Below are 70,368 nucleotides of genomic sequence, written 5' to 3'. Positions count from 1 at the left end.
GAAACCACTCCTCTGGGACTCAATAACCTCTTCTAAGTATCGCCCTCCACAAGGTGAGTTATTACATCTGCCACCTACCGCCTTCTCAGAAAGGAGAAGGAAGGTGGATGATATGAAAAATATTATTCCTGGTTCTTTCTCCGTTACCCAGAATGAAATACCGACTCCTCAGCCTGTCATTGCCACAGCTGGCATCTAACTGATCTTTCCAGACTTATTTATCTTACCACCTTTCAATACACTGATACCATTCTGCCCATTCCACCCTGCCTAACACACAACTGGATGTATCAAGGGTAGGGCAAGTGGGGATTTGCCCCAGGGTGCTAAAATTTAAGGGGTGTAAAAATGTAGCAATGTACTCCAGCAGCAGCAGAATAAATAAATGCATGAATGCGTAAATGAATGAATGAATGAATGAATGAAAAGTCCCACCTCAAACACTACCTGTGTGACCCAGGGCCATTAGTTAAATCTCCCAGGACTCCCAGCTGTAAAGAAGGGTGCTGACTTACATGGGGAGAGACAGTTCCATCACTTGGACCAGTTCAAACTGAGGTACAGGCCCTGTACCTATCCCTGTGAATGACAAATGATTGGGTGCTACTCACTTTCAGTGTGGTTCATACTGCTCATCCCAGGTGTCCACTGGCTAGTTATGGATTAGCCCCACCACACACACACACACACACCCCTCCCGCAGTCACCTCAGACCACCTGTGTTGGCAGTCAAAATGGGCTCTTAGCACTCAGTTCAACCAAGTGCCCTTGAAGAGTTTGGCCTTTGTTTCCTTGACTAGATTGGGAGTCCTTGGTGACCTCCTTGCCTCAGGGGAGGGCCTAGTTTACATGGGTTTGAGTGGCATGTTTGGGACATCAGAGGCTTTTAGACTACATGGGTTTAAGTCACCTCTTTGTGATGATTTTAAGTCACATGGGTGAGTCGCATGTGTGGCTCACCCTTGACCCTGAAAAAGATATAAAACCAGGGGTTGGCTTTCTCTTTTTCAGAGCTCTGACCCACAAGCAGTGGTGGCACGAGTGACTCTGGGCCAGCCCTTGTTATGAGCTCCCAGACTGAACTTAGATGTTGATAACTATGAATTGTATTTGGCCTGTCTGTCAATATTTGTAATTTGTTTGTATTTGCTCTGAAGTACAGGGTGCTGGCTTTTTCCCCTGAACTAAGTGAATGGTATTTTTATGCCAGATTAAAGTGAGCTTATTAACCCCTTAACTTCTCTATCCTTAGTAAAGCAGATCAAAAGAACCTGAGCTTGCAGCATTCTGTGAGCTGGTTGTTGTTGGTTTTACACCCTCCACAGCAGCTGCTAGCCGGATTGTTGAAACACCACCCTGTGTCTATCCTCATCGCTAATGCCCACTGACCTCCTGTTTCAATACTGCTTCTAGCCATCCCCCACATACAATCTCCATCTTCTTCCTCCTCCTCTTCCTCCTCTTCTTCCTCCTCTCTTCTCAATCAGCAATGTGTCTATTGAATGCCTGCTGTGTTCCGGGCACTGTGCCAGGTACCAAAGAAACAAAGACAATTTAGGCAGCCCCTGCCCTCAGGGAGCTTACGTTCAATCTGAGTAAATAATACATAGATGAGTAAATATATTTAAAATAAACACAAATGTACAAGAAAATGTGGGGGGCTGTAAAACCAACAACAACCAGCTCACAGAACACTGTAAGCTCAGGTTCTTTTGATCTGCTTTACTAAGGATAGCGAAGTTAAGGGGTTAATAAGCTTACTTTAATCCGGCATAAAAATACCATTCACTTAGTTCAGGGGAAAAGCCAGCACTCTGTACTTCAGAGCAAATACAAACAAATTACAGCTGGAGAGATCAGGATAGATAAGAAACAGCTAAGCTGGGCTTTGAAGGAAGCTAAGGATTCTAAGAGGGGGAGCTAAGGAGAGAGTGTGTTTCAGGCATGGGGTACAGCCTATGCAAAGGCTTAGAGGTGGGAGATAGTGTTCTCTATGAAGGGCAGCAAGGAGGCCAGTTTGGCTGGACTGTCTAGTACCATACCAGGATATGATTGTTCCCTGTTCAGTTGTGTCTGACTCTATGTGACCTCATGGATGTTGTCCATGAGGTTTTCTTGGCAATGGGTGGCCATTTCCTTCTCCAGTATGGCCCCATTTTATAGAAGAAATGAGGCAACCAGGGTTAAATGACTTGCCCAGGGTCACACAGCTACTAAGTGCCAGAGGCTGGTCTTCCTGACTCCAGGCCCAGAGCTCTACCCACCGTGCCACCTAGAGGCTCACTTGGCACTCATTTGTCCCAACATGCAAATCCTCATTTTGGGGTAACCCTACAATGCTATGATTTCTCTGTCCTCCCTTCTAGGGCTTTCTATTCATAGTACATCACTTCAACTGGGCTGTCACTGTTGCTGGAAAATCCTTGTGTTCTGTCCTTATTCCCCTCAACTATCATTCCAAGACCTTCCTTCTCCCTCAGGCCATCATCTCCCCTTCCTCCTCCAAGGAAGCTTGGACTCTGCCTCTGGAACTGCCCTGGGCTTTAACAGACCAGCTTCGGCCTCATCTCACCAAGATCCCACTTCCATTACCCTTTCCTGGCCATCTCTGCCATGCTGTCATGGCCATACCCTGCCCTGGCCCTCCTCTTCCTCCCCAGTTAGCTTCTCTCATTAGAATGGAAGATCCTTGAGGGCAGGGACACTCTTGCTGGTTTGTATTCCCAGGACATGGCACAGTGCCTGAAACATTGCAAGCAATCCCAAATCCAGAATCTTATAACAGGTGACCTCACTCTGTTCTTGAGAATTCAAACCTCAACTTTCCTCAGTTTCACCACCCTCCTCTCCATCCCCCTGGTCACTAAAGAGGAGATAGCCTTAGCTCCCTTCTCCTGCCCGGAATCCTAATCCCTCCTGCCTTGCTCCAACAAACGGTGCCCTCTCTGTTATAAAGCTTGGCCTAGTGTTGGAGAGTGTTGCCCTTCAAATCAGGAAAATGTGGATTCACATCCCAACTCTGATGTTTACTAACTCTATGGCTCTGGGCAAGCTACTAAACTACTTCCTCATCTGTAAATTGGGAATGCTAGCAGCATTGAGTCCAGGCCCCTCATCTTATAGACAGAGAAATTGGAGCCCAGAGGTGTGGTGACTAACCCAGAGTCACAGAGCTAGGCAGATGCTGAGGTGGGATCTGAACCCAGGTCTTCCTGGTACAAAAGCCTGACTTGCAAACCTTAAAGTGGCAAATAAATGGTTATCATTCTTAGCATCACTCTATCTCTATTTCCTCTGGCTTCTTAACTACCTGCCTACAAACACCCTCATTTCCCCGATTAAAAAAAAAAAGCCTTACCTCAAGTCTCTTTTTTTAGACCTCAATTCTTGAAGACAAATTAGCTCTTTTTCCATCTCTCCCTCCCCCTCAATGCTAAATGTCTTGAAAAAGTGATCAACACCCAGAAAACGCCTCCGCTTCCCCTCTCTCCTCCCTCTCTGTGCTTCTGGCCTTCTGACCTCACCACTGGGCTAAAACTGTGGCCAAGGTTCACCAGTGACTAAAGGCTCTTTTTTAAGCTTTCCTCCTCCTCATCTCCTCCCTCTCTCTCTCCCCATCCCCATCCCCCCTCCTCCCCCTCATTTTACAGAAGAAACGGAAGGCTGGATAAATTAACTGATGTAGCCAGGGTCACCAAGGTAGCAAGAAGCAGGCAGGTAGGTGAGTAGAGTACCGGACCTGGAGTCAGGAGGACCTGAGTTCAAATTTGACCTCAGACTCTTGATATACTTGTTAGCTCTGTGACCTTGGACAAGTCACTTGACCCCAATTGCCCTGCCTTCCCCCCTCCAAAAAAGAAAAAGAAGAAGAAGCAGGGTTCAGTTTCAAATCCAGGGCTTTTAACTCCAAATACAGTGCTCTACCAGATTCCACGAGGACCATTTTATAGGTGAGCACACTGAGGACTAATACCTTTCCACTCTACCCATGCCACTTCCTCTCACACTTTACAGAATCACAAAATTCCACTATTTCTGAGTTGGAAAGGGTCTCAGAAGACCTCTAGTCCAATTCACGCCTGAGAAATGGTCCTTCAGCTTTTGCTTGAAGACCCCCAATGAGGGAGAGCCCACCATCTCTCTAGCCCATCCACTTTAGGGTGACTAATTGTAAAAAAAAAAAAAGTTTTTCCTATATCAAGACTCAATTTGACTTGATGACCCCTTTCATTCATTGGGATTCTCAATTCATTCATTGTTTCTGCCTTCCAGGGCTATACAGAACAAACTGGATCACTTATCCACAAGACAGTCCTTCCAATACTTGGAAATCTCTATCATATACCCCTTCTAAAGGAGGGAAGGTTGCCAATGACTTTAGGTAGATCGCTTAGCCTCTTTGGGCCTCAGTTTCTTCATCTGTAAAATGGAGATAACAGTAGCATTTGCCTTATTATTGCGGAGATCAAATGAGATAATCTAGGTGAGGCACCGAATAAATACACAGCTCCATCCCTCTGGTTATTATCTTAAATTGTAAGCTCCTTGAGGGCAGGGACTGTCTTTTGCCTCTTTTTGTATCTCCAGACTTAGCACAGAGCTGGCGTATAGTAGGAGGTTAATAAATGTTTATTGATTGGGTGATTATATGGCTGTCTCAGAGGCTTAGCTCTTAGCTGACTGGAAAGGTCGTTATGGCACCTTTAGGTATTCCCTCCCCTTTCCAAGGCCATTGGTATTTCCATAAAAGAATCTTTGACACACCAAAGGCCTCAAGACAAGAATGACTCAGTAACAATAGAACTGGGGCTCCTTGAGGGCCTGGGAAGGCTATTTTTCCTTTAGATGGGAACAGCCCAGCAGCACATAGTCTCAGAGCAAGCAGCATTTCTGACATCCTGGGGAGGAGAGATGCCTCTGAATTGCTTGAGCATCCCAGAATCACGGATCATGGAAAGCTGGCCCCTCATCCCACTCAGCCTCCTTCTTCCTGTTCAGATCATAAATCTAAATCTACAAGGGACCTTACAAGCCATCTAGCCCACTTTACAGATGAAGAAACCAAGGGCCAGGGTGGTTAGTCACTCATAGTCACACAGGAAATCACCATCAGAGGTGGGATTTATACATAGCTCTCCCTGACTCCAAGTCCAGTGCCCAATCCACCCTACCATGCTGGCTCTCAAAGGCTGAAACCAAGAACAGAGAGAGGAGGGAGATCAGGACCCAACATTCTGCTTCCTTGGACCCCTTCCTTTTCATCCATGCACTGGAGAGAAACACACAGAGATACATTCATACCCAGACAGACAATATACCCAGACCTTTCCCAAACTCGAGAGGTCTGAAAACAACTGAACCTACCTACAGGCAGCAAGGTTACAGCTGATGTAACTATCTAGAAGAAACATTCATCACTCTCCCTCCTTGATCACCTACCTAAACGCCGCTCTGCACCCCCACCCCCTACCCCACCCCCGCCTCGGGATGGAGATAATGACTGTCTGAATGCAGTGTACCTGCTACCAGCTCGGAAGCTTTCCCCGGCTACTGTGCTAATGTTACAATAATGATTTTTCCCGAAATTTTCCTCTCCTCTCCTTTCCCCTCCCCTCCCCTCTCCTACTCTCCTCTCCTACCCTCCTTTCCTCTCTTCTGCTCCCCTCTCTTCCCCTCCCCTCCCCTCCCCTCCCCTCCTCTCCTCTCTCTTCCCCTCCTCTCCCCTTCCCTCCCCTTCCTGCCCCTTCCTTCTCCTCTCCTCCCCTCCTCTCCCCTCCCCTCCTATCTCCCCTCCTCTCTCCCCTCCTCTCTCCCCTCCTCTCCTGTACTCTCCTCCTTCTCCTCTCCCCTGCTCTCTTTCTAAGGGTGTGGGAATCCAAGGGAGAATAAGTAAAGGGTTTCTTCCCAAATGAAAAGAGAATAGAAGGAATCACAGACAAGCAGGATAGCTTAGCAAGTTTCATGTTGAATTTATTATATACTTTAAAAGGAAAAAACCAACATAATAGAGTTTCAGAGTTTCATATATGGTCTCCACTTTCTGTACTACAGAGTATATGGAAAGGCCCATTTATTTGGTATTTGTTAAGTTCAGAATTTTTTTAAATTTTCCAGGTCTTCTGGAATTCTCTGTATGGGTTGAACGAGACCTCTGAGTCCCTCTCAATTCTACATTCTGATTGTGTTAATCCCACTGACAGGTGGCCAGCTCTCCACTTCAGTTATGAATGTAGTTCTTGATCAGTAGGAAGCAATGCCTCTGGTGATGGAAATATTTCAGAATCTCAGAATGTAGGAATTAGAGAGAAAATTAGAGAAGCAGCCTGGTGCAGTTAAATGCCCGATTTAAAGTTAGGGACCTCAGGCCAAATCCAGGCTTTGCTATTTATGACTTTAAAAGGCTTTGGCAAGGCCTGTTTCTGTATCTGGAAAATGAGGGGGATGGGCTGGATGATAATTTTGGTAATTACTAGTCCAATCTCCTCATTTTTTGGTGCTCCTCCCTCCTGAAGGTTGTTGGTACTTCCATAAAGGAGTCTTGAAGACCCCAAATGCCTTAGACCCCGAAGGAATGACTGGATCATTAATGGTGGAATGTAGGACCTTTGGTAGGTTTGTGATAGAGATCTTTCTGGGCAAGTGGGACGAGAGAAAGGACTGGAACCGGTCAAACTGGAGAAGGGAAAATGACTAAATGAGGTCACACAGCACAAATTTAGGCTCATCGGTCTAGAGTTGGGAAGAGCCTTAAAGTCCATCTAGGCCAATGTCCTTCATTTTACAGATGAGGAAGCTGAGGCTCATGGAGGTCTCACATGATGAAATGCTAGCCCCTCCACTTGTTGAAGTGACCCCTCCGATTGCCCCCTCCATCATCCCCAGCCTTTCACTTACTCTCCATCTCTCCTGGTCTACTGGCTCCTTCCCTACTGCCTACAAACATGCCCATGTTTCCCCTATTCTGAGAAAACCCCTCACTTGATCCTTCTATTCTGGCTATCATCCTATTTTTCTTCCGCCCTTTGTAGCCAAACTCAAAAGGGCATCTCAATTGGTGCTTCCACTTTCTTTCCTCTCACTCACTTCTTAACCTCCTACAACGTGGCTTCTAACCTTATCATTCCCCCAAAACTGCCCTACTAATGATCACTTAGTTGTCACATGCAATGACCTTTTCTGGATCCTCTTCCTTGACTTCTCTGTGGCCTTTGACACTGTTGGTCGCTCTCTCCTCTCTGATATTCTCTTCTCTCTCAGTTTTCAGGGCACCCTTTCTCCTGGCTCTCCTCTTATCTATCTGACCACTTCTTCTCTGTCTCCTTTACTGGATCCTCCTTCAGATTGTGCCCTTTAACCATAGGTGTCCCTCAGGGTTCTACCCTGGGCCCTCTTTTCCCTCTATCCTACTTTACTTGGTGATCTCATCAGCTCTCAGGAATTTAATGATCATCTATGTGCTGATGATTCTCAGTTCTACCTTTCCTGCCCCAATCTTTCTCTTGAACTCCAATCTTGCATCTCTAACTGCTTTTAAGAAATCTCAAATTGGATGTCCAGTGAACTTCTTAAACTCCACATATCCAAAATGGAACTTGTTGTCTTTCCTCCTAAACCCTGCTCCCCTCCTACCTTCCCTATGACTGTTGAGGGTACTACATCCTCTCCAGTCCTTCAGTCTTGGAACCCAAGAGACTCAGTGGACTCCTCACTATCTCTTACCCTGCCCCACCCCCATATCCAAGCTGTTGTCAAGGCCTGTTGATTTGACCTTCCTGACATCTCTCAAATACACCCCCTTCTCTCCTCTGTCACTGCCTGTCATCTCCTCATGCCTAGATTATTGTAACAGCTACTGGTAGTCTTACCTGCCTCAAGTCTCCTCATTCCAGTTCATCCTTCATTCAGTTATCACAGAGATTTTCCTGAAGTGTAGGACTGACTATGTCACCACCATGCAACCCCCACTCAGTAAACTCCAGTAGCTCCCTGTCACTTCCAAGAACAAAACCAAAATGCTCCCTTTGGCATTCAAAGCCCTTCGTACCCTGGGCCCTTCCTACCTTTCCCATCTTCTTACACCTTACTCCCCTCCATGTGCTCTTTGACCCAGTGACACTGTCCTCCTGGCTGTTCCTCCAACAGGACATTCCATCTCTTGTCTCCAGGTCTTTTCTCAGACCATCCTCCATGCCTGAAACACTATCCCTCCTCTGCTCCAACTGCTGACCTCCTTGGCTTCCTTTAAGTTCCAACTAAAATCCCCCCTTCTACAGGAAGTCATCCCCAACCCCTCTTAGTTCCAATTCCTTCCCTCTCTAAATTATCTCCTATTTATCTTGTACATTGCTTACTGTGTATATATTTGTTTGCCTGCTGTCTCTTCCATTAGATTGTAAGCTTCTTGAGGACAGGGACTGTCTTTTGTCCCTTTTTGTATCCCCAGTGCTTAGCACAGTGCCTAAGACATTGTTGGTGCCTAATCAATGTTTGTTTATGGTTTAATTGAATAAGTAATTTTTTCAAAGATATACAAGTATTAAGCATCAATGATAGGGTTTTTAACCAGGGTCCTTTGCCTCCATAGTCAGAACCTAAGCCTCTAGATTCCCAGTTCAAGGCTCTTTCTACAATACCATGAAGCATTTATCAAACAGCAGTTAAGACAAGAGCCTTGAGGACAAAGCATAGAAGAACTGTGTTCTTCCTTCGGTATCCAGCATTGCCACATCTAGGCCAATGGGTACAAAGAAAGACCACGTAGAAGCATCCTAGGTGGCGTGTTCTTTGTCCTTCCCCCTATACTGAATGGATAGAATGCCACCATGCTGGCCTTCCCAAAGCACAGAATTCCATTCTTTGCCCAGTAATCCCTGGGCGTTTTTGAGAGAGCAGGAACTTTCCTCTCGGGTCTCGTGATACAGGATCATCAGGCACACAAATGGACCTGAGGGATGGGAGGAGACCCAAGTCATTCCTGTCCGCTGCCTCCTTTATCCTGAGGCTTGCCAGTAAATTCCAAAGAGCCAGGAAATGGTTCTGCCCGCCCTCTATCCTCAGAGGGGAAACAACTGAACATCATTTGCCAAATTCCCGTGGATTCTGGTCAAGACAGAAGGTGTGGAAATTGCCAGGACTTGTTTGTTTTCCATCCTAGAGGAGAATTTAGCCTGATTTTAGATCCATAATCTCCCTCAGTTGGAATGGATCCCATAAGCCATCTACCTGAACAGGAATGCTCTCTACAACTTTCCTGACAGATTGCCATCTAGCCTCTAGGATGAATCCATTCAGTGATTACCATTCCCTCGTTACCTGTTGGGGAAACTCGTCAAATCACTCAGTTAACAAGCATTTAGCAAACACCTACCGTGTGTCAGAAACAGTGCTAGTTCCTGGGAACACAAAGGAAAAAAAATGAAACCATTTTTGTCCTCAAAAAACTTACAATCTAACTCATTATACTTTTATGAAAGCTCTTATTATTCCAAAATGTGTCCTTATATTGAACTGAAATCTGCCTCCCTGTAACCTCTTTTCATCTGTCCTCTGGGACCGAGAAAAACAAGCCAAACCCCTTTACCAAACAGTCAATCAATAAACATTTATTAAGCACCTACTAGTAGGTAGAATGGAATTCTGTGCTTTGGAAAGGCCAGCATGGTGGCATTCTATCCATTCAGTATAGGGGGAAGGACAAAGAACACGCCACCTAGTGGCCGAGAGGGAAGGAGGGATGCTTCTATGTGGTCTTTCTTTGTACCCATAGGCCTAGATGTGACAATGCTGGATGCCACCGAAAGGAGACAGCTGTTCTATGTTTTGTCCTCAGGGCTCTCGTCTTAATTGCTGTTTGATAAAGTGTTTCACGGTATTGTAGAAAGAGCCTTGAACTGGGAAGCTAACTACTGGGGATACAAAAAGAAGGCGAAAGGTAGTCCCTACCACATGATGGCCCTTTAAATATTTAAAGGAAAGTTATCCTGACTCTGACTCCCCTAAAGCGTTTCTTCTCCAGGCTCAATGCACCAGGTTCTTCAACTGGTCCTCTTATGACATGGCTTCTAGGCCCAAAAAATCATGCCTTTGCATTGATCCCTGAAGTCGCTCTACCCCTACCCCATTATCACTCAAGCTCGGAACCTTTTCATTTTCGTTTCCCCAGGACTACACCTAGGAATTCTGTGGCCTTTCATTTCTATTCAGATGACTCCTGATCTATCTATCCAGCCTGCACCAGTCTCTGAAACTACAGTTCTGTTCAAACACCTGCCTTCTGGAAAGCTCTACCTGTCGGTCATTTCAAATTCATCATGTCCAAAATGGAACTCTGCCCAATTCCTCGCTCCATCAAATGCCTGCTCTTCTGTTGAGGGCGTAGCCATTTTTCAAATTACTAAAGGTTCTCCATCTTGGAGTTATCCTAAACTCTGTTCTCTCCTTCAACACCCATATCCAATTACTTGCCAAGCCTTGCTGAACCTACCTCCATAATGTCGTTCTCACATCTGTCCCTTTATTTTCACTCTTATGACCACGAACTCTAGTCATCTAGAACCTGGGCTATCACAATAGCCTCTGGTGTCTGCCTTGTTTAACCCATTCCCTCACCCAACTACCAAATTAATATCGCTAAAACTCAGATCTGAGTGTAAGGGGAAGGGGATTTGGTTCCCAGGTCAGTCACAGAGAACAAAGGACAGATAACAGAACAGAGGAAATGAGGTTTTACTGTGTTAACACCAGTAATCCCTTTATGCTAGAGAGCTAAGTGGTACAGCCTAGACTGGAGTCAGGAAGACTCATCTTTGTGAGTTCAAATGTGGCCTCAGACACTTAGGAGCTGTCTGACCCTGGGCAAGTCACTTAGCCCTATTTTGCCTTAGCTTCCTCATCTGTAAAATGACCTGGAAAAGGAAATGGCAAACTACTTCAGTATCTTTATCAAGAAAAGCCCAAATGGGGTCATGAAGAACAAGATACAACTGAAAAACAACTGAAATCCCTTTATGAAATACAGACATTTTTCTGATATAATTAAGGGGAACAGCTTAATGAAAAGAGCAAAAATTGGACATAACTTTTCAGAGCTTTAAATAGTTAAGTCCTAGATAAGTCCAATAGTTTGAGAGAGTGTGAGCCGGGTGCATCTTATGGAAGGGAAACTCTCTCCTCCTTCCTTCTCTCCATTATTGGACATATGGCTTTGAAGCAAAACTTTGGGAGTTCAAGACAAAGTTTCAGGAGCAAAGACATAGACCCTAGACAGACACAATTAGAGAGAGGCAGTCATTTGAGGGAGGAAGTCACTTTCAAGAGCCTGACCTCTTGCATCAGAGAAGGAAGCCAGCTGTGAATTCAAAAGAGAGTTAGCCTGGGCAATCAGAGAATTACACTGAGTAGAGGAGCAGACCATAGAAGAGCAGCAGATCTATGAAGCTGAGTGTAAAGCTTCATGAGGACCCCATGTGGAGAAAGAAAAAACATGAGGGCCTCTGGTCCCAGAGTTGTGAATTGCATTGGCCATGTGTTCCCTATAGAGATGCCTCATTACTAGTGTTCTTTAAGTTTGCGTTCATTCTTCCCATGGATTCTATTTGTATTTATGAGCAAATGTGCCCCAGATTTATGGGGGAGATGTTTTGTGGCTACTGTTTTTACTACACCATCTTTGTAAATGCCTTTGCTAAGAGTTCATTGTTTCTACTGGATGGGACGTGCACCACTGGGGACTTGTGAAATACAGTTTTAGGAGCTAATACCCATAGCCTATACCTTAGAGTCTGGAGGCCTAATCCACCAATACAGGTGCAAGCTGGGGGGGTGCGGTTATACTAGTGGGAATGCTACGCATCACTACCTGGATCACATATTTTCAATAGTTCGGTATTGTCTTTAGAATCAAATACAAAGTCCTCAGCTTGGTGTTTAAAATTCTCTACAGTCTGGCTCTCATTTGCTTTCCCAGTCTTATCTCCTATTATTCACTTCCTAACCATTCCATTTTGTCCCACTCTAATTACCTTGTTAGTTGTTCCTAATCTCTCACCTCCTACCTTTGCCCAAGCTGTCTCCCTGATCAGGAATTTACAGCACTCTCCTCTCCTCTGCCTCGCAGAATCCCAAGTTTGCTTTGAAGCACAGCTCAGGAGACTTCTCCCACCGGATGCCTAAATAGCTTCAGTTATACTTGGAGGAGGCACCTCCAGGACACGTCTAAGGTCCCTTCCAATTCTACGAGCCCAGGACAGGAGAGCTCCCCTGTCATGTATGGTGTTGTTCACCAGGTGGCACTCTCACACTGTTTTTAATGATTTCTGCCAACCCAGGAAAAGGGGCTTCTCTTCTGGATTTTCCAAAACAAGGGGAAATTTGCAAATGAGATTAGAGAAAGCCTCTGGATACTTAACCCACTTTTAAATTCTACCATTTTATAACTTGTGTGTTCCTATCTCTTCCCACCCCTACTCCAACTCAAAGAGAAGGCGCCATTGCTATTATGGAGAATCAGTGCTATCCTATGAGGACCTGAAGGGAGCCAGGGAGTCCAGACTTATGGCTGAAATTGACCTTAAGAAGCAGAGGCTGGCCACTGGATGGTCCTTCTGAAATCATAGGATCATAGGTAGAAAGAGAGACAGGGCATCAAAAGCCCAACCTCCAATTTTATAGAGAAAATGAAAACTCAGGCAAATTTAGTGATTTTCTCAGGGTCACACAGCCAGAAAGTATCTGAGACAGGATTTGAACTTAGGTCTTGCTTTAAACTCAGTGCCTTATCTGCTCCTTAATGATATTTCTCATTGTTGTTTGTTCTTCACTTTCAAAGAGGACCAATGAGATCATGAAATGATATCTTGACTCATTTGTAAATTGGATTTAAGTGAGGCAGAGGTGCACAAAGTCATCAGCCTCATTCTCTCTTCTAGAGTTGCGGAAGTCCAGCAGTAAGACAAAAGTCAGGATGACTGGCGATGGTCCAGGATACAGTGGATGACCTTGGAGTCTTCAATGCCTGACCAAGCTCTAAGCATGCCACAGCTTCAGTCACTTCATGTCTGTTGACAACAGATTGTTCTTATCCACCCATTCCTCCAGGGGAAGTCTTCACAGGCTTGGGGTAGACATCCCCCAACCCACTGGTTTAGCCTATCCTGTCAAGATGATTTATTGGGGTGTGGCCGCTGCTCATGCTACAGCTTCTTGGAGGCACAGGTGAAAGTTGGGTGAAAAGTAGACCCCAAAGGTAGATAAGCTGCCCTGAAAAGGGCTCAGTAGCCCTCATACCAGAGGTGCTAATCCTCCCTGAACACCCCATACCTCTCACATTAGAGCAGAAGAAGGGCCAAACTAAGACCTCCTTTCTTTTTTTTTTTTTTTTGCCAGACTCAGAAAGTTTCTTTCAAAAGTACCATGATATGGCCGAAAGTCTAGCAGTCAATGGACTTGGGTTGGAATCTCAGCTCCTATTCTTAATCGTTTGAGCTGTATGTAATTCTGGGCTTTGGTTTCCTCTTTTGGGAAAGAAAAAGGGATCAGACTTAATGGTCTCTAAGGTCTGTTCCAGCTCTAAAGACTGTGAGGAACCCCATGATTCTCTGCCCTGGGCGTATCCCATCTGGAACACCATGCATAGTTCTGGGGCCACACTTTAGGAAGGGCACTTGGTAAACTAGGCAATGAGGGGCCTGGGCTATATGAGGTTGGGTTGAAAGAACAGAGGAGAGGAGCCTAGAGGGGAGAAACCTTGTGGTCCTGGATTCAAGTGCTCAATGATCTATTAAGGAGAAGGGGAGCTGGTTGGCCCCAAAGGGTAGAATTGGGGTGGGGTAGAGAGTAGCAGAGGGGTAAGCTTCTGCTGGAGGCAAGGAAAATACTCCCTAACAATTTGAACTATCCCAAAGTGGAACCGACTGCCTCAGAAAATAGTGACTTCCCCATCCTTGGACTGTTTCAAAAGCAAAGGATGCTATGGAGAGGTGGACAAGACAGCCTCTGAGGCCTGTTCTAACTCAAGACATTGTGACTCATTGAGGAATGCAGCAGCAGCAGTGAGAGTAGGCAAGGAGGACCCTCATTGTCCTGTGTTAGGCACAGGGTCTGAAAGGTCACTGGGGCTGTAAGCTCAGCTGTGCTGAGTATGGTAGACTGGGGACAGAGACTGAGCAGAAACCTTGGCTCTATTGGCTAAAGTGAGAGCCTGGGCCCCACCCAATTTGTCCTACTCAGTGTGACCTTAGACCCAGAAGAGAAAGAACAGGGGACCAGATTCCCAGAAATAACCTGTAAGGCACCGGCTGACACATGGAAAAGTTAGAGGCTCATAGATCCTTAGACCTAGAAGGAAGCTTTAATGATCATCTAGACTAGAGGTGTCGAACACACCTCCCCGCCTCTTCCAGGCCGCTCCCAAGTGCAGCAGAACCAGATTAAAACGTAAAAGAAATTTTTTTTTATTTTTTTAAAATTTATTTATTTATTTTTAGTTTACCACACACGGTTCTACATAATTTTGAGTTCCAGATTTTCTCCCCTCCCTCCCCCCTCCCTCCCCAAGATGGCCTGGAATCTCATATAACTACCATGTATAACTTCGCATTGAATTAATTTATACACTAGTCAAGTTGTGGAGAAGAATTATGACCAATGGAATGAATAATGAGAAAGAAGAAACAGAACCAAAAAAAAAACCCCAAAAACAAAAACAAAAGAGAAGCAAAAAAGGCGAGCATGTAGTGCGCCTCAATCTGTATTCAAACTTCACAGTTCTTTCTCTGGATGAAGATAGCATTCTCCATCGTGAGTCCCCTGGAGTTGTCCTTGCACCTTAGGTTGCTGAGAAGAGCGCAGTATGTCAGGGTTGGTCCTCACGGAGTCCATATATCTGTGGTTGTGTACAATGTTCTCCTGGCTCTGCTCTGCTCACTCAGCATTATGTCGTGTACGTTTTTCCAGGTTGTTACGAAGTCCATATCATCCCCATTTCTTATGGCACAATAGTATACCATTACCTTCATATACCACAGCTTGTTCAGCCATTCCCCAATTGATGGGCATCCCTTTGATTTCCAATTCTTTGCTACCACAAAAAGAGCCGCTATAAATATCCTTGCACATATGGGTCCTTTTCCCGCTTGTGTGATTTCTTTGGGATACAACCCTAGAAGTGGTATTGCTGGGTCAAAGGGTATGAACATTTCTATAGCCCTTTGGGCATAGTTCCAAACCGCCCTCCAAAATGGCTGGATCAGCTCACAACTCCACCAGCAATGTAACAATGTTCCAATTTCCCCACATCCTTTCCAGCATTTATCATTTTCCTGTTTTGTTATTTTAGCCAATCTGACAGGAGAGATGTGGTATCTAAGAGTTGTTTTGATTTGCATTTCTCTAATCAGTAGTGATCCAGAGCATTTTTTCATATGCCTATAGATAGCTTTAATTTCTTCCTCTGAAAACTGCCTGTTCATATCCTTTGACCATTTCTCAATTGGGGAATGGCTTGTAAAAGAAAATTTTAAACAAAATAAATCAAAATAAGAAGAACATAAATGCTGTTAACATGTGGTTTTCTAAGTCAATATGCAGCTTACAAGAATCCTTGCAGCTTTAGTGTATAGAGTCAGGAGGACCTGTGTTCAAATGTTGCCTCAGATACTCACTAGCTGTATGACCCTGGGCAAGTCACTTAACCCCAATTGCCTCAAAAAAAAATGAGGAGGTTGAATTAGATTATCTTTTTCCAACTCCAAAATCCTACGATCTAATTAAAGTGACTTGACTTGAATCAGGTAACTCCGCATGGGCTGTCCAGTTTTCTCATTCAGCATCTGATACAGGCAGCCTGAGCCTGCCCTCTCTGAAATCTTCAGGTGAGCAATCATCTGTCCTGGCCATTGTATGACACTATTTTCCACCCAGGCAGAGGCTATTTTCCTATCAAATTGGAAAGCAAATAATGGAACTCCCCCCTGTTCTATGCACAAGGAAAACATTTCAAGGACACTGGAAACCCAGGCTGAAGACTTGGGCTCTATATAGGATTGGTGGGTAAAGAGGGGGTGTTAAAGGCTGTATGATATAGGAGAAAGGTCGCTAGTCTGGGAGTCGAGACCTCAGCTGGAGTCCTTGGGGGCCTGGGAGTTGGTCTAGGTCTCTACAGGCTCTACAGTCTCTGTTATATCTTAATTAAACCCATATATCTTCAAAACTGAGGGAACTGAGGAAAAGGGAAGGGACTTGCCCAGGGTCATACAGCAAGTTAGTAGCAGAGCCAGCATGGCTCTGGATCTCCCACTTCTAAGCCTAGTGTTCTTTTTACTGCCCCACATGCAGTGGGTGCAAGGTGAAATGACTGAGGAAAGAAAGACTCAAGCTTCTTGATTTATTAAGCAATGCACGCCAAAGCCAACCACCTAACAAATTGGAACCGGGCCCCTTTTTCATCTTTGGCCCTGGACCCCAAATACAGGGGGAGAGAGACTTTTGTAGTTGAAAACAATTAATCAAATAAGGGCAATTAATTAAAAAGAAACAACTAACAAGAATACAACAGTAGGTAATCTGCATTCTAATGGAGGAAAGATTAGGGACTTTCCAATTTGGGAGGGGGGAGAGTGATCAGGTGTAATTCCCTGAAATTGGAAGAAGAGGCACGCCACTCCCCCCAAGAGTCTGTGGACATCAAAGAAGATGGGAGCATAACTGATGGACCAGTATGGGGCCAGTCTTCAGATAAGACATGTGGGTTGCTTGAGATATATAATTGTGTGAAAACTTGCATCAGTCTTCAGATCTCACCAGCTTTCTGGTCAGCATAACCAAGGGTCCTTAATTAATGGTCTCTAAGTAGCAGGTATAGAGTTGGTCCAGCTTCCCAGCCACACAGGGCTAGGTTCCAACAATACACTAAAAGTTTTCTCCCAATTCCCACAGTTGGATAAAGTTTTCTCACAAGATAAATTGGATTAGACCCATAGTTGAATAGAAAGGACTAGGTCCATAATTGGGTCACAAGGTGGAGTCAGAGTAGTTCACTCAATTCCCATCACCTCTTGCTGCTCCAAGCCCCTTCAATCCATCACATGAGAGGAAAGAGAAAGAAAAAAGTCTTCCTGGTAAGGACCAAAGAGAAAAGAAAGTGGACCAGCTGTTGCATGTTCCAGAGAAAAGATGAATGGATTTGGAGTTAGAGGATAAGGGTTTAAATCCCACTCAACTACTTTCCTGTGTGACTTTGAACAAGACTTTCAGTTTCGTAGTCTGTAAAATGCAGAGTTGGCCTCAGGGCCTTTCCCTGATCAAATCTATGGCCCCACACTCCACAATCATGCCCAGTGTGTCCTCCATGCTGCTGTCAGACTAAATTCCCTCATCCCTAGATTTGGCTACTTCACTCCTTCACTCAAAACTGTTTGCTGGCTCCCAACTATCTACGGAACCAAATTCAAACTCTCTAGGTTGGCAGGGAAGGCCGACAGCAGCCAAATTCCACCCTACCTTTCCAGTCTCACTGCTTTTCTCCTCTCTCCTTACTCTGCCCTGGCCAAACCTGACTCTTCATGGGATGCTGAGTTTAGAGCTGATCCCTCATTTATAGATAAGAAAATAGGGGCTCAGACATATTAATGGATTTGCCCAAGGTCACATAGCTGGTAAGTATCAGAAGTAAGATCTGAACCCAGGTCTTCTCAACTCCAAGCTTTATACACTATGCCTCCTGCTCCTATTCCTGCCCAAGGCTTTCCAGCTTCCTTACCCTGGCTCATGCCTTTCTTTATTTCTGAAATGTCCTTCTTCCTTTCCTATTTTGCCTCCTGATGTCTCAACTAGTCTTTAAAGACCTTTCTACGCCTCAGAGCTATTCAAAAATGAATAGAAATGGACTTAGGGGAAGGGATGGGATGGGAAGGAGAAATCCCTGGAAAGGAAGAAGTAAGTTTCTCATTATTGGAGGTATTCAAGAGGAGAATGGAAGACCCCTAGCTGTGTTATTGAGGGATTTTGTGCAGCTGTCCAGCTTGCTTGGAATGCTCTCTCTTCCTAACCTCTCTGCCTCCCAGGGGCTTGGGCTGACATCTGGGCTCAGCTCGGGGAGCTCCGCCTCTTCCTTACATCCCTTGACCTCTCTAGTGTTTCCTCCCTCCTCAGATTATAGGAGTTTTTCTTATATGTTTATGTAGAATGTAAACTCTTTGAAGGCAGGGACTGTCTCGTTTTTGTCTTTGCATCTCCAGCACTGTGCCTGGATCACAGTGACTGACACCAAACAATCTTGGGATAATGCTTTTTTCATTCATTCGGTATTGAATGGGTGTGGGGAAGGGTTGCTAAAAATCAAAACATGTCTATAGGCTTTACAATGAACATAGTCTTCTTTCCAACAACCCTAGGAGGTATCTAGTACAAGTATTAATATGGCCATTGTACAGAGGAGGAAACCAAGACTCAGCATCATGATGCCTTGTGTAGTAGAGCTGGCTCTTAACAAATGAATGTTCATTGATGGATGGAGCAGAGACTAGAATCGGAATCAAGCATCACCAACTTGACAATTCTATTACCCCCTTCCCCTCTATTGGGTCCAAAGTCACAGCTGCAGGGGCCAGCACCTTCATCATTTGCATGGTTTCTGAACCCTTGGAGCCCTGGCTGGCTTTCATCCCTCCATGAGAGGGGAAATTTCCATGCACACAAAGCCCTTTACTTCCTTATGCAAAAAAAGTTAGATTCCAGGTCTATAAAAATGGCCACCTTTCTTTGTGTCCTGCCTAAGAGGGTGGGGGAGAGGCCCAGTGTCATGGAAAGGGTCAAACCTTCTCGGGGCTGTATTTGAATACTTCCAGCTCAGTTTTTCCAAGCAGAGAAGACTCTGGAGTTAGAGCCAAAAGATGGCGGTAGCCACTGTGGCCCGACCAGTCTCAATTCTGTGAATTTTCAGGCTGTTCCGGTCATCCAGGATTAAAAACATAATTGTTTCAATTCCCTCACTTTGATGATGGTGATGATAACTACCCTGGTACAGCACTTTACAGCCATTATCTCAATTTAGGCAACCCAAACATACATTAGCCATGGTGTAGTAGAAGGATGCCTAGGTTTTGAAGCAGGGGACTCTCCTCTGATTTCAGGCTCTGCTACTATATTACCCGTGAGAAGTTGAGCAAATAATTTCTCCTCTCTGGGCCTATGTTTCCTCATTTGCCAAAAGATGGAGTTGGACATATAAGATCTCTTCCAGCAGTTGGATGGAAAAATGTGTAAGAAAGAGTGTGGGACTTGGAGTCAGGAAGACCTGAGTTCAAATCCAGCTTCAGACACTTAATACCTGTGTGATCCTGGCTAAGTCATTTAACTTCTTTCAGCCTCACTTTCCCTCTGCTGTAAAATGAAGATAATAAACCCCCAGGGTCATTGTGAGGCTCAGAGGAGATAACAGATGTAAGCTTAAAGCAGTATTTAATACTAGCAACATCAACACCGTCACAATAAATAATGCTGATAATGATAATCCTATGAGACCTCCCAGTGTGAAGTCCTTCAGAGAAGTCTTTGCATTTGCCATTTTCTAATTACTTAAAACTCCTGTGGGCTCTTTCTCTCATTCTTCTCTCTCCAGAGTATTCCATCCTACATCTCCAGGGTGACTTAGTGGTTAGCATGCTGGGCCTGGAGTCAGAAAGACGAAGGTTCACCTCTCAGCTCTGGTACTTACAAGATATGTGAATCTCTTCTCTTCAACTGAGTCTTCTTATCTGTATAATGGGGATATTACCTGTAGCCTCTGCCTGGCCGGGTTGCTGTCAGCTCCAACGAGATGTACATTGAGCACTTGGCCATTTTAAAACCAATCTATAACTGTGATTCCTCCACCTATGTGTCCCACTCCCCCCTAGATCTCTTCTTCCTCTCCTCAACCAAGTGTCTTCATACCGTGGATAGAGCACTAGCTCTTGAGTCAAAGCACCTGGGATCAAATCCAACCCCTGACATTTCCTACTCCTGTGACTTTGGGCAAGACATCCCTTCAGCTCTACGGGCCTCAGTTTCCTCGTTTGTAAAAAGAGAGAATTGGACTAGATGGCCTTTGAGGGCCTTCCAGGTGATTTTTTTCCCCTTATCTCTCACTGTGCTCTCCTTGTAACTTTTATTTAGTGCTCTATTCAAGGATAGAGGAGAAGGTGAGGGACTGATGGTAGAGCAAAGAAACAAGGATGATTGTGGGGAATAGGAAGGGACACTCAGGGGGATGCTGGAGCCAGCTTCTGCTCTGGGGAGCTGATTGTTAAATTTTTAACATGAGCATTTATACCTTGGAAACTGTCAAATGCAACAAATCAGGGCTTGATTTATTGTTTTGTTGACTATCTGGACTTAAGAAAGTGATGGAGAAAATGCTGATAAAGAGCAACATTTAAAAGTGTATCATGAGTACTTCCTCCAACCCCCAAAAGCCGATTGTTAAATATTTAGCAACACAGTCCTACATGGGATAATTGGGGGAGGGAGGGAGGGAGTGAGACGTGGAGATGAAGGATGGGGGGCATGGGGGATGGGCAGAAAAGCAGGTTTTGCTTCAATATAAAGAAGAACATTCTAAAAATTAAAGACACCCAAAAGTGGAGTTGTTTTGGGAGGCAGTGAGTGTCACATCAATGAAGGTGTTCAAGAAAACTATTGTGACCATTTGTGGGAATTCTTGTTTCAGGTGAGGTTTGTACAAGATGACCTCTGAGCCCCTTCCAAATCTAAGATTCTATGATTTTATAGAAGTAACAAATTCACAAATTAGGGGTGGTGGGGTGCTGGGAAAGAGTTGTACTTAAATTATTAAAATATTTGCATTTCTGCTGAGGCTAGTCATTTCATAAACTAAGGTTTTTCTATTGATTTGACAGCACTACCTGGGTACCCTAACGGAAGGAAATCACAGAGGAGAGGCAAACCTATGCTTGATGTCAGGGGGAAAAACACTTCCTAACGATGAGATGAATCAATCAATGAGCTTTTTAAAATTTAATTTGTTTTTAATTAACAAAAATCCATTTCCTTCACTTCACATCCTCCCAGAATGGGGAGGGGTGAGGGGAGCTGAGCAAAACCTTTGAACTATTATTATGCACAGTTAAACAAAACAAATTCTTGCACTGATAATGGCTAATATATATATATATACATATGTGTGTGTATATACAAATATATAATTATATATGATGCACATATAATATATAAATTATCTCTCTATATGTACATCTATCATTCTGTACCAAATCCATTCCCCCTCTGTCAGGAGGATGGTAGTACACTTTATCATCAGTCCTCTGGAATTTGTGTCAGTCATTGCCCTGATCAGAATTGTTCAATGCTTCAAAGCTGTTTATCTTTCTAATGTTGTTAGGGCAGCTAAGTGTCGCAGTGGATAAAGCACCAACCCTGGAGTCAGGAGGACCTGAGTTCAAGTGCGATCTCAGACACTAGGTACGTGACCTTGGGCAAGTCACTTAACCCCCACCCCCAAATAATAATAATGTTGTTATGATGGTACTAATTGTGATCCTGTTCTGCTTGCTGCAATAAGCAGACCATTGAGGCAAAGAGCTTGCATTCTATTGGGGAAAACAGCAAAAACATCCCAAGTGGGATGGGCTGACTGGAGGGGGGCGGGGTTCTCCAAAAGCAAAGGCCGGAGGACCAGTGTGGTTTGCTGTTTTTCTGGTTATGCTCATATTCTTGATCTTGCCGTGATTCCCAAGTGGCCAAGACTTCTTTTTGTGGTGTTTCCTTCTCCATTTTACAGATGAGGGAACTGAGGCAAACAGGGTTAAATGACTTGCCCAGGGTCACACAGCTAGAAAGTATCTGAGGTTGAATTTAAACTCAGGAGGAGGAGGAATCTTCTTGACTCCAGGCCTTCACTCTATCTACTCTGTGCACTATGGCGCCACCTAGCGGCCCCATCATCTGTTTATAATGAGATTTTTTTTTTCCGATCTTTCCATCTGTCCTTATGCCTCACTCCTCTTAGATATACTTTTGGGGCCTTGGGGATTCAGCATTATCAAGCCTGGTCCATGAGTTGGTTAATTTTGCTGAAATGTCCTTTTTTCTCTTTATATTCTTGGTTATAAGGAATAGGTCTTTGGGTAGAGGAGGAAGATATATGCAAATGAAGGTGATATAAAACAAAAGAGTAACATTTTAATAGAGAAAATTTTTATTAAGAGTTATTGTCCCTATGGTACAGATGAGGAAACTTAGACCTAGAGAAGTAAAAGGACTTGATGGCAGGCTGGGGTGGGAGGGGGGGCGGGAAGGGGAGAGCACGCCTAACAAGTATCAGCCAAGACTCCAGCCCAGGTCTGCTGCTCTAATAGACAATATTTCCTTTCATAGATTTAGTCCCAATGAGAAGTGACGAAAGAGTCTCTCTCTGAAATTACCTAATTCCTCCACCTGATGTAGCTTTTCCAGCCTCTGCCCGTCATCAGAGTGGAAACCCATCACTGGTCTGGGTATCAATAAGGGTTTCTGTTCTCTAGCTGGAAAGGAAGTCAGGATTAAGCAAATGAGCTCTCCTTCAGGATATAGAGAGCTGGGACCGGAAAAGAGAATTGGGGATTTGCTCTCCTCCACCATCCCTCTTCAGATGTCCCAAAGCACCCGATGACTGGATGGAGGACAGGACTAGGCCTTCGGAGCCAGAGAAGGGGGTGATCCCCGCAGACGGAGAAAGCCAGGCCACGGGCATGCTCAGAGACATTGCTATCAGATGGTTTATGGAGACACAGGCACCCCTCATATTACAAGATGGCACTTTGCCTGAATGGTTCCATGGATTCATTACAAGAAAGTAAGCTTGGCGATCCTGGCTAGGATGGGGAATGGGCCTGGCTGGGGGGTTACACACCTTTCTGGACCACAGCGGGTGGCAGGCAGCAGGCTGGTGACCAGGAGTGGCTTTTGAGTCATCTAACGAGACAAATGTCGTTGCCTTATTTATGGTATATGATATTGCTTACATTGTGCAACACATTATTTATTATCATTACAACATATTATTATTGTCACAATATGTCATATATTATTTATATTGTTAGAGATGTATAGGGCCTGAAGGACTGGGCAGGTGGTTTGGGAGAGGTGAGGGGGAGAGCAATGGATGTGTTAGCAGGAGCTTTAGGTTAGAATCTGGCTTAGCTACCCACTTATGTGCTCTTAGGGAAGTCCCTTCTCTGGGTCTCTGTTTCTTCATCTGTAAAATGGGGGGAGGGTAGATGATTTCTAACATCCTCTGGATCCTACAAACTGCCACTTGCTTTTCTGAAAACAAGCAGAGATTTGGGGAAGGTGGGGAAAGGACATTAGTATTATTATCACCCTATAGACAAACCGAGGGAAGGTAAAAGTGTTGGTGCTTGTGTTTGAAAAGGATGTAATAAAATAGAGAGAGTAGGTAGGGGCTTTCACATAAGCCAACTGCCACAAGGCAGAGTCCCTCTTTGAGACACTATTCCTATCTAAAAGAGGGGGGAGGGTTAGATTTGGGGTCAAAGGCCTGGCTTTCAAATCCTGGCTTGGCCATTTACTGCTGTGTGATCTTGGACAAATAGCTTAAGCATCTCTGGGCCTCAGTTTCTTCATTTGTAAAATTAGGGAATTTATCTAGAAAAATAATAGGTTCTTAACCTGGGGTTTATGAACTTTTAAAAATATGTGTTTATAGGGATATTTCAAAGTAATTGATTTCCTTTGTCCTATGTATTTCATTTGCTAAATTAAAAAACCTTTATTTTAGGAAAGGTTTTGTAGGTTTCGCCAGAGTGCTGGAGGGTTCCGTGACACAAATCTGGAAGCCCTTTGGTTCTAGACTGTGATCCTATGATTTCTCTGGCTTTTTGATGGACAACATGCCAACCATCCATGTGAAGTGAATCCCCAGCACTGTAGAGATTGCCAGATGTAGAAAGCCCCTGGATGAAGGGATGGATGGATGGATGGATGGATGGTTGAAGGAACAAACAAAAGAATCAATCAATAAATTAATATTGTTGATCGTACAATAGATCTAAAGCCAGAAGGAACCTCAGAGGTCATCCAGGCCAACCTCCTCCCTGTTAGAGAGGAGAAAGACTGAGGTCTGAGGGGGTCAAGTGACTTGCCCAAAATAGGTAAATGGTAATAGGTTAATAGGCAAACCCGAATTGGAACCCAGGCCCCTGGCACCAAACCCGATGCTCTGTCTGCTCTACCACGCTATTTGACACAATTTCAAAATCTGGAAGATGGCCAGAATATTTCACTGCTCATCCAAATATTTGGCATTATGTAGGCACAGCTGTGAACGCTTCGGATCAGGAAAGATGGGAGCATCAAAGATGGGGGGGAGAGATCATGTGGGGTCCTTGAAGGAGTATCATGCAGAAATCCCATTGATTGCAGTGATTCCATATCTTCCTACTCAGCCTTTAGCTGGAGCCTTGGTAACTCGTTAGCGCCGTACCAGAACAGGAATGAATCTAAAACCCCTGACCCACAGGCCTATGACCAGCTGTTAAATTTTCTGTGACTGTTTCCAACTCAGAAATTGGCAAATGAAACAAATCAGGGCTTGATTTAAGACTTAAGAAAAGATGGAGAAAATATTAACAATACAAATTAAACTTAAAAGTGTCCTGCTTACATTTGTTTCCCCTGGAGAACCAGTTGTTAAACATTTACCAGCACATCCCCTCCTACAGGATCTGCTTACAGCCTCCCCCCTGCCCAGGCATATTATACCCTCCTTTGTCCATTTGTACAGCTAATGTAATCAAATTTTAAAATCTTTGTGAAAAGAAAAAAAGATTGAGATGGTAGCGAAACAAATAGATGTGGGCTATAAAATCAAACAAATATGAAATTAACTTTGAGACCATTGGCTTAGAGTAAAGAGCCCATGACCTGGATTTGGTCTCTCCTTGACCCTATAAGTTTTGTACTGTTGTAAGGCTCCAAGCTTCCCCACTGCTCACCTCTAACTGCAGCCACCCCTAAACCCAGCTGTAAACTGACCTTGGCCTCTGATCATATATCAAGCAGACAGATTAACCCTGGCATCACTCACGGCCCCAAACTGCAGCGATAGATCTACCTTCTAATTCTGGCCACAGTGAAGCCCCAACCTCAGACCCATGCTTCCCTAGCACATCATTTTGTTCTGTGGAGGAATGGCATGAGAAAATATGGCCCCCTTGTCCCCACTGCTGGAGAAGGAGCTCAAAGCAGAGTGCCAGAAGAGGGGCCTTGGGGCGTGGACGTCTGCATCAATGTAATCCATGGCAGGCATCCCAGGGAGAACTGAGAGTAATTAACAATTTTCTTAAGGTAGCTGGATGTTGTCAATTATTCAACAGGAGTGAGTGGCTCAATAGGAAACACAAGTAAAGGATGTTTTGAAATCCTGGAAGGCTTGAATAACAAAGGAAATGGTCCCTGAGTGGGTTGGAGGAGAGGAGGTTATGGTTAGAGCATCACGTTCAAAGAAGGCATTTCCTCCCACCAGGCAAGCTGAAGAACTGCTTAGAGACAAACCCGTTGGCTGCTTTCTCATCCGGCTGAGTGACAAAGCTATGGGCTACATCCTTTCCTACAGGTAAGACCCGACCCCCTCCCCCCAACACTATGGAATAGCCCTTGGCTCCGATGAGCTCTGGCTTACTGGGCAACCTTTTCAGGGCACCTAACATTGACTTGCAGAGAAATGCAGACGCTACGAGCCTACAGAATCAAGGCATCTGTTTCCTCTTCCGTAAAATGGGTTGGAATCACAAGGTGTTGGCCTAGAATCCCTCATTTCCTTCCAGATTCAGTTCAAGCGCTCCACCCCACCCCAATTTTTATTGTATTTGTTTTGTACATGACTATTATGTGCTTATCCCCAGCTGAGTTGTCTTTCTCCAGCAGAACATAAGTACCCTGAGGACAGGGACCTTCATTTATGTTCTCGCTTCACCAGCCCATAGCACAATGCCTGGCACATCCTTGGTGCTTGATCAATGCTTGATGAGTGAATGAATAAAATGAATATCTGGAGCATTTCTAAGGTTTCCTCTGGTTCTAGATCCTTTGACCCTGAGATTCTGTGACTTGTGATTTGTCGCTTGTCGCTTGTCAGGGGGTACGACCGTTGCCGCCACTTTGTGATCAGTCAGCTTCAGAACCGGAAGTACATCATCTCTGGGGACACCTGCAACCATCCCACGCTCACCGCCCTTATCAGCTACTACCAGGAAGCAAAGATAGAGCCCTTTGGGGAGAGCCTCACCACCGCCTGCCCTTGGGTATGCTGAGTCTCACATCCGTATCAGATGTACTAAATGTCCATGGTGGGCAGCATCAGATATATGCTGTGTACAAGAGTGGATGAGACATAGGTCCTGCCCTCAGGGACCTTAGAGAATAATCAGGGAGGGAAGACATGGATCTAATACACACAAAAGGAGGATGAAATCTAGCTGGTGTAAGGGACGGGGGTGGGATTGGCCATTGGGGAGCAGACGGCATCTAAGTTGGACCTTGAAGGAAGGGAAAGACCACCTGGGGCAGAAATGGGGACATCTCTTCCGGGAGATGGGGGATCCTAGAGTCTGCCATAAGGCAACAGCATGAGCAAGGTTATGGAAACGGGAAAGCATGGAATGAGAATGGGAATATAAACCAGATTGGCTGGAATGGAGGGTATACAGGAAGGGAGAATTGGGGAAGATCAGATGGGGAGGCTGAAGCCCAAGGGTGGGAGATATTGAATTCCAGGGTCAGGGCAACTGGAAACCACAGAGGCTACTGCCCAAATCCTTTGTACACATTCCTCCTATCCCTGCAGGTGGACTGAGTCAGAGGGTGGGGAGACCACAGCCGAGTCCATTAATCTAGGCTCCCTTCCCCCAAGGATCCCTCCCCCTCCTCAGGTCTTAGGGACAGATGTGACAATAACTCAGTATGTCCATACAACACCAAAAATCTCTGGAACTGAGTGGTGGAAAGTAGTAAAGGGGAGGGATAAGTCAGAACTGACCAGCTGGGAAACCCACACAAGTCACCTGCCCTCGCATTAAATCTCCACGTCCTTACCTGTTAAATGGGGAAGATCATTCTAATTATCTTATGGAGCTGTTTGAGACTCAAGTAGCATTTCAAAAACAAGTGTTTATTATTTTTAACATAATTTATGCAAAGTCCTTTGCCTCACATACATACCTATAAGACATTATTAATTTGAATTTTTCCTTCGTTATTACACCTTAGTCTAACCGTACTATGAGATTAAAAAAAGGGCAAGTACTGTGATCCCCGCTGGTAGGTGTGAGAACTGAAGCCCAGGGAAACAAGCGACTTGCTTCAGATAAAAATGAATAATTTTGTGCTTTAAGGTTTACAAAGCACTTTACATCTTATTTGGACCTCACAATAACCCTGCGAAGTGGGTGCTATTTTGAGCCCCATTTTACACATAAGGAAACTGATAAGCTGGTAAATATCTGAGGCAGTATTTGAACTCAGAGCTTCCCAACATCACTCTCTCTACTGTGTCAGCCAGTTGCCATAAAGCTGGTAGGTGACAGAACCAAGGTCCTTTGGTGACCAGGGTTCTTTCTTCCCTACCTGGGAAGACCTTCCTACTCTTCCTGGAGTCTCCAGCCCAATTTTGGGCTGGATTGGGGGTGGTGCTCAGAAGTGTTGTCCTTTCTCCCTGCCACAGCCCAAGGAGAACAACTTGTACGATGCCATCTCTCATAATCTTCCTCCGGTCATCCCACCTGAGTCAACTGATCCCTCCAAGGAGAAGCAAGAATTGGGAGACTTAGAATACCTGAGGTCTGCTAAAGACAGGGACCCCAAGGCCAGCCCCACTCCAAAGCCCAGGACTTCCTATGTCCACTCCAAAAAATTCCTGGAAGAATGTCCTTGGAAGCTCAATGAAGAGGACACTGATGTAAGTATTCCCTCAAGGAGAGGCAGTGTGGCTTGATGGGTAGAGCCCTGGACCAAGAGTCAGGAGACCAGGCTTTTAATCATGACTCTGCCATTTATTAGCTGTGTGATCCTGACTTAATCCCTCTGGGCCTCCATTTCCTCTTCTGTATAATGGGCAGAGGTTAGACAAGATGCTGTCAATCATCCCTTTCCACCTCTACATCCATTCTCTGTCACTGTCCCATGGGGAAGTTGAAGAATCAGATGAGACCGTCATTTAGAAAGATTACCTAGTCCAACCGCTTCATTATCAGAAGACACGGAGTCCCAGAGAGGTTAAGCCATTTGTTTAAAGTCACACAGCAGAGCTAGGACTAGAGACCTGCCTGATCTCTCAGCCCAATGCTCTTTCTATAAAATTCCTACTCCGGGAGTGCTTTCCTCTCTTGGGCAGGTTAAGGACCATCCTCCTCTCCTTTCTGTCAACAGAAAGAGGTCTTTCCCAGCTTTAAATCCACTTCCAGGATTAGAAGTTGTACCTTCAGGGATGATCAATCAATAAATGAGCACTTATTGAGTAACTACTATGCACCAAGTCCAGTGTTAGGATCTGGGAAGAAGAAAACTTAGGTAGGACAGAATCAGATTGAGAAGAGTCTGGAAAGCCATAATGTGACATTGAACTTAGGATCACAGACAGGACCATAGAATTCTAAAGCTGGACAGGACCTTTGAAACCCTCCAGGTCTTGGATTCTTAACCTTAGACAAGGGGTCCAGGAGAGATTTCAGGGGAGCCATGAACTTAGATGGGGAAAAATGACATTTATTTTCACTCACCTGTGTAATTTATGTTATACACTTAAAAACATTATTCTGAGAAAAGATCCTTCCTCTAGGCTTTACCCAAACTGTCAGAGGCGTTCAATGCTCACAAAAGATTAAGAACTCCTGATCTAGGCCAGCTGCCTCATTTTACAAATGGGGAAGTTGAGGTGGTGGGGTGGGGAAGAAACTTACCAGAGGTCACACAGTAGGTGGTAGGGTCTGGTCTATCAATCAACCAATCCGTTAATCAGATTAAAGAGCCTACTATGCTCCAGGCATGGTGTTAGGCATTGGGCATAGAAAGATAAAAAGTGAACTAGTCCTTGCCCTCCAGGAGCTTACATCCTCTCTTTCTGAATGGATGTCTCCAAGATGGAGGGGATTTTCCACACTGGTTGATGTGTGGGTTTTAAGTGTGTTTTGCTCTTGTCTCTCCCCTCCCTCAGCTCTCAGCAGAAGCGCCTCCTCTGCCGGAGAGAGGCTCTTCCCTTCTGATGGAATCCTTCAGTAGCAGACATTCGGGAAACATCATATATGCAGAGCTGAAGAAAATGAATCACAGCCAACAGGGCCTAAGCATGGAGGCCTCAGACATTCCACATCAGAGCCCTTTCCCTGGCCGAGAGTACCAGAGAAAGCCTGGAAGTCTAAGTGGAGAACTGGTTCCAAAAACCAGGGACGCCCCCCTCCTCACTTGTCTAAGTGCCACCAACCTCCTGGGGCTGGATCCCAATAAGAAATCTCCCCCTTCTCCCTATCGCCCTACGTTGGAGGACAGCTCCCCTGTGCCCATCTCCACTTCTCCTGGAGATAAGGCAAGCTCCCCACATCATCAGGCTTCTCCCAAGGCTCGGTGCTCCCCTGAATCCAAAGGGAGCAGCCAGGGATTTGCCATCCATGCTGTTCCTCAGCCCTGGAGAGGCTCGGGGTCCAATGGGCCCAGGGACTCCAGCCCTCCAGGTACCCATGAACTCATGCCAAAGGTGAACCACTCCTTTTCTTTGGAAGTTCAGGCCCAGGCCTCATATGGCCATGACTACGAGCCTGTCCCTGCTAGGCTGCCCAAGTCAGCCTTTCTCCCACTCAAAGCCACCTACAATCAGCTGGAAGGCTTTGGAGGCTGGATGGATAATGCTTATGAGAAGATTTCAGGAAGCCAGTCAGTGTCCATGACTTCCTTACCAAGTAACCCCTATGAGCAGGTCCCCATCTTGAAGGTCCAGGAGACCAAGCAGTCGCACTCACACAAGGTACGGTGCATCCCAGGGGACCTGAGCATTTACCCCATTGATCCTGGGACAGTCATTTCTACTCTCATACCCTCCACCTCCTTATCTATTAAAGGGGCAGAAATACTGTACTGCTCTGAAGAAAGAGCTTCATGAGCCTTTCTTAAGATGTGAGACATTGCCGTTAGGGTCACTGATTTAGAGCTCAAAGGGACCTTAACCTGAGCCCTTCATTCTACAGATGAAGAAGCCGAGGATTATGAGAGTTGAGTGACTTAATCTCCTCTCCAAGGCCACATGGTTAGGGGGGAGGGGAGCTTGGACTATATAATTTCTTTCTTTCTTTTTTTAACCTAATAGTATATTTTTCAATTACATGTAAAGATAGTTTTCAACATTCATTTTCGTAAGATGGACTATATAATTTCTAAGGTACCTTCCAGCTTTCAATCTATGATCCTAAGCATCAGAAACAGAACTTGAACCCAGATCCTCTCATTCCAAATCCACTGTGCCAAGGAAAACTTGCCTCAGTCCTGGCCCTTAGCAAAGCTGTGAATAAGGAAATGTTTGTCTTTGCCCAGCTTCACACACCTGGTGGTTTATATGACTGATCTTTGGGGGCAGGAAGGAGCCCTGGAGAATACATAGTCTAATCTCCCAACCAGTGTACAATCTTAGGGATAGCCTTTCCCATGGGGGCTCATCTTTCCTCTGCTTGAAAAGTTATAGTCATAGAAGGCTTGGTTTCTTCTAAGGCAGCCCATTCCAATGTTGGACGGTTCCGATGGTTAGAAAATCTTCCATTATGCTGAACTGAAATCTGGTTTCCTATTCTGGCATCAGTCCTAGCTCTGCCCTCTTTCTGCCACTTGACAGTTCCTAATGTGAGCATTGAAATTTGGGTAGTCCATCATCAAACACTTATTAAGCACCTACTATGTGCCAGGCACTAGGCTAAGTGCTGATACAAGGAAAAGCAAAGACACAGACTCCGCCCTCAAGGAGCTCAGTCTAATGTGAGGGAGACAATGTGCAAATGACTATGAACATGGAAGACAGACATGGGAGAAATGGGAAATGATCTCAGAGAAAAGGCATAGCAGTGGAATGGGGGGGCAGTGGGAGAGGGGGCCTGGGAAAGGCCTCCTACAGATGGGGGGATTGAAGCTGAGTCTGGAAGGAAGCTAGGAGGCTGAGGGAAAGAGGGAGAGTGTCCTGTGTTAAGGCCTAGATCTGAGTTTTGTCTCTACCACTGACTTGTCGTATGACCTTTCTGTGTCCTTTCTGTGTTTGTTTCCCCATTTGTAGTATGAGGGGATCTGACTTGATGTGCTCCTATCATGAGTACCTGGCACATAGTAGGCATTTGATAAATCCTTGTTGATTGATTGATAGATAATTAAGGTCCCTTCCAGCTCTGACTTCCCATGGTCTCTAACTATTTGAGGCATAGCAGTTGTGATTACTGACTCCCCCATCCCGTCCTCTCTTCTCCCCACACCAAGCTCACTTCCCTTTTCCTCTTCTCTGCCTTCTAGGTTGAAAAATACCGAAGGTTCTTCTTCACAGATCGGAAGAATAAACAATGACACCAGGGCTGGCTGGCTGTTTCAGCAGCAAAGAGGCCAGAGGAGAGAAGCCTGGGGTTTGAGGAAGGCTCCCCAGGCAGCCAACAGCTGACCAAGGGGCCCAGTCCACACTTCACCGTCCAGCCAACCGGGAAGCTCTGTTATCCCAGACTCCATGGGCTCAGCTTGGACACAAAAACTGAATCCAGGGACCTAAAAATAAAATGGGAGGGAGGTAACTAAGCCTGAGGCCTCGAACTTTGTAGTAGAAATGCACTTCTGTAGGTCAGAAAATCTTAGAATGTCAGAGCTGGATGGGCCCTCAGAGGTCACCGAGTCTGGCTCAGTGATGAAGGAACCAAGGTCCAGAGAAGGAAAAGAACTTGTTCGAGGTCATACAGCAGAGCCACGGCAGAGCTCAGAGAGCCTGCCTCCTGCCTGCTAGGCCAATGATTTCTCCACTTCAGTGCTTTCATTCATTTCTTCCTGATTCCTATCTCACTATCAGCCCTACTGTGTGGCAGGGTGTTGGGAATAGAGGAAGGAAGGGGTGGGGTGGAGGAATAAGCATTTATTAAGTACTTACTATGTGCCCAGCACTGTGATAAATGCTTTATAAATATCCCATTTGATAGCAAAGAGATAGCAAAAAAAAGTTTGCCCGATTTTAAAGAAATATTTTATCAATATTCTTCAAAATACACACATATTGTCATCACTTTCCAATGTCTGCTCTCTCCTCAGCAGAACTCTCCCTATTACCAAAATCTCCACTTAAAACAAATACATGCATTCCTAACAATATATGCTTCATTGGGCACCCATAGTCCACCACCTCTCCAGAAAGAAGCAGGAAGATTGTTTTCATCCCAATTTCAATTCTATGTAACAATTCAGTTCTCTATTGAATTGAAGAATATCGTATAGAAAATGCAAGATGGCAAACGATCAGGAAAAAATACATGGTGGTTGTTCTCTCTCCACCTTCCCCCAGGCCTTAAGGGCTTTGCTAATATGAATTTGCATCCCCAAAGCACACACTCACGACATGGGGGTTGAAGAGGAAGATACATGCTGGGGGCCCCCAAAAGAAAACTGTCCCATTTAAAATTTGTCTGTTCCTAGAAATGCCTGAGGCAGATATTGGAAACATGAGATTTGCTGACATTTTCTTTAGAAATTGCTGTGTTTGCAATCAATGAGTCTGATTTAGCGCCCCAGCTCTGACATCTATTAGCCTGGTGATCCTGGGCAAGTCAGCTAGCCAACAGCTGCACTACCTACCTATCCCTGCTTCCACCCTCCAATAGGGTTATGAGGAAAGTACTTTGTAAATTTTTATGGGCTATAGGATTGTAAGTTCAGGAGCCTACAATGATAGAGAACCTTCTCTGATGGAAGACAGCCTTCCCTTCTCAATAAAACACTACCTCAGTGTCACTGTCTGAGGAGCCCCTGGAGCATTTCAGACTGAGAGCTTTGGGCCCCCGGCCTAAGTGTTTACCAGGGAGCCTCAGACAGCTGGGTTCCAGTGTTCTGTGGGTCTTGGAAACCCACTACACAGTAGAATACAAGCTCCTGGAGGGCAAGGTTATTTCATCTTTGTCTTTGTGTCTTCAGCACCTGGGACAGAGCCCAGAACATCACAATTGCTTAATAAATGTGTTTGGTATTGATTGTGGTCAATCATGAGGCCAATGGCTGCCCCACTGCTCTCCCACTCTGCACTTTATGATAGAAGAGGATGGCCCTGGCCCACTGACTTGATCATCAAAGCTCAGTAAGAGTCCAGAGTTCTCCACAAAACCCTCCTTGATGACTTCAGCTCATAGGGATCTATCTTTTCTTCTCTTAAATCGAGTACAATAATGTTCAATCAAGGCCCTAGAGAGCAGATATTGAAAACCTTTACCTCCTTTTTGCAGAAAGGCAAGGGGCCACAGATGCAAAATGGTACATACACAAAGGAACATGCCCATCCCCCTCACAGTAGTATGAATCATGATTAGTGTGAGTGGAAAGAGACAATACCCTGAAGCTAAGAGCATTGTGTGTGTGTTTGTGGGGTATGTTGGTGTTGATCCCTGGGCAGTCTATGGAGGACTGGGCAGAGATCCTCAGGAGATTGGGTTTGCCCCTAGGGTAAGTTTTCCTTTCTAGAAACATGGGAAGAATGGAGAATTAAAGCAGGCATCATCCTGTTCCCCCACCCCCTCCACCACCCCCAGTTATCTCTTCTCATGACTAAAAACCCAAGGTGGGTTATTTATTCTTTCATTTTCAGTTAAAGCACTCTTGGTCAGATGCACTAGTCTCTACTTGTCCTCCTTAGATATCTCCAACTCCTGCCAGGGGATCATATCCTATCCATCACAGAGAAAGGGTAGCAATGACAGGGGAGCAGAGCGTCACTGAATGGCCCTCCGATTGACTTAGCCCTTAGTTGAGGGCTGAGCCAATGTTCAGTAAATCTGTATTGATTCATCAACAAAAATTTCTTAAGCATGTCCAGAGCACCCACTGTTAAGTACTTGAGGGGAAAGTCAGAAATAGAGACAAAGATAATCAATATATGACCTCCCTGGCTTCCTTTAAGTCTCAACTAAAATCTTACCTTCTACAGAAAGCCTCCTTCAATTCCTCTTAATTGTAGCACCTTCCCTCTATAGATTATTTCTGATTTATCCTGCATAAAGCTTGCATTGTATATCTTTGTTTACATGTCATCTTCCCCTTTAGACTATAAGCTCCTTGAAGACAGGGACAGACTTTTGTCACTTTTTGTATCTCCAGTTCTTAGCACAGTGCCTGGCACATAGTAGATACCTAATAAATGTTTATGATTGATTGACTAGAATGGTCAATCTAATTGAGAAGTGCCATATACATCTGGTTTGGGGGACTAAGTAAATTTCCACTCCTGAGGTGGGGGGGGAGAGTTTGCATTTTTAAGGAGGAACATGGAGAGGGTGATGCTTAAGCCAAAGGAATGAACATTTAATGGTGGACTTTCTCAAATAATACTATGCAAGAAATAGCTTCCTGTGCTTTTCATCTCTCCATGGGCTCAGTTCCTAGGTATACAGTAGAGACATAATGTTTGTCAAATCACCACCTGCTCATTGGACATTTCCAAGAGGATGTTCTGTGGGCATTTCAAACTCAACAAGTCCAAAATGAAACTCATCTTTCTCACTATTACCATCCTTTCAGCCTCCAAGGTCTGAAACCTTAGATTCTTCCACAATTCCTCTCTCCCCTACCCTCTCATCCAATCAGTTGCCAAGTCTGGTCAATTCTCCTTCCATATCCTCCCATCCATCCCTTTCTCTCTTTCAAATAGCCACCAAATTAATTCATGTTCTCATCACTTCTTAATGATTACAATAACCTCCGAATTGGAGCCTTTGACTTAAGTCTTTTTCCCCCTGCAATCCATCATTCATACAGCTGCCAACACAAACGTCCTAACATTTAGGTCAGAACATACCACTCCTCTATTCAGCAAACCCCAAATGGCTACCTATTGCTTCCAGGATCAAATATCAATTGCTTTTTGGCACACTAGCTTCACCCTACTTTTCCTGTCTTATTGTCTATTACCACCACCACCCTCTTCACGAAATCTACAGTCTGGCCAAACTGGTTCTTTATCCATGATGTTTCATCTCCCATGACTCAGCCTTTGCACAGGCCTGAAACACACTCCCTGCCTCTTAGATTAGAATCTCTAGTAATACAGGGTGTCCCTAAAGTCTGGACAAATAGGAAATCTCATTAACAACTCATTAACCTTTTCACCGAAGACTCTGTGTTGTTCAGCGACTTCTTTTTCTGGGGTATGCTAAAGAAGAAGGTGTACTCAATGAAAATCACAGATGCAACACACTTGATTGAAAGCATAAACACATAAAGAGTGAATGTGCTAAAAATCGACAGCAATGTGGAGTTATTACATCGAGTTCACGTGAATCTTGCAAAGCATATCAACCTTTGCATCACGAATGATGGAAATCATATTGAAGATGTTATTTGTTAATATTCCAATCAAATAAAATGTTGTTGAAACTTTCATTTCTTGAAAATATGCATTTTTGCCTATGTGTCCAGGAGCACCCTGTAGAAAGCTTGCTTTCTTCTAAGGCAACCCATTCCAATGTTGGACAGTTCTGATGGTTAGAAAATCCTTCATTATCTGGAGCTGAAATCTGCTTTCCTATGAATTTCCTGCATCAGTCCTAGCTTTGCCCTCTGAGATGCCATAGAATGTCTGGGCCCCTCTTTCTGCCACTTGACAGTTCCTAATGTGAGCTGGACTCACATAAGACCTTTTGTTTTTTAATTCCCCTAAATGCTATGGCCTTCTCCCCAAGTTATTTCAATATTTATTTTTATGTATTTATATACACACAGACTGTCTTCCCCAATAGAATGTAAACTCCTGTTCTGTCTGTTTATCCCCACACAGTACCTAGCCCAATGTAGGCGCTTAGTAGGTGCTTGTTGATTGCCTGAATGAATGAATAAATAATGGAGCCAACGTCCACATACTCTTTAGCCATGGTCAAATCAGTCAGAATATTTAATGAAGAAAAGAGGGATGCAGTTAAGAGTGACAAAGCCCTTCCTTTGACTGCTGGGAGTAAGTGGCAGTGGGTCCCGGGCTGGGCCCAGAGAGGGGGTGACAGTGTCTGGTAGAAAAGGCAGAGCCAAATACAGGCATTCAGGGAGAAAGATTGCATAGCTGATTCAAAACCTCATCCCTTTTTTTCCTTTTGTGCTCACTCCCATGCTTCTCAGAAATCTTGCCAGCTTTCAAGTGAGTGAAGCTCCTCCCCTTTTTTAAAGGATGTTTTCCCCCCTTTCCTCTTCTTGGTTCTTTAAGGAGATTCAGGAAAGAAAAGGTGTAGCTGTCATCATGTCTGAAGCCTCATTTCCCAAGGCAGGACAGATTTAGACTTAGCTCAGCCTCCACTGTGGAGCCAATGGATTGGCAAACCTTAGGCCAGGAATCAAAATATGGTCCCTTACCTGTGACCCTCCTCCCCCCCACCACGAGATAGGCAGATGCACAGACTTGATGCCATTCAAACTGGCTAGAGATCATCACCAGTCCCAGCACCCTGGCTGGCTGAAAGTATCTTCCATACGGGGGAGAAAGCTGTGAGAAGGTGAGATCTTGGGAGCACATGGAAGACAGACAGGAGCCTCCTGGGAAGTGAGTTGGTTATTGTTACTTTTCTGGTGTTGGGTTTGTGTTTTTTGCTGATAGGGCCATAATCAATTTTCACAGGTATAAAATCACAGGAAGCCACACCTTCTGCTGACAACAGAAGCCTGGAGAAACTCTTCTCTCCAAAAGGAGAGTCCTGGGAGCCTCTTGGAGTTGCCTGGGCTAAGCTGATGTCATCTCTAGGGGCCTGCTGGGTAGCTTCAGATCCGAATGTGAAAAGTGCTGTGGAGAAACAGAGAGATGTCAGAGGGAAAGAGTGGGACAAGGGGAGGGGGTAGGGGAGGTTGAGAAGACTCCTTGGGGTAAGTGGCCATAATCAGAGGGTAAGAAAACATTAGCTTAATTATAGAATCATAGCATGGGAGAACTAGCAGGGTCCTAAGCCATCTTCTAGTCTTGACTTCTGCATTTTACAGAGGTCACACTGGGCATCAGTGATGAGGTAGCTGAAGTATATACAGTAGGAAGACCTGGGAGTATGAAGCCCTGAGTTTGAACCCAACTTTAGGGCTGATCCACTCGGTTACTTTCGGTCCTCTGTTTAAAGACTACCTAATTAAACCCTCTGAGCCTCTACTTATACTTCTGTGAAATGGGGATAACAGTCCCATTGACCTTACAGGATTGCTAAGGGGACCAGATGGGCCAACTCATGTAAAGAGCTTTATAAAGTGTTAAATAAATGTGATTATTAGAATGAGGAATAGAACCCAGATCTCCTCAGCAGCTAGACCAGAGGTATTAAAGAAAGTCTTCACAATGCCTATCAGAAGGGAAGCCACCAGTTATAGACTTTTAGGCACCCAGAGGAGAAGGAGACTGAGCCAAGGAGGTAAGGGTGGACAGGCCTCTTCTGGAATTGGTTTTTCACATCTGTTGTCCATCCTGCTCATCCTGCTTGAGCTGCATTGCTAAAGCTACTGTAAACATTTCACTTTGGAATGGATGGATGGAATAAACATGTATTAAGCATTTACTGTGTGCCAGGAATTGTGCTACACACTTTACAAATATTATCTAAGTTGATCTCTAGGTTAAGTCCTTAGTTAACATCACCCTGTAGCAACCCAGGTGGATTGATCTGGTCCTAATCTGCGCGCCCTTTGGGCAAGAAGAATAGGAAAACATAGTTCTTAGTACTTTTGCAGGAAGCTCCTGAGATTCCAAAGAACTTCCTTCCTGATGGCTTTTAACTTCCTAAGGAACTGCATCTACCTGGGGGCATTGGAAAATGTTTTTAGTAAAAAAAATGATTTATTTGAACACTGGAGCTCTGAGTGGCTCAGTGGACATTGGACCCTGGACTTCAAACCAGCTTCCCAAAGAGGAGGGGCAGCTCAGCTCTAAGCTTAGGTCTATTTGAGCAGCAAGATTAAGCCAAAGAGGAGAAAAATCTTAATCTCCAGAGGTCAAAAGACAGAGTGGCATCATGGAAGGAACATTGGACTTGGAGTCAGGAGAGACCTGAGTTTGAATCCCAAACACCATCCCATACCTCAGAAAGTCAGGGGACTTAGCAATCATGTCTTCAAAGTCTGCATAGCTGAGTTTTCCATCTCCATCCAGATCAGCCTCCTCAATGACCTTATCACACACGAGAACCACCTCTTCCTCCTCCAGTTCTGACTTGGTCAGCCGGGCCAAGGTCAGCTCCAGGTCTTTCTTGCAGATGAAGTTGTCATTGTTGAAGTCTACTCAGAGAAGAACAGAGAGGACCAATCTCATCACTATCATCATCATCACCACCATCAACACCATCATCACCATCATCATCATCATCATTATCACCACCACCACCATCACCACCATCACCACCATCACCACCACCACCACCACCACCACCACCATCATCACCATCATCATCACCATTATCACCATTATCACCACCACCACCATCATCATCATCATCATCACCATTATCACCACCACCACCACCACCACCACCACCACCACCATCATCACCATCACCACCACCACCATCATCACCATCATCATCACCATTATCACCATTATCACCACCACCACCATCATCATCATCATCATCACCATCATCATCACCATTATCACCACCACCACCACCACCATCATCATCATCACCACCACCACCACCACCACCACCATCATCACCATCATCATCATCATCATCACCATCATCATCACCATTATCACCACCACCACCACCACCACCATCATCACCATCATCATCATCACCATTATCACCACCACCACCACCACCACCACCACCACCATCATCATCACCACCACCTCCACCACCACCACCATCATCACCATCACATCACCATTATCACCATTATCACCACCACCATCATCATCATCATCATCACCATCATCATCACCATTATCACCACCACCACCACCACCATCACCATCATCATCATCATTATCATCATCATCACCACCACCATCATCATCATCACCATCACTACCACCACCACCACCACCATCATCACCATCATCATCACCATTATCACCATTATCACCACCACCACCACCACCATCATCACCATCATCATCATTATCACCACCACCACCATCACCACCATCACCACCATCACCACCACCACCACCACCACCACCACCACCATCATCACCATCACATCACCATTATCACCATTATCACCACCACCATCATCATCATCATCATCACCATCATCATCACCATTATCACCACCACCACCACCATCACCATCATCATCATCATTATCATCATCATCACCACCACCATCATCATCATCACCATCACTACCACCACCACCACCACCATCATCACCATCATCATCACCATTATCACCATTATCACCACCACCACCACCACCACCACCACCATCATCATCACCATCACCACCACCACCACCACCACCATCATCACCACCATCATCACCATCACCACCACCACCACCACCACCATCATCATCATCATTATCACCATCATCATCACAATCATCATCACCATTATCACCATTATCACCACCACCACCACCACCATCATCATCATCATCATCACCACCACCACCACCACCATCATCATCATCATCACCATTATCACCACCACCACCACCACCATCACCATCATCATCATCATTATCATCATCATCATCATGGAAGTCTCTGAGGCTTTTCATTGTGATTCTGAAAGTTTTGATAGTTGGATTCCTGACCCATCATCACTTTTGTTATGGCCTTAGTATAATCTTTAAGGACTCTGGTATATAATTCACTAGGTCCCAAAGAAAGACTAGAAATAGGTTCTATTATCTAAGAAAGTACACTCTGGGATGTTTGAAAAAACACTGGCCTGCCTTCCAAAAGACCTCTGTATACTCTACTTCTGGCTCACTTGCTGGATGTAACCTTAGATAAATAATGTTGCCTCACTGGGCTTCAGTTTCCTTTTCTGTAATAATGTAAGGAAGATTGGTGGTAAGCAGGAACATTGGTCCCTTCCAGTTCTAACAGTCCATGAATCCAGATGCCCAGCAACTGGACTGAAAGCTACATTGACTCCTGGCCTTGGAAATAATTCTGGGAAGATATCACTGACCTGCAGCCATATATAGAGTCCTGGATTTAGAGGCAGGAGACTTGGCTTCTAGTCTGGACTCTTTTGTTAGCTGGGCAACCATGAGCAAGTCACTTAGTATCTCTAAGCCTTGCTTTCTCATCTATAAGATGAGTATGGAAATACTTACACTACCTACCTTTCCCTCCCACTTTGTCCTCTCACTTCTGATATTCCATATTCTAAGGTCCCTCCCAGTTCTGACATTACATATTCTCAGGCCCTTCCCAGTTCTGACATTCCATGTTCTCAGGTCCTTCCCAGTTCTGACATTCCATGTTCTCAGGTCCTTCCCAGTTCTGACATTCCATGTTCTAAGGTCCTTCCCAAAGCTGACATTCCATGTTCTAAGATCCATCCCACCTCTAATATTTCATATTTAAGGACCTTCACATCTCTGACATTCCAAGATCTAAGGTCCCTCTGAGATCTGATGTTCTCTGTTCTATGATCCCTCCCACCTCCAACATTCTCTATTCTAAGGTCCCTCCCACTTCTGACAGACTGCTACTCTCCCCAGTGATTTCTCCGACCTCATAAGAATTTGGGACACATGTCATCCTCTAGTGGGCAGGCTGATGGGACTGGGTTGGGTCATAGGACTTCAGAAATATTATATCTTGGCTATGGCAGAGGACAAGGTCACAAAATGAGCATCTAACTCCTTGGCCTCTTAGTGTTACCAGCTACAAGTCTGACAAGTGCCAGAATGCTCTCCCTCCTCTCTGCCTCAGAGTCCTCCCTTTCTTTCAAAGTTCATCTCAAGTGAGTACCTCCACCTTGTCTTTGTTTCTTGAGGACGCGGACTCTTGGGATTTTGTCTTTATAGCCTCAGCGTTTCAGTGGTACCAGGCACACTGCAGGTATTTAATAAATGTTTGAGGACTGGATGTTTGGTTCTGTTTAATTGATTAACAGAAACTGGATCTTCTATCACAAGAGCCTTAGTGACAGGAGGGACTTTAAATGTCCTCTAGGCCCACCAGAAGAAATCCCCACCTCCAGCATCCCTAATAAGAGATCTTTCAGGGTCCAACTGGGGATTTCCTAAGGCTGCCCATTTCTCTTTGCATCAGCTCTTGTTAGCAGGAAGTTGCTCGTGACATTAAGCTGAAATCTATAACTTTCAACCACTGTTCCTACCTCAGATCTAGAATCACTGTTGCCCTCTTCTCTTCTTGGGCTGGCCCCATATATCATGCCCCTATGCTAGATATCTCAGCCTTCTACCTCAGTGAGAAAATTGAGACCCTTTGCTCCCTTTTCTTAACTTCTCAGATTTCTGAGCATCACCCCCAACTCTGTCTCCTCTTCCTCTGTGGTCACGGAACAGATTCTCCTCCTCACTGAGGCTTACCTTCCACCAATGCCATAGATCGAATTTTTGCTGGCTTCCCTCAGCTGACTCCCTCAGCTGAAATCTCCACCACTACTGAAATCTGTCCCTCTAAGGTCACCAGTAACCTCCAAATGGCCAAATTAAATGGTCTTCAGTTCCCACCCTCCTTGACATCATTACCACAATGGTGGCTATTCTCCTTCCTGGTATCTCCTCCTTTGATGTTATAGATGCCATACTCTCCTGGTTCTCAAATTGTTCCTTCTCTAATTCACTGGCTCTGTATCATTTCCTTTGCCCCTTTAATGTGAGTGTTCCTCAAAATACTATGATTATTATTGTTATTATTAACATTTGGTCAGCCTGGGACAATTTCTCCCCTCTGGACCCATTTCCTCATCTAAATAAGGAAAAATGAGGGTTTGTCTTTAACCCTCTCCTTTCCTCTCTCCAGATTCCCTCTCCTCCTTGACTGTATCATTCGTCCCTCAACTTTAATTACTACGGCTATATAATGTCCACGTGTATATATTCAGCCCACATAGTTGCTATCCCCATAAATCAATCATTTATTAAGTATTCATTATGTGCCAGAAACTATGGCACCCCATTTGAGGTTTTCTTAGCAAAGATACCAGAGTAGTTTGCCCTTTCCTTCTCTAGCTCATTTTATAGATGAAGAAACTGAGGCAAGTTGGGTTGAGTGACTTGCCCAGGGCCACATAGCTAGTTAAGTGTCTGAGGCAGAATTTGAACCTGGGTTTTCCTGATTCCTATTCTAAGGCCAACCCTTTATTCATGATACCGTGTTGTCTCTCACTTACATTAAGTACTTAATAACAGTTTGTTAAATTGAATCTTCCATGAGCATAAGGGAGAAAAGGGCCCCAAACAGGGAAGCAGACTGCTCAAACCTTCCAAATATTTTTCTTCCTATTCCCTGGCCTGGCCCCTTCCTCTCAAAGAAGGCACTTGCATGTCCCCAGCAAAATCAGTGGCAGCCATGATCACAATTAGCTGGTGGGGTCAGGCGGTGAGGAGTGTAAAGACATGTGAGGCCAGCGATCAATCCGAGTTGAGTATCCATCCTGCCTCCAGACAGCATTAGGAGGATCTTTGGGTATGTCCTTTCTAGCCCAGAAGGCTTAGCACAGGCAACTCCAAGGCAAGGCCCTCAGTGAGGACCTGCTCCCTCAACACACTGGGTTCCAGGCTGCCTTTGATGCTGGTGATGGTGAGCTGGGCACTACTTACCATAGATCTTAAAGGCATAGCTCGCTTTGAGTTCCCTGGGCGCTGACTCACAGAGGACTGAGAACATGTCCACAAAGTCATTAAAGGTGAGATTCCCCTCACCATCCTCAGAGAAAGATGCCACAATTCTTTCCTTGAAGGGATTCTCCTGAGAAAATAAGAAAGCATGGTTAGGAACACCCACACTCAGAGCTTACCACCCCTCCCTTTCTCTCTCTCCCTCTCTCCCTCTCTCTCCCTCTCTCTCTCCTTCTCTCTCTCTCTCTCTCTCTCTCTTCCCTCCTCTACCACCGAAAATATATTTCTTTTGCTTGCCATGTCTGTGTAGTGGTCTTTCTATCTCTTGGTTCTTTGTGTACATGTATTTGTGTGTACAAGTATGTGTACAAATACATATAGATATCGAGAAGGCAAGGTGGTATAGTCTAGGACAGAGTTGGCCTTAGAATCAGAAAGACATGGGCTCAAATACTATTGGCTGTGTGACCCTGGACAAGTCATTTAGCCTTAGACCTGTGCAGATGGAGATGTGCTTAGAAAGAAGGAGCTCCTAACCAGGAGACCCTTGGATGGATGAAATTACAGGTCTGGTTAAAAAGAAGTATATAAATATATAAAAATACATATAAATATATTTTAATATATTTATTTAATTTACTATATTTACTATATTTATATTTAAAATATTTAAAAGTATATAAACATAAAGTCACATGTACATGCATATAAGTATGATATACACATGTGTGTGTATACATGCACGTGCATATACTATAGACAGACGAGTCGTTGGCTGTTGTCCTTTGTGCTCAGAGAGGACCACAATGACATCGCTACATTGGGGTCAAGGTACAGGGTGTTGGTCTGTGGTTGAGCAGGCTCTACCACAGGTCAGGCACAGAAAGTCCATGTGAACATTTAGAGTGAGGGTGTCTCTAAATTTGCACATCTCACGTTTCTTTTGAGCTACTGCAATTCTGCTTTGCTCTTATGTAATATATGTTTATATATAAAGCTCTGGTTGTTAGGGAAGCTCCTTTTTTCTGCCTGTCACCTGCCTCCCTAGCAGGAAAAGCCCTAGACTGAAAGGCAGAAAACTGGGATTCTAGTCTTGGCTTGGCCACCGTCTAGCTACGGGGCCTCAGATAGATGACGCTGCCCCCCTGGCCTCAGCCTCCCCATGTACTCTGGGCTCGGACCACCTCCTCCCCCAGCTCTTTGCTCACTGCCTTCCGAGACACTCCCCACTTCCTACCTTGTATTATGCTTATCTGGCTGACACATGTGCAAGTAGGTCTCTTTTCATTAGGATCCCAAGATCATAGGCTGGAAGGGAACTTTACAGAGGAGGACACAATGTCTCACAGGAGTTAAGTGACTTGCCTGGGGTCCCACATCTAGTTAGTGGCAGAGTCACAATTTGAACCCAGATCCTTTGGCACCTTCTACCTCACCGACGGAAGTTTTCAGTTCACATAAGGAAGACCTTCCTAACAATTCTATCCCTTAGTATATCTATATCAGTATATGTCACCTCCCCTAGTGGATGATAAAGGAAGAAACACAAAGAGAAGCAGGAGGCAGGAGGGAGAGGAGAGGCCCAAATCAATTCAACAAAACATTTATTAAGTACCTCCTGTGTGCAAAGCACTGCACTGGGTGCCTGAGATACAAAGACAAAAATGAACCAGACATCACCCAACTTAGTGGTGGTAATGTACAACATATTTATAACATAAATTATGTATAATGTGTAGCATATATAAATGTATAACATATTTTTAAGTGTAACAGAATGAATACTGAGGGAGGAGACATGGTGTTCATGGAAGCTCCACAGCACCTAAACTGAGTAGTGAAGGAAGACGAGGATTGTAAGAAGCACTTGCAAAGGGGTTGGTCAAATGCACAGAAGTAGGAAATGGAATACTGTGTTCAAGGAATGGCCAGTCGTCCAATCGGGCTGGAACTCAGTCTTCATGTGAAAAAATAAGACAAAGCAATGAGACAGCACCATGGCTCTACAGCCCCTCCTGGTGGGCTAACCTGGGAGAGCCCAAAGGTTTTCTTTATGCCCTCACCCGAAGGAGTCCTTAAGAGTACCTTGAACTCCGGCATCTGTATGATGACCGACATGGGCACGGTGACGATAGGGTTCTTTCGGTAGTCCATGGGCACAATGTTGGGTGCTAGCTCGTAGTACCGGGCGTGCAACCTACAAAGCAACCAGAAGATGGTGGCCTCAAATGATGAGTCTCAGGTCCCATCACACACTTAAGGGCTGACTTCAGAGAGATCCCTAGAGCAAACATGGCACCCAAAGTCATTGTCTTAAGAGCCAGCCCCCTCATTCTACATGGGAACATAGGAGGCTCTGTGATTTTTACAGTATAGGAAAATTCAGATTAGAGGATCACAGATCTCAAACATGAAGGGACCTCAGAGTCATCTGGTCCAATCTCTTCATTTTACAGATGAGGAAGCAGAAGCCCCAAGAATTACTTGCCCCAGGTCACTCAGGTGGTGAGCATCAGAGGTGGGATTCGAACCCATGCTCTCCAATTTCAAAGCCAGTCCTCTTACTTCATAGTTAGATAAAGAGTTGTCTTAGAGAAGGGGTTCTTAACCTGGGGTCCACAGACCCCTGGGGATAGATTTCACAGGGTCCATGCACTTGTATGGGGGAAAATTACAGCTTTATTTTCAGTAATCTAATTGAAATTTAGTATTTCCTTCCATTATGAATGTAGGCAAAACATATGACTCTAAGGAGTCCATAGGCTTCATGAGACTGCTAAGGGGGTCCATGACCCAAAAATGCGAAGAACCCTTGTCTTAGAGGTTGAGTCGTAGATAGAGTTAAAAGGGACCTCAGACACCCTCTAATCCAACCTTCTCATTTTACAAACAAGAAAACCAAGGTCATATGGATAGGAAAGGTCAGAGGTGGAATTCGAATCCAGGTCTTCTCGACTCTAGATCTAGGTCTCTATTCACTACAGTATCCTTCATCCAACTTGGCCTCCTTTTCCCAAGGCTAGCCAAAGGCAGGTTGGAAAGTGGAGGATTTGGAGTTGGAAGGAACCTTGGAGATAATTTAATCCAATCCTCTCATTTTACAAAGGAGGCCACTGAACCCAGAGAGAGGTTTTAAGTGAGTCCCTAGTGAGAACCTCCTAGGAGAAAACAGGACATGTGCCTAGGGAGGGAATGGGGACTCTAACCTCTTGGCCATGTCTTAGGAGAGAAGGCACTGCAGCTGTCTGACATGTTGTAGGTACTTGTGGAAGAAGCCCATGGTCCTGCCCTCCAGGGGCAGCCTGGTTTGCTTCGGGGAGAAAATTCTACTTCCGAGGGTATTTCTTTTTTATCTTGTCCATGGGAAAGAAAAGAGGGGTTCCTTTGTTGCATCTGACCCCTAGTGAAAGCAGAAGACCCAGCCTTCATGGAAGCTAGACTCTCAGAGTACAGGGAGCCCCAACATTTAAGTTATAGGGTATCCGAATTATGGGGAGAGAAGAAGACAGAGACCCCTTAAGCACCCGGAAGTTTTAGCATCAAAAGGGCAGACCCAGTATTCATGTAGACAAGTTGGGGTGGGGGGGCAGGGGAGAGGATAAATAGAGGGTGGGACAACTTAAGTAATGCAGAAGGACAGACGAAGAGAGACAGAGAGAAGACTCCCTGACTACCATGTAGAACCAACATCACAGGGCCAAAGTGCCTGTCTTGTGTAAACAGAGAAAGACGATGGAGACAGAGGAGAGGGATGGAGGGCTTCAGCTCTTAGTACCAGTAAGTTAAGAATAAGGACTCAGCACCCTGGAGATATAGAGAGAAAGGAGGAAAGGGGGAGGAGAGAGAGAGAGAGAGAGAGAGAGAGAGAGAGAGAGAGAGAGAGAGAGAGAGAAGAGAGAAGAGAGATGGGAGACAGACAGATAGAGACAGAGACAGAGATGGAGAGAGAGACAGAGATAGAGAGACAGAGAGATGAGAAGGAGAGAGAGGAGGGAAGGAAGGGGAGAGAGAGAGGAGGGAAGCAAAGAAGGAAGGAGAAGAGAAGAGAAGAGAGAGAAGGGAGAGAGGGAAGGAGAGTAGGGAGAGAAAGAAGCTATATATTTAGTTTCTGCTTCAGCAGCTTGGTCACTGGGAATGTGAAACTGAACTCTGAATAGTGAAGACTGTGGGCCCAAGGGCTGAGCCATTTCCTTGGTATGTGCTGAGGCAGCAGCTCCTGGGCCACCAGGGATTATGAGAGGACAGTTAACAGGGACTGAGAGAAGGATGCTGAGAGATGACTGATCCATTTCAGCCACCAACTGTAGGTCCATTTTCTGGTTTCTACCATATGTCCCCACCTTCCCCAAATTCTGCTCATCCTTCAAAGTCCTGATCACTTCCTACTTTCCTTCCTGAACTTTCTCTAATGACCCCAAACCCCGCTGGGATCTCTTCCTGGCCAAAGGTGTCCATAACACTCTGGAGACAGCCCAGCCCAGAGAGGCCTGACATTGGAGTCTGTGTCCAAATTCTCGCTTCACCCCTCACTCTCAGTGTGACTGTGGGCCAGCCACTGCAGCCCTGGGCCATGGTGTCTGCATCTAAAAAGTGAGGAGGCTGGACCAGAGCATCTCCAAGAGCCCTTTCTGCTTTCATTCCTCAAATCCTCAGTCTGTCCATCGAACCCAGAATCCTATAGCATGCAGCCTTTGGCCCATGTGATCATTTCACGAGCTCAGCACCAGTAAATGGGCCTAGCACTGTTGGATGCTGTAGGACACACATCCGAGGTTTGGGCCCAAGGGTCTCCAGTCCAGTTGGGGAAGCAAGACACACATAGATGGGCCAGGACAGTGGCAATTCAGCTCAATGTCCCCTGTTGGACAGCTCTAATTGTCAGATGGTCTTCCTTCTTTCTATCAAGCCAAAATCCATCTCTCAGTAATTCAAGGGAATTCTTTTGTATTTTCCCCCACGTGTGGGTTGCACTAGGTGGCCACTGACATCGGGTGGAGCTTCTGTGACCGTAGTGGCTCTCGTCCCCCAAGGTCTGCCCTGGGCAGCCACACACTCTATTCCCTCCTCCAAAACAATCCAGTGATCATGTCCACCCCAAATCTTCCTCTTGCCAAACAAACCATCTCTAGCTCTTTCATCACCTCTTGGGGAACAGCAAGGGCGGCCTGGAAGGGATAAATAGGTAGCTAGGTGGTAGAAGATAGAGTGCTAGGCCTGGAATCAGAAAGACCGGAGTTCAAATCCAGCCTCAGACACTCAGTATGTGTGTGAGACTTGCTAGTGTGACCCTGGGAGAGTCCCTTAAGCTCTGTCTGCCTCAGTTTCCCCAACTGTAAAATGAGAATAATGATAGCACCTACCTCTCGGGGTTGTTATGAGGATCAAATAAGATAACTGTAAACCCCTTAACACAGTGCCTGGAACACAGGGGCACTATTCCCCTCCCTAAAGAAATATACTTGTAACCCTTAACCTGGGGTGGTATATGTATTTATTTCATTATGGTAATGATTTGTATAGGACCTGTGACCTAGGCAGAAGTATAGTGACAAGAGGACCTGAGTTCAAATCCTGCCTCAGATTTCTACTACCTGTGTGACCTTGGGCAAATCACTTAACCCTCTGGACCTCAGTTTTCTCAAATATAAAAAAATGGTTACCCTCCATGGCCTCTAAGATCCCAGATAGCTTTAAACGTATGACCCTCTTAGCCTATGGTCTCATCAGTATAGGGAGCTGCCAATGAGGAAAACTCCTTCACAGAGATGCTTTAGAGGCAGCCAAACAGAGCCAATTGTTAAATTTTCAGTGTGGGCATTTACACTTTGGAAACTGGCAAGTGTTACAAATCAGGACTTGACTTAACCGTGTTTTGTTGATTATCCAGTCTTAAGATAATGATGCAGAAAATATTAGTGATGCAGATTAAACCTAAAAGCCCATCCTGCCTTTTCAGAGAGCTGGTTGTTAAATATTTACTAGCACGCCCCTGCCCCTCCATCAAGTCTAAGATAGCATCAACAGCCCTCTTGACTTCTGTCTTGCCACTGGACTCTCTGGAGGAGAGAATGAAGCTGATGACTTTGCACTTTGATGACTGCCTCACTTAAATCCATTTCATGCACAAGTCAAGACATCCCCCTTGTGATAGCATTGGTCCCCTTCGAAAAAGAAGGACCACCACCACCACCACATTCCAATCCATTGGCACTTTTTGATACGAGTGTATTGAGATACTTTTCTCTTCTTTTTGTCCTCTGCTCACACAAGTCACTGCCCAGTAGCAGAAGGAGGAATCTATCCCCATCCCCAATTCCTCCAACCTGAGAAATGGTTCTGGCTTCAATGACCCAGTCTAGAACCAGGGAGGAGGGGTGAGGAGCTGGCTGGTCCCCCTGGAGGGTTTCTGCCAATAGCTCGCTGTCCACTGGAGAGGCTGCCTGTCTCATCTCACCCCTTCTGCCACCAGCTTTACTGCATTTGGATTGATTTGGGGTTGGGAAAGTCTGGCATTAATGGCCAAATGAGGCAAGGAATCAATCACAGAAGCCCAAAGTTAGAAGGGACCTCACAGATGCTTGACTTAAGATATTACCCAGGGGATCTTAGCCTCTTTTGTGACAGACCCCCTGGGCAGTCTGATGAAGCCTACCACCTCTTTCCAGAATGATGTTTTTAAATTCGAAAAGTGAAATGCATAGGATTCCAAAGGAAAGCAATGACAATGAGATAGTTATTCAAACGTTTAACAAAAGTTCAAGGACCCCCCAGGTTAAAAACCTCCAAAGTAGTCCAACAACCCTACTTTATAGGTGAAGTAATGGAGGACTGGAAAGGAGGAGGAAAGTGCTTAAGGTCACATGGGCATAAGTTGGATCATAGCCTTAGAGCCAGAAGGGAACTCAGACCCCATCTAGTTGAACTCCTTCATTTTACAGGTGAGGAAACTGAGATAAATATCCCTAAAGAAGCAAGTGGCAGGGCCAGGATTTGAATCCAGGTCCTCAGACTTCAAATTCAGCGTTCTTTCCACTGCACCATTTGAAGCCAACTCTTCTGGGTCCAAACCCTTTCCAGTTAAGTGTAAGATGTGATTTATTCCAACCTGACCAGAAATGCCCTTACCCAAGTCCCCAAAAAGTGGTTATCTTGCCCTCTGAGTAAGATATCCCAGCATGGGCAATTAATTCACTGTCTCCTGAGGCAGACCGTCCAGCTGGCAAACAGTTCTAAATTCTAGGACATGTTTTCTTCTATCAAGCTACAATCTGCCTCTGTAACACCTACCCTGTTACTAAGTCTTCCTTTTAGCATTGAGCAGACCTTCCTCAAGATAACCCTTAAAAGGACTGAAGATCATAATCATGTTGTTTCCCCACCCTCACCCTGACCCCAGCCTTTTTTTTCTTTTCCAGACTCAACATCCCAGCTCCTTCAATCAGGCTGCATAAGGCAAGGCATGCCTGTTTTCTCAGCATCCAGGTTACCCTCATCTGGACATGCTCTAGTCTGTGGTCCTCAGAATGGGGGCCAAGACTCCAGTTATGGTCAGACCAAGGCAGAGGACAGAAAGATGTCCTTGTCCCTTGATCTAGGCACTTGCAGCCAATGGTCACATTCAGGTGTTTTAAATTATGTTTACTTTGCCAGTTACTAAAGGTCTCAGTTTGGGGTAGAGCCAAGATGGGGGCTGGAAAGCAGGGACTTGCTTAAGACCTCCCCCAAATCCCTCCAAACACCTGTGAAAAATGGCTCTGAACAAATTCTAGAGCTGTGGAGCCCACAAAATAGCAGAGGGAAGCAGGTCTCCAGCCCAGGACAGCCTGGGAGTGAAGCGCAGCCCAGCATGGGCCACACCAGGCCAGATCAGATGGGGAGTCGGCCAGAGCAGGCCTTAGGGCCATGAATCACTGAGTTGTAGCAGTTAACAGACTTCTCAATCCACAAACACCAAAGACCATGGAGCAGGTTAGTGGGAAAACTGCTGAATCAGGTTAGAAAGCGGTCCGGCCCAGCCCTGGGGGTGGCAGAGATGGTGTGGTAGTGGCCAAGGCAGCAGCAGGAAGCTCCTGCGGCTGCTTCCAGAGCTCCATCTGTGGCTGCTTCTGGAAGTCCCTGGTGCACACGGTGGGAGGAATCAAGCAGCAGATCAGAGGGGGAGTACAAGGAGGACTTTGCTGGTGCAGAGACAGATTCTCTTGCTTTGCCCTGCTTGGATCTGGGTCATGGTCCTGGTTGGCAGTTCTTGGGGGAAGAGGAGCACTGATGTGGCAGAGCTTGCAGTGAAGGTGGAGTAGAAGTAGCTTTGAAAACAGCAGCACAGCCCCTAAGCTCGGGACAAAGCACTCTTTACTCTACAAGCAGTCATACCCTGACAAAAAGCTCAAAGGTCAAGTAGTTGGCTGGGAACATGGCCAGGCAGCGCAAAAGGACTCAGACTCAGACTCAAGAATCTTTTGCCAGTGACAAAGAAGATCAAAACATACAGGCAGAAAAAGTCAACAAAGTCAAAGAGCCTATATCAAAAGCCTCCAAGAAAAATATGAACTGGTCTCAGGCCATGGAAGAGCTCAAAAAGGATTTGGAAAAGCAAATAAGAGAAGTAAAGGAAAAATTGGGAAGAGAAATGAGAGTGATGCAAGAAAACTATGAAAAACAAGTCAGTGACTTGCTAAAGGAGACCCAAAAAAATACTGAAGAAAATAACACCTTAAAAAATAGACTAACTCAAATGGAGCTCCAAATAGAGCTCCAAAAAGCCAATGAGGAGAAGAATGCCTTGAAAGGCAGAATTAGCCAAATGGAAAAGGAGGTCCAAAAGACCACTGAAGAAAATACTACCTTAAAAATTAGATTGGAGCAAGTGGAGGGTAGCGACTTTATGAGAAATCAAGAAATTATAAAACAGAACCAAAGGAATGAAAAAATGGTAGACAACGTGAAATATCTCATTGGAAAAACCACTGACTTGGAGAATAGATCCAGGAGAGATAATTTAAAAATTATTGGACTACCTGAAAGCCATGATTATAAAAAGAGCCTAGATATCATCTTTCAAGAAATTATCAAGGAAGACTGCCCTGATATTCTAGAACTAGAGGGTAAAATAGAAATTGAAAGAATCCACCAATCACTTCTTGAAAAAGATCCCCAAAAGTAAACTCCTAGGAATATTATAAGCAAATTCCAGAGTTCCCAGGTCAAGGAGAAAATACTGCAAGCAGTCAGAAAGAAACAATGTGAGTATTGTGGAAACACAATCAGGATAACACAAGATCTAGCAGCTTCTACATTAAGGGATCGAAGGGCTTGGAATATGATATTCTGGAGGTCAAAGGAGCTAGGATTAAAACCAAGAATCACCTACCCAGGAAAACTGAGCATAATGCTCCAATATTTCAATAAAATAGAGGATTTTCAAGCTTTCTCAATGAAAAGACCAGAGCTGAATAGAAAATTTGATTTTCAAATACAAGAATCAAGAGAAGCATGAAAAGGTAAACAAGAAGAGAAAACATAAGGGACTTACTAAAGTTGAACTGTTTTGTTCACATTCCTACAAGGAAAGATGATGTTTGCAATTCATGAGACCTTTCTCAGTATTAGGGTAGTTGAAGGGAATATACATACATATAGACAGAGGCCACAGGGTGAGTTGAATATGAAGGGATGATATCTAAAAAATTAAATTAGGGGGTTAGAGAAGAATATATTGAGAGAGGGAGAAAAGGAGAGATTGAATGGAATAAACTATCTCACATAAAAGTGGCAAGAAAAAGCAGTTCTGTTGGAAGGAAAGAGGGGGCAGGTGAGGGGGAATGAGTAAATCTTGCTCTCATCGGATTTGACTTGAGGAGGGAATAACATACACACTCAATTGGGTATCTTACCCCACAGGAAAGCAGGGGGAAGGGGATAAGAAAGGGGGAATGATAGAAGGGAGGGCAGATGGGGGAGGAGGTGATCAAAAGCAAATACTTTTGAAAAGGGACAGAGTCAAGGGAGAAAACTGAATAAAGAGGGACAGGATAGGATGGAGGGAAATATAGTTAGTCCTTCACAACATGATTATTGTGGAAGTGTTTTGCATATTGATACATGTGTGGCCTATGTTGAATTGCTTGCCTTCTTAGAGAGGGTGGGTGGGGAGGGAATAGGGGAGAGAATTTGGAACTCAAAGTTCTAAAATAAGATGTTCAAAAAAAAGTTGTTTTTGCATGCAACTGGGAAATAAGATATACAGGCAAACTGTCTTGCCTTACAAGAAAGTAAGGGGAAAGGGGACTGGGGGCGGGGGGGGGGGGGTGAGGTAACAGAAGAGAGGGCTGACTGGGGAAGGGAGCAATCAGAATATATGCCATCTTGGAGTGGGGGGGGGGGGAGGGTAGAAATGGGGAGAAAATTTGTAACTCAAAATCTTGTGGAAATCAATGTTGAAAACTAAAAATATTAAATAATAAAATATGAAGAATCACTAAAGGTCTCAGTTCTTCTCCCTGTAGCCCCCCAACTCTTATCTAGCCATATCTCTGAATACCCTCTTGAAGGTAGGTTCTGTAGGTATCATAACCCCCCCAGTTTTTTGTCCACCCCTCCAAAAAAAACCCTGTGATTTCATCAGTTTGGGGGATGTCCCTCTACTGATGCCAACAGCCAACTTATCTGTGACTCAAGAGGGGCCTGCGACACAGAGAGTGTGAGTGATTTGTCCATGGCACCACAGCTGCTTAAATAAGTACCTATTGACTGATTGATTCCTGACTCCAGGATTAGCCCTCTATTTACTATGCCATACCATCTTTCACTCCCATTTTAAAGGCTTAGAGAGCTGATATGATCTAGCCAGTCACACAGCTAGTAAGTGGTGGTGCCCAGATTTGAATCCAGGCCTTCTTTCTCCCAGTTTCTGTACCAGCATGCCGCTTTCTTTGCAGCTGTTATTTTAGGGAAGGGGAGGAAGGAAGAGGGACGAGAGCTTGCCCTTTACCAAGGCAGACTGGCACCTTCTCTGAACCTTGGCATCTTAGAGCATTGCGTGGAATACTGAGAGGCTGGCTCATTTAGGGTCACCCAGTCGGCCTTGAACTTGGATCTTCCTGGCTCTTTATACACTGTCCCACAATGTTGTAACTATTTTTGTTATTTTCCCTGCACTTGGATAGGACCTATCTGACTATCTGCCCACAAGCTGTCTAATTACAAAAGGATCAGTTTTTGCACATGGGCCTTGACCAAGTACACGTATGTACACAGGCATGTCTATGTACAAACACACACCCACTACCCTGGAAGTGAATCAGCTGATCCATTTTTCAGGTGTGTCTACTAAAGCCCCAACCAAAATGTTCCAGGCTTCCTTCCTCAAACACCTGAGAACATTTTTAGTGAAACAGACACACCATTAACAAGGCCTGCTATCTCCTACGTTCCAGCTGTGGCTGATGTCTCTGGAGGGTTCCTCAGACCATCGAGCCCAGGCCCCTTCAACAGAGGTCTCCAATTCATCAATTGGCTTGCCTTCCTTCAAAGGTGGCCATCTTCAAAGTTAAGTGGGCCCAAACACCTGCTCTTCCCTGTCTGAGGCCCCTGCCAAATCTTCCTCCTCGTTTTGATGAAGGATAAAAGCAGACCAGCTGGCTGGGCAGATCAAACTTATTGCTGGAATGAAGACATGTCTGCTGAGAAATTTAATAGGTTGAACATATAGCAGCCCTGGAGAGCTGGCAGGGCCTATTTCCCCCATCAGTGGGGTCTGATTTGGTCATACACCCCCAATCTGGGTGAGAGGAATCATTATCAGTTCTGGAACACATGAGATGCTTCAGCCAAAGTATTTCTAAAACAGAAATCTGATAATACCAACCTCCCCTCCCTGCGTCCAATCTTCAGTGACAATTGCTTCTACAATAAAATAAAAAATTCTCTCCTTAGCATTTAAAGTTCTCCATGATCTAGTACCCACCTATTTTCCTAATCTTATTTCATATGATCTCCCTTTATGCCCTCTCCCTTCCAACCAAAATGGTCTCCTAGCTGTGGCCCATACATGCCAGATCTCCCATCCCCAAGCCTTTTTGCCAGTGATCCCCACTTCTTGGAAAGCATCTCTCTTCATTTCCTCCTTAGAATCCCCAGCCTCCTCCACAGCACAGCTCAGGTACCACCCACTGTAGGAACACAAGGTGTTTTCCCAAATTCCAAGTTATTAGCACTCTCTATCTCTTAAAATTCCTTTGTACACTGTATTTACTTCCCCATGTACCTGTTGTGTCCCTCCCCCCACCTGGAGAGAATCCAAGCATCTTGTGGGCCGGGATTGTTTCACTTTTTCTCTTTGTAGCCTCAGGGTTTGGCACAGTGCTTGGCACAAAACAGGTAATGTTTGGTGAATCCAAGGGAATTATTTCCTCTGATTCTACCAATTTCACATTCCCAATCCTCCAAGCCCACATTCAGCAGAGATCTTTCTTTCCTTCCTTCCTTCCTTCCTCCCTCCCTCCCTTCTTTTTCTTTCTTTCTTTCTTTCTTTCTTTCTTTCTTTCTTTCTTTCTTTCTTTCTTTCTTTCTTTCTTTTATCTAGACCTAAGATTTCATCACTTTGAGAAACTCCCTCTACAAGTGCAGGCTGGTACCTTCTCCAAAACATATAGCCTTACAGCTTGCCTTGTGTACTAAGAGATTAAGTGACTTTCCCAGGGTCATACAGCTGGTATGTCAGAGGCAGGACATGAATCTGGGCCTTTGTGACTTGTGCCAACCTTCTGGTTGCTACATCATGCTGCCTTCTTCAAATTCAACAAAGACTGATTTTTTTTTTAAGTAGCAACATTGAAATACAGTCGCTTCTCTACCGACTAAAAGGGTCCTCTCTTCAACAGCTACAGAAACAATATGTATTAAGCACCTACTCTGTCACTGTATCCCCAGAGACAAAAACCTAACAGTCCCTGCACTCAAGGGGCGAATGTTCTATTGGACTGAGCTACAGAGCACAGAACCGCTTGGCAGATGACCAGTTCTAAGTCCCAGCCAGCTAGGGCTCCCTCACAAGCTGCTGTCTGACTACACAGTATCTAACCATAACAACCATAACAGCTAACATTTATAGAGCGCTCACTATGTACCGGGCACTGTGTTTTACAAATATCATCTCATCTGACCCTCACAACCCTGGGAGGTGGGTACTATTATTATCCCCATTTCACAGGTGAGGAAACTGAGACAGGCAAGTTAACTGACCTGTCCAGAGTCACATAGCTAATAAGTGTCTGAGGCCGGATATGAACTCAAGCCTTCCTGACTCTGGGCCAAGCACTCCATCCATGCCAGAAAAGAATGTCCCAAGTTATGAACCTTGCTTAACCATGGAAGGCGGTCTCAAGGACAGCCGATGATGCTCACGGAGCCCCTCTCCTCCATCACATATATCCCATACCACTTCACAGACGAGCCAACTCATCCTAGCAGTTTGACCATTTCATATGAGCCCTTGAAATATGATAAAGGGCTTTTCCTGCCTTCAGGGAAAAAGCTTGGCAGCCCTAAGATAGAAAGTCTCAACAGCCAAGAATTTCAAAGAGACAGGAGATGTAGAGGACCAGATCTAATATTGTTAATGTTGCTGTTGCTCAGTCACATCCAGCTCTTTGTCACCCCATTTGGGGCTTTCTTGGCAAAGATACTACAGTGGTTTGCCATTTCCTTCTCCAGCTCATTTTACAGATGAGGAAACTGAGGCAAACAGGGTTAAGTGACTTGCCCAGGGTCACTCCCTTGGTAAAGTGTCTGAGGTCGCATTTGAACTCAGGTCTTCCCGACTCCAGGCCTGGCACTCTGTACACTATGGCCCATCATGACCAGATCTAACCCAACAGCTACTGTGAAATTTGTTCACAAAATAATTCTACAAGTCCACCGAAAGAGAGATACTCTTAGGCCACAGGAAGAGGAAGAGATGGAGGGGGAAATGTTGGTGATGGAAAAACAAAAAATATCAATAAAATCCACTTTAAAAGCAAATAAAAAGCAGAAAAGCCCCGATTAACTGAATTTAATTAAGTTAATTAATTAGTTAATGAAATTAATTGATCTGGGTCATGGAAAAAAAAAGATGAAGAAACACAATGTCTTCCTCTTGGTAGAGATAGGGCAGCAAAATGTTGCCTACACTGTCAGGCCCCACCTGGTTTTCTTTGTTGCATAAGGAAAGGTTCAATGTAGGGAGGGGGAGTATAGCTAAAAAGAATCGGTATTTTTTTTTAAAGACTTTTTTAAAAGTCTTTAAAAGTCTCCTTAGCTAAATGCAGATGCCAGAGCTAAGAGGAATGTTTTTAAATAAAAGCTATTCACCCGATCACTTCTCCCAGGGTAGCACAATACAAGCACACTAACTCTGGAATCAGAAAACATGGGTTCAAATCCTGCCTTTGAGTGACCTGAGTGCTTGTGTGACCTTGGGTAAGTCATCATACCACTTCCTTGGGGCACTATCTCCCCATCTGTAAAATGAGGCCTTGAGGCTTCAGGTTCTCCACCCGTCTAGGACCTCTGATTCTCCCTTTGCCGGTCTTAGTCACCCCTTCCCTAAGAGAAAATGAGAAACTTGTTCAAAGGGACACAGAACTAGAGAATCTTCTGGAGAGCCTTCTTGGGGAAGACCCACACACAAGGAAGGACAGAGTCTAGACAGAAGCCACCCTTTTTCGACTGCAGAGAGGGCCCGGCGATGGCAGAACTGTTCTGAGCCAAATCCCAGGCAGCACTTGGCACCTCAGCGGAAGGAAAGCAAATCCCAGAGATTCTACAGCTGTTTCTGGCTTTTAGTGTGACCTGATCTCCCTGCTGGCAGAAAGAGACCAAGTGGAGCCAAAAACGAGGTGGAATTTCCTGTCATTTCCCAATTCTGACAAGCCTCTTGTGATGGATGCTGTCTTTACCCTTGCAGCAGGCTTGGAAATCAGCTTCAGTCAAAAGGGATATAAGTCGGGAATCATAAATACCAAGCACAGCTCCCCTCTAGCCCACAGGATCTCTGTGAAGAGTCAGGAAGAATCCTAATAAATTCTGGGGTCACTGTGAATTCTGGGGGTTCTGCTTCCTATGACCCTAAAGCAGTCCCTTCTCCTCTCTGGTCATCAGTTTCTTGTTCTGTAAGATGAGGGAGCTGGACTATAGATAATCTCTATGACTCCTCCCAGCTCTAAATCCCATAACTCTATGGTCTTTAACAGGTTTGGAGCATGTCCCTAGCATCTAAGGAGGAGGAGGGCAAGAGGGTCCAAGTTGGTGATTCCCTCTGAGTTCCTGGTGTGGAAACTCTCTCCCCCAATCTGGGTCTTGAGCTGATAGCTCTGGAGCTGAAAGGGACCTTGGAGACCATAGAGTCCCCCCAGGTAGAGTGCATTGTTGGCAGGATTTGAACTTTTGAGCCAGGGTCTTTTCCATTGAACCATGCATGCTGCCTCCCAGAAGGGTCGATAATTTCAGACAAGTTCATAGTGTGTTCAAGCAGGAAGGAGCCCCAAAGTCCAACTTCAGATCTGAAGCCCATTAAAAGGGAAAATATGAAAACTAGACCTAAAAGTGACTTTGGCAGAGAAATGTGTGCCTCAGGTTTGACCCTCCATCAGTCAGCAAATATTTATTAAGTGCTTACTGCATATCAGGCTCTATCAGAGGTGCCAACTATAGTAAGACAAAAACACCATCCTGGCCACCTTCAAGGAGCTGAGATTCTCCCGGATGGAGGAGATAACACGCAAAGACCTACGTACACACAGGATGTATCAAGTGAAAAGCGGAGGTGATCTCTAAGGCAAGGCTTCCCACTGGAGGTGGGGTTACGGCTGAGTCTTGAAGGAAGCCAGGGAAGCCAGGAGCTAGAGTGAGGGGCAGAGCGTTCCAGGCTCGGCAAACAGCAGAGAGGAAGAGGGTCTAATGAGGATGCTCACAGTCTCTGTATCAGATATTTTTGCTTAATTTGTTTTTCTTTGTCAAAAGGTAAAGTTCAGAGAGGGAGGGATTAATAAGGCAGTCAAGATGAAAAGGATTAATAAAAGGGAAATACAGGAATCGCTTCTAGAGTGCCAAGTCACAGGAGCTGTGCTCAGCAGGGATGGACGGAAGGACTCCCACTGACGAGCCCAGAGATGGGATAAGTACAGAAGGATTATCAGGTGGGCTTTTGAACTCATGGCCAACAGCTGCATTTTAGCCAAGGGCTGGCTTAGGGACAGGGTGGTCCAGTGGGACAAGAGGTCAAGAGGACGTGGGCTGAAATCCCCTGGCACACATTACTAGCCATGTGACCCCGAGTATAATTCATTATCACATCATCGCGGAGGTAAAGTAAATGGCTATTTATAGAGCTGATTTTAAGGAATGCTTTAAGGAAAGCTCTCTGGCTCCTGCAAAATCACTCCCATCAGCTGATTACAGATCTCATCTCTGTGTCCAGATTCTTCTCCCCGCTTTGTGCTTCTGGAATGACTCTGAGCTTGGCCCAAGACAAAATCTACTTGTTTTATAGAACAAAAGGCTCTCAGAGCTAGAAATTCTCTGTGGCAACTTAGAGATTATCTAGGTCGATCCCCTCATCTTACAGGTGGGGAAACTGAGACCAGAGAGGGAAAATCATGAGCCCAAAGTCAATACAGTTAATTAGGGACAGAGCCCTAGACTGGGAGTTGAGACCTAGGTTCCCATCCCACCATCTACCCACATAACCCTAGGGAAATCCATTCATTTTTCTGGGCTTCTGTTTCCTTATCTGTCAAATGTGGAGAAGGGTATTCACGCTAACCTGCCTCATCTGGATGTTGTGAGCATCAGTGAGGGACGAAACCCTTTGTGATTTGTGAGCTAGAACTGCTGTTCTTGTTACTATGGTTATGAGACAGCCCCAGATCGAGGACCAGGGAGGCAGTTTGAGCCCTGCATGTATCCTGGTCCTGGATCCAAGAAAGAGCAGCCTCTCTCTTTTCCAAGCTTGGAAAGGAAAGGACACTTGGGGTCCCTGGGCTTTCCAGGTACCAGGTGAGTATGAAGTCCAATGTCCTGACCTGCCATGATCCCCCAAAAGAGAATGGACAAGAGAACAATCTGCTTACTTGAGGATGTCATTCCGATTGAAGAAGGAACAGTCCTGTTAAAAGGGAAAAAATCTGAGTGAGTAGGCAGAATTCAATTACTTTGAGATCTCCGAAATAAAAGTAACAGATAATATTCATGTAACATTTTTAAGTTTTGAAAAGCACTTTACACATATTATTCCATGTGATCTTTGAAACAACCCTGGGTGTCAGATGCCATTATTATCCCCATCTTTACAAATATGGAAACTGAGGATAACACTGGCTAAATGACTTGTCCAGAGTCACACAGCTAGTCGATGTCTGAGGTTGAATTTGAACTCAGGTCTTCCCGACCCTCAAGTCAAGCACTCGGTCTGCCATGGTCCTTAGCAGCCCTTTCCTAGATAGGGCAGATGTTCTGAACCAACTGGTGACATATACTGTGATAAAGCTGGGGGGAATGAAGTTGAATTACTTTTTTTCCCTTTTAATAGCAAAATGCCACAGGGAGACCATTTGTGGTGCCCAATTCACCAACAGGTAAAATTTGAATTTTTCTCTTTCACCGCATAGACTAAAACCTTGAGAACTAGGAATGTGGTAACTCTAAATCTGTAGTGATTAAATCAGCCAGACTATCAGAAATGGGAAGGCCTTTAGAAGTCATGCAGTCCAAAAGCTTCACTTGACAGAGGAGAAAACTGAGGATCAGAGAAAAAGCATGGCCTGTCCATGATCACACCACTAGTGATGAAAAGAGCTGCAACTGGAGACAGAGGGCCTGGGTTCCAATCCCTCTTCTGATCCTTACAATCTGTGTGAGCTTGGGGAAGTCACTTTACCCTGATGTGACTCAGTTTCCTCATCTGTAAAATAAGGTGTTTAGACTAAATGGCCTGAGGGTCTCTTCCAGCTCTAAATCTCTGACCTCACATCCCTAGGACTCCCCAGGATAGCACTCTCCTCGGCTATGCCAAAAAAAAAAAAAAAAAGACAACTGGGACAAGGGATGGCTACTGAACAAATTAATGTTACACAATCCTAAGGATACCAGCTAAGTTAATTAAGTAAACAAGGTGTCCTAATTTAAGGTTCGAGGTCTTCTAGAACTCCCTCTCTTTCTTCAGGGATTTTTTTTAAAGCACACTTGGTAATCCTAGAGGGATGGAAGAGCTCATCCTCTTAGGTTTCATTTGCTCAGGGCTCAAATATCCCAGTTCCCTGGCCTCCCCTCAAAACCAGCCTGCTGGCAGATAGTGTAACAGGACTCTGATTACTGGGCCTGGGACTGGATGGTGCCCCCAGCTTATGCTGTCTGAAGAAGTCCAAGTTAGGTAGTTAACTCTTTGTTCACTCTAGCACAGTAAGGCTCCCAGACAGGAAGTTCCCTCAGCATTTAGCATATAGTAGTCACTTAATGAATTCTTACTGATTGATTAGTCATGCTGCCATCAGTTGTCCACACAAGGAGTATTAAGAATAAGAAAAAGCATCATGGAAAATCAGAAAGATCATTGTCTCTGAAGTGGGAAGACCTGCCTTCAAAGGCAGGATTTAGAGGCAGGTAATATAGAAATCCTGCCTTTGATTGCTTATTACAAAGTGACTTTGAACAGGACATTCCACCACCCTGCTTTTTTCATCTACAACGTGCAGGGGTTGAATGAGATGGCTCTGATGTCCTGTGCACTTCTAGATCTTTAATCTCTGAAGAAGGGCTGTGCGCTCCTCTTCCTCTGTACTTTGGCCCACCCCATTCTGTATCCCTGCCATGTCCTCCCTCGGTAACCTGTACTTTAACATTCAATTCAAATACTTGAAAAAATATGGCACATTCAACACCTCCAGTCCATCCTTTCTCTGCCAAGAGGTGGGGACTAGTCACCGTATCTGCCAGAGTTCTTAAATCTTTGAAAGATCTTTTTTCTTTTTACATCATTGTAAAATCCAGCTCAACTGCCTCCTCAGTCTACGAAGATCTCCTCCCTCAGACGTCCTACAGCATTTCTGTTTTAGACCTCTCTGATGCATCTAAACTGCTTTGTTGTATGCTTATGCCTACCTCTTTTTATGTCTTATTGTCCCACTAGACTGTAAGCTATATGAGGGCAATGACTGTGTCTCATATAAAGTCTGTATCTTCCCCAGCACCCCATAGAGTCCTACATACACTGTGATGACTTAGTAAAAGTCTTCTGAATAAATAAAAACCAGCAGGAAACATTCTCAGAAAAATAAATTTGCTATCACTTTCAAAAACACATTTTCCATCTGATTTTTTTTTTATCATGGCTTAAAATCACTGCTTCCTAAAGTCTTCCCGTTACCGTAAGATCCTCTCATCAAAGATCTGGAATAAGAAGGAGCTCCTCAGCCAGCTGTTCTCAAACCTTTGGTCTCAAGACCTCTTTACACTCTTACAAATTGTTGAAGACTCCTTCCTGCCTCCCCTGAAAACAGGTTTCGTTTATTGGCGTTACATCTATTGACATTTACCACATTGCAAATTAAAACATCTTAGTATTATTAAACATAGTTTTGACCTCATGGACCCCCCGAAAGGACTTTGGGGACATCCAGGGATCCCTGAATCACGCCTTGAAAATGACAGACCTAGCCAGACCTCCTTATTTTACAGATGAGGAAGCCTGGAGCAAAGAGGGTTAGTGGCTTGCCCAGGACCATGTAGATCATAAGCTTCAGAATCAGGATTTGAGGCTGGGTCATCTGACTTCATCATGGTGACCCTGGACTCTGAAAGGCTATGCCAACAAGGAGGACAAGTTTGGGAAGGTCCTTCCCAACGTGGAGTGGCTTTATGTGTGGGCCGAGTGTAGGACTGGGTGTCTTTTACCTGGAGGCCAGCCTGGTATACCTGGGGATGGATTATTTTTGGCTGAGGCAACTCATGAAGACCATTTATGGACAAAGAGTCATATTATTTGGAGCTGGAAGGGGCCTTACAGAATATATATATATATATATATATATATATATATATGTATATGTATATATATATATATGTATATGTATATGTATATGTATGTATGTATGTATGTATTATATAATATAATATTGGAATATATATATAATATCGCAATATAATGTTATGTATACATATATATATGTATATATACATATATGTATGTGTGTGTTTACAGTGTCATCCTTTCATTTTATAGCTAAGGAAATTGCAGCCCAGACAAGTGACTTGTCTAAGGTCACACCATAAGGGGCAGAGCTCAGGACTCAGGAACACTGACTCCAAAGCGAGTGCTTTCTTTGATAGCAAACTGCCTGAGACATGGTGAGGATTCAATCCACATGGGTAGAGGAAGTCCCCACAGGAGCCTCGAAAGCAGAGGCATCCTGAGTGCCACCCAAAGCAGATTAAAATGTTGTTCCTAAATGGTTTTAATATGTTGATGTATTAATAAAAAAACAAAAAGAAGTGTGTGGTTTTCTAAGTCAGTATGTGGCCCACAGGGATCCTTATGGACTGTTTGACGGCTCCTTTCTATTTGAGTTTGACACGGCTGCCCTAAAGTATTGGATCAGTAACACCACCACCTGACACTGCTGTAGAGCACTTCTCAGGACAGACATCATCATTATTATTCTCCTTTGTCAGACTTGAAGACGGGAAGCCAGTGGCCTGAGGTGCCACGGCTGGTCTAGTGCTCAGTCTGGCCCCCACAGCAGGGTCTTTTCACCGACCCACAAGGCCTGACACAAAACAGGGAAAGTAAACATCTGGGTATGAGGGATTGGGTGAGGAGGGCTGGGGAGGGAGACAGAGGAAGGGTTCAAAGCTCCAAGCTCCGATTTGGGGATGGAGACAGGGGGGTTCCATTTCTATAAACCACAGCATGACCCACACCAAGATGTGATCAGAGGAGAGGACATTCATTGCCATTAGGAACAAAGGACCTTGGGTTTGATGGGAAATCCCTTGAAGGACACGAGGTCGATGGGGAGAACAGATCTGGCTGGCAGTCCATAAGTCTGTATGGAAGTGCTGGCTTCCTCTTCCCTCATCCCTTGTTCTCTGTGCTACAGAAGGGTATGGGGATAATTCTTGGGGAGGAGTAGTCATGGAATGCCTCATAGTTTTCTTTTTTTAAATATATATAATATATATTATTTAATTTTTTAATTTTCAAGATTGATTTCCACAAGATTTTGAGTTACAAATTTTCTCCCCATTCCTATGCTCTCCATTCCTACCCCCACTCCAAGATGGCATATATTCTGATTCCTCATAGTTTTCAAACAAGGCAGCTTGTTTTAATGGAAAGAACACTGGATTCAGTGTCAGAGGACCTGAATTCAAATCCCAGTTTAGCCATTTATGAAATCACAGAATTCAGAGTTGGGAAAGACCACATCTAGTCCAATCCATTGCTCACTCCCTGAATAACTTGGGGAAAATAATCTCTCTGGGCCTCAATGTCTTCGGCTGAGCAACGAGAGAACCCAGCTTGAGATCCTGTGATGCTAAGGGCTGGCCCATCCTTATCTCATTTGATGTTCACGATATCCCTGTGAGGCAGGCAGGGCAAATATTCCTCCCAATTGACAGATGAGCAAGCTGTGATCCAGAGAGGAGAGAAATAATTTAAGCAAGGTGACCCAGGTAGTTAGTGGTGGAGCTGGGACTAGAAGCTGGGCAGAGGGCCTTTTCTACTGCACTTCACTCTTCCCCTTTCCTGACTTGTAAAGAAGTAGGCAAACCTGTAGGGGCATCTGAGCCTCACCAGATAATGCGCTTCCAAAATTACCTTTATTTAGTCTACATACTGTATATTTCACATTTGATCAAATAAGGTAATATTTATAAAGTGCTTAGCACAGTGCCTGGCACACAGTAGGTGCCTAATCAATGCTTGTTCCTTTCCCCTTCACCTCCTGTGCATGTTGTTTACCCCAGTAGAATGCAAGCATCTCTAGGCATGAATGTTTTTTGTGGGAGTGATGGGGGTCTCTAGATCCTCAGCAGCTAGCATAGAACTTGACCTATAGCGGGCACCTTCTAAGTGATAATTGAATGAGTTCTGAATGTACTTTGGAGTGCAGCCCTTTGGGATTATGATGAGGTGGCTGCAGAGGATGCCCACTGCCCTGGCTCCAACTTCCTTCGCTCCTGCCAGAGGAGTCTGGGCAGCCTGACATGCATGCCAATGAAAGATATTTCTGCTGGGAGCCCTGAACAATGTCCCAGACGGCGGGCATCCCAGGCCCATTCTAGAAAAGGAGCCGGTCTCTTTGACGGAGTTGCTGACACTGCCCTGGCAAGCCGGAGTATTTTTAATGACATTTGGGTGGCACTGGAACTCCAGCAATTCAATTGTGTGCTGATTAGCAGAAGGGATGAGGGTGTGTGTGTGTGTGTGTGTGTGTGTGTGTGTGTGTGTGTGTAGGAGGGGGAGGGAATGGGAGCAGATGAATTAGGAGATGAATCATTTTGTGTTCTAATGGGCCTACAAGAGCCTAGTCCTTGTATTCTGATTCAGGAGAAAGAACTCTAGAAAACCATCACTGGGCTGGCACAAACCGGACAGGGCTAAGACACCGGGGTTCAAATTCCAGCTCTGTTTGACCTTGGAGAAGTCACCCAACACCGTTAGCTCTCAGTGTGCCCGACAATAAAAGGGGTAGGATAGTAGTAGCTTGTTACAAAAGCAATCCTTCCATTATCATTGGTGGAAACAGTCTGAAATGTCACTGCATGTTTAGGTCACATCATTGGGGTTTGTCAGTAGAATGAGAAGAGGTGGCATGGCACATGCAGAGGAAAAAGCTCGGGGTTGGAGTAAGAGGAGCTGGGTTCTAATCCTGACTCTGTCAAAGCCTGCCTCTGTGACCCCAGGCAAGTCACTTGCCTAAGTTTTCTCATCTGTACAGTGAAGGGGACAGACCAGATCAACTCTTGAAGTCCTCTGATCTATAAACCTATGATCCTGTAAGATCGGAGAGGGGAGGGAGGAGAAGGGAGAACGAGAAGGGAAAAGATGTGAACGGACACTGAGCTCACCTTGTGTTCATCCAGGAACTGAGAATTAGAGTCGCATTTCATACCCAAAAGAAGGACTTGGTGAAGAGTCAGACGGGGCTTGGGAAAAAGATGAGTTGTCGCTTTTGGAAAGCAGAGGCCAGTGAGAGGCATCATGGGACTACAGAAGGGGCACTGGACTTAAGAGTCAAGAGGTCTGGGTTCAAATGTCACTCCAGCACTTAGCAGCTGTGAGGCCTTCGGCAGATCCCGTCCTTTCTCTAGGTCTTAGTGCCCTTCTGTGTAAAATGGAGAAGATGCTGCCTGTGCTACTTTCCTCACAGGGGTGTCGTGAGGCGGCACTATGAAAATATGGGATAAGAATAGAGAAGGACCTGTGAGTTCTACTGAGGGATGAAGAGGAGAAAAGAAAATAAATGTTTATTATTTGAAAAAGATAAGAAAAGAAAAAAAGAAGGGAAAGAAAAGAGAAAGGGGAAGGGGAGGGTAGGGATGGGAGGAAGAGGAGGGAAGGGGAAGGAAGGACAGGCGAGGGAAGGACAGGAGAGGGGAGGAAGGGGAGGGAAGGGAAGGGGTGGAGAGGGAAGGGGAAGTACAGTAAAGGAAGGGAATGAGAAAGGAAAAGAAGGAAAGAGGAAAGGGGAAAAAATTACAAAAAGGTGTAACCTCCTCCTAAGGGAGATCACAAAGTCTCCTACCCTGGAAAGTTTTAAGAACAGAAGCAATGCCCCTCTGCTCAGGGAGGGCCAATGCCCAGTCTAGCCTGAACCTTACTCTTCCTTCTTCTTCCTAACATTCCAAGTTCAGAGACAGCCTCTATCACTATAAATCACAGCATGACCCATACCATGAGGTGCAATCTATAGGAGGTAGGATGGTAGAGTGGAAAGAACATTCCTTGCCTTTGGAGAAAGAGGACATGGATTCGAATCCTGGCTCTGCACTGTGTCTTCTCTCCCCACCCCCATCCCCAAGACATATCCTCTCCTTCCTTGGAGCAGAATGGAGTGGTGGAAAGCAGACTGGACTCAGAGTCTGCCAACTCTGCCACTGACTCCCTGGGTAACTTTTGGCAAGCTACTGAGACACCAGTTTCCTCATCTGTAAAAGAGGAGGCAGGGTTGACGTAAATGCCCCCTACCATCCCTTCTGGATCTGGATCCTGTAATCCTGGGTGCATTCTGATTAGTTCATCTTCGGGGGCCATCAAACTGCCAGGGAGTATTTACAGGAAACCTACTGTGCACCCTGCGTTGCCCTCGGGTAGCTCCTAGCTGCAGGAGATAAAATACCACATTGAAAATAATAATGAAACAAAAGATGCTGCCTTCCAAAAGTGGAAGGGTGATGGCCACCCTGTCCTAGGGAAATGACCAAGCATCGCACGACGCCATTCCAAGGGAAGAAGCTTCGAGGATGTCAGCTAAAGAAGAGGAGAAGTCTCTGGCGCCATAACTTCACATATATTATTCTCCCCTTCATTGTCAGAGCCAAGGCCGGGCTGAGCTCCCAAGCAGACTTTGAACCTGACACCAGAGGCTTTCTCCAGGCTCTGTAAATGAAGCTGGAGAGAAGATAGAGATGCAGTAATCAGAACTGTGGGTTGGCACTACAAGTCCCCAGGGCCAAGATCCCAAGTTTATTCTCTATTTCTTCAAGGTATACTTGACCTCTATCAACCTGAGAGCCCAGGGTCAGGCAGCTAAATTTCAGATGCCTCTCCTCCTGGGCCAAAGGAGACAGATTTCCTAGGCTGGAGGAGCTGACTTTTTGTACTCACACACAAGACTTTACATTTATCCCTACTGAATTTCACCTTATTAGATCCAGTCCCAAGTAACTTTGGACCAGTTACAATCTTCTTCCAGTTTCTTCATCTGCCAAAGGAGGTGGGTTGTATTAAGTGATCTCTGAGGAAGAGGGAGGAAAAAGAAGGAAAGGAGGGAGGAGGGAAGAAGGGAGGGAGGAGGGAGGGAGGAAGGAAGGAAGGAGGGAGGAAGATGAACAGAAAAGCCACAGACACAGCCATCCATCATATGTTGAAAACCAAAGACATTTCATAAGTGCACAGACAGATATAGAAGAAGCAGAGGGAAAACACGTTGCCATTGTTTTCTAAAATCTTTTCCCTTTCAGTCAGAATACCAAATGCCTTGGATTCTAAGGCTGCCGGGTGGCCCACTGGACAGAGAGCTGGACCTGAAGTCAGGAAGCTGGGAGCTCAGATATGGACTTAGATACTATGTGACTCTGAGAAAGTGACTTAACCTCTCCCCCAGTTTTCTCATCTGTAAAATGGGCATAATAATAGCCCCCCCCCAGGGTTGCTGTCAGTATAAATGAAGTATTTGTAAAGTACTTTGCAAACCTTAAAGCCTGATGTAAAGTTAGCTGGAGATCCCTTTCATTTGTAGTTCAATTTAATGATATTTGTTAAAGGTGTTGGACCAATTTTACTTTAAATTACTTAAGATTAAAATTCAGAAAAGAGAAGGAAAAGATGCACCTGGGGGTCTGAACAATCATCCCTCCCTTTAGCGTTCTCTCTCTCTCTCTCTCTCTCTCTCTCTCTCTCTCTCTCTCTCTCTCTCTTTTTCTTTCCATTTCTCCTCTTCACCTCACACTCCCAGAGTGCCCTGGGTCTCTTTAAGTGACTAAGAGAGCCAAGATTAGAGCGTTTGGGTATAAGCTCTGGGTTGAGCACCCTGGTCCAAACCTCTAACATTTTCTCCTACCCCATTTTTAGGGGCATGGGTTGGAAGCAGCAAGCAAAGGCAGCCCATTTCTGACTTTCCAGGCCCCTCTACCTGGCTAGGCCTGCTGCTGCCTATACAGAACAGAGGGATGAGAAGAGAACCTGAAAGACAGCTCCAGAGACCTAGACCAGCTCTTATTCTAGGTCACCTGGAATCTGGAAGTGAGAGTATGAAAGAGAAGACAGACTAGGAAGCAGAATGTGGCAGATAGAGAAAAATGTCTCAACAATTCTGGGTAAGATGTCCAAGAGGGATTGGGGAACAGGGGGACGGCGCAGATATCCTTTACCAAGAGTTCACCATTTTGTTGTTCTTTATCGTTTACAAAAACACTTTCCTCACATCAGTCTTCTGAAGTAAACAGTTCAAATATTATCTCCCTTTCACAGAAGAGGAAACTGAGTCTCATGGAGGCGAAGAGACTTTAGCGTGGGTACTCAAACCCTGGTCTTCTTTGCAAAAACTTCTCTTCTCGCTCCCGAGGGGGCTGGAGAAGACTAGGAACCCAAACCACAGTCCCCCACACGAACGCCTCTGTCCCGAGCATCCCGGGAGCCCGGGGAGACAGGGATAAAGGGCGGATCCCGGCTGAACCCGCCTCCTGGGCAGTGGAGCGTGGCTCCTAGAGGTCTTAACTTAGGATGGGCTGGGGATGGAGGAGGAGCAGCTGGCAGGTGGCAGAAGGCAGCAGAAGGGTGCACCATCCCAATCCCCCCAGCCCAGACAAGCCCCTTGCTTCCAGCCGGGCCCCTCACCTGATAGTTATCCAGCTGCTCGTCGGTGAAGATCGTCTGTTTGTTCCCCATCTTAGCCGCGGAGCCGGGGCTCGGCCCGGGCCAAGTCTGCCATCAGAAAGCGCCTGCTGGCTCTCGGGGACCCCGGAGTCCGAGCCTCTGCGGCCCGATCGGACGGACGGTGCCGGTCCCCGAGTGTCCCTAATGCTGCCTCTCACCCAGATCGCCCCCTCTGGGGGCCAGGTGGCGGAGGAGGAGCGAGAAGAAGGTGTGGAGACGCCTGGAAGGGCCGGGGGCGGGGGGTCAACCCAACGGGCTCATCCCAGTGGACCCTCGCCGCTGCCTCTGACAACGCCACCGGCTACCTACGGCTCCTTCCGGGCGGGCTGGGATCGGGAGGACTGGCAGAGAGGGAGGCTGCCGGAGGGCGAAGAGTGCCCGCAGCCCCGGACAGCTCCGGACTGCTCCGGACAGCTCCGGCTCCTGGCCTCCCTGCCAAGGTCCGCAAGCTCAGGGAGTCGGGGCCTTTGGGGCCGCCCAGCCCGGGGGAGGGGAGGGGAGCAGAGGGCGGGGCTGTACCAGCCCGGCCCCTAGGCTGCCTCTTGGCCAGACCAGGCTGGAGGCTCCGCCTCCGGAGAACCGCGGGGAGGAGGCAGACGCCGGCGGGGAGAGGTCAGTGCACTGACCTGAATTCCGTCGAGGTCTCTGACACTCCCTTTCGCACCCCCCACCCAACCTACCTCCCCACCCCGCTACATCCCCCAGCCTTTGTTGTCCAGAGAGGGTCTGCAAGC

The 70,368-nt window shown here is 45.4% G+C and overlaps 2 protein-coding genes across 2 annotated transcripts; one reads left to right on the top strand and one right to left on the bottom strand.

Annotated features, from left to right (window-relative positions):
• Window positions 1-22,667: 22,667 nt before the first annotated feature.
• SH2D7 (SH2 domain containing 7) lies at window positions 22,668-31,596 on the top strand. Its single transcript, XM_036734424.1, has 6 exons — window positions 22,668-22,846; window positions 25,538-25,627; window positions 26,150-26,315; window positions 27,734-27,967; window positions 29,222-30,025; window positions 31,546-31,596. The coding sequence occupies exons 1-6, from the start codon at window positions 22,668-22,670 to the stop codon at window positions 31,594-31,596; spliced, it is 1,524 nt and encodes a 507-aa protein (XP_036590319.1).
• Window positions 31,597-36,134: 4,538 nt separating this feature from the next.
• On the bottom strand, window positions 36,135-70,128 carry CIB2 (calcium and integrin binding family member 2). The gene is made up of 6 exons (XM_036735893.1): window positions 69,596-70,128; window positions 60,108-60,142; window positions 45,085-45,196; window positions 42,982-43,129; window positions 38,304-38,499; window positions 36,135-37,030 (listed from the first exon to the last, which is right to left on the bottom strand). The coding sequence occupies exons 1-6, from the start codon at window positions 69,644-69,646 to the stop codon at window positions 37,009-37,011; spliced, it is 564 nt and encodes a 187-aa protein (XP_036591788.1). The 5' UTR covers window positions 69,647-70,128; the 3' UTR covers window positions 36,135-37,008.
• Window positions 70,129-70,368: the final 240 nt, after the last annotated feature.

The sequence above is a fragment of the Trichosurus vulpecula genome, chromosome 8 (genome assembly GCF_011100635.1).
Source record: "Trichosurus vulpecula isolate mTriVul1 chromosome 8, mTriVul1.pri, whole genome shotgun sequence".
Classification (NCBI taxonomy): domain Eukaryota; kingdom Metazoa; phylum Chordata; class Mammalia; order Diprotodontia; family Phalangeridae; genus Trichosurus; species Trichosurus vulpecula.
Note: the sequence above shows the minus strand (reverse complement) of the source record. Positions and strands in the feature narration are given on the sequence as shown.

What these genes read in the sequence shown, in the direction of transcription:
- SH2D7 (XM_036734424.1), top strand. Translation starts at nt 22,668, where the DNA reads ATGGAGGACAGGACTAGGCCTTCGGAGCCAGAGAAGGGGGTGATCCCC. An exon ending in CATGGATTCATTACAAGAAA is followed by an intron (nt 22,847 to 25,537) that starts GTAAGCTTGGCG and finishes TCCTCCCACCAG; the next exon opens with GCAAGCTGAAGAACTGCTTA. An exon ending in GGCTACATCCTTTCCTACAG is followed by an intron (nt 25,628 to 26,149) that starts GTAAGACCCGAC and finishes GTCGCTTGTCAG; the next exon opens with GGGGTACGACCGTTGCCGCC.
- CIB2 (XM_036735893.1), bottom strand. Translation starts at nt 69,646, where the DNA reads ATGGGGAACAAACAGACGATCTTCACCGACGAGCAGCTGGATAACTAT. An exon ending in CTATGCCTTTAAGATCTATG is followed by an intron (nt 38,500 to 42,981) that starts GTAAGTAGTGCC and finishes TTCTCTGAGTAG; the next exon opens with ACTTCAACAATGACAACTTC. An exon ending in AAGTCCCCTGACTTTCTGAG is followed by an intron (nt 37,031 to 38,303) that starts GTATGGGATGGT and finishes GTTTCTCCACAG; the next exon opens with CACTTTTCACATTCGGATCT.